We start from the raw sequence: 72,089 nt of genomic DNA, 5'->3' as shown, positions 1-72,089 counted from the left end.
TAATTATAGATATGTATGTTCCTATTCCCATTTTCTAAATTGTTTTGGGTTCGTTATTATAGGTCTTTTCCTTCCCTTGTGTTTCTTGCCTAGAGAAGATCCTTTAGCATTTGTTGTAAAGCTGGTTTGGTGGTGCTGAACTCTCTCAGCTTTTGCTTGTCTGTAAAGGTTTTAATTTCTCCATCAAATCTGAATGAGATCCTTGCTGGGTAGAGTAGTCTTGGCTGCAGGTTTTTCTCCTTCATCACTTTCAGTATGTCCTGCCACTCCCTTCTGGCTTGTAGGGTTTCTGCTGAGAGATCAGCTGTTAACCTTATGGGGATTCCCTTATGTGTTATTTGTTGTTTTTCCCTTGCTGCTTTTAATATGATTTCTTTGCATTTAATTTTTGACAGTTTGATTAATATGTGTCTTGGCGTATTTCTCCTTGGATTTATCCTGTATGGGACTCTCTGTGCTTCCTGGACTTGATTAACTATTTCCTTTCCCATATTAGGGAAGTTTTCAACTATAATCTCTTCAAATATTTTCTCAGTCCCTTTCTTTTTCTCTTCTTCTTCTGGAACCCCTGTAATTCGAATGTTGGTGCGTTTAATGTTGTCCCAGAGGTCTCTGAGACTGTCCTCAGTTCTTTTCATTCTTTTTTCTTTATTCTGCTCTGCAGTAGTTATTTCCACTATTTTATCTTCCAGGTCACTTATCCGTTCTTCTGCCTCAGTTATTCTGCTATTGATCCCATCTAGAGTACTTTTAATTTCATTTATTGTGTTGTTCATCGTTGCTTGTTTCATCTTTATTTCTTCTAGGTCCTTGTTAACTGTTTCTTGCATTTTGTCCATTCTATTTCCAAGATTTCGGATCATCCTTACTATCATTATTCTGAATTCTTTTTCAGGTAGACTGGCTATTTCCTCTTCATTTGTTAGGTCTGGTGCATTTTTATCTTGCTCCTTTATCTGCTGTGTGTTTTTCTGTCTTCTCATTTTGCTTATCTTACTGTATTTGGGGTCTCCTTTTTGCAGACTGCAGGTTCGTAGTTCCCGCTGTTTTTGATGTCTGTCTCCAGTGGCTGGTTTGTTCAGTGGGTTGTGTAGGCTTCCTGGTGGAGGGGACTAGTGCCTGTGTTGTGGTGGATGAGGCTGGATCTTGTCTCTCTAGTGGGCAGGTTCACGTCTGGTGGTGTGTTTTGGGGTGTCTGTGGTCTTTTTATGATTTTAGGCAGCCTCTCTGCTAATGGGTGGGGTTGTGTTCCTGTTTTGCTAGTTGTTTGGCATAGGTTGTCCAGAACTGTGGCTTGCTGGTCGTTGAGTGAAGCTGGGTGCTGGTGTTAAGATGGAGGTCTCTGGGAGATTTTCGCCGTTTGATATTATGTGGAGCTGGGTGGTCTCTTGTTGACCAGTGTCCTGAAGTTGGCTGTCCTACCTCAGAGGCAGAGCCCTGACTCCTGGCTGGAGCACCAAGAGCCTTTCATCCACATGGCTCAGAATAAAATGGAGAAAAAGTAGAGGGAACTAGTAGAAGTATGAGGAAAGAAAGAAGGAAAGGAGGGAAGGAAGGAAGGAAGAAAGAAAGAAAGAAGCAAAGAAGGAATGAAGGCAAGAAGGAAAGAAAGGAGGGAGGGAGGGAGGGAGGAAGGAAGGAGGGAAAGAATGAAAAAAGACAGAAAGAAGATACAGTAAAAATAAAATAAAGTATAATAAAGTTATTGAATTAAAAAATTCTTATTTAGAAAAAAAAAAGGGACGGATAGAACCTTAGGACAAATGTTGGAAGCAAAGCTATACAGACAAAATCTTACACAGAAGCATACACATACACCCTCACTAAAAGAGGTAAAGGGGGAAAAATCATAAATCTTGCTGTCAGAGACCACCTCCTCAATTTGGGATGATTCGTTGTCTAAAGGAGGGAAGGAAGGAAGGAAAGAAAGAAAGAAAGAAAGAAAGAAAGAACGAAGGTAAAGTATAATAACGTTATTAAAATTAAAATTGATTATTAAGAAAAAAATTTTTTTAAAAAACCATGGACGGATAGAACCCTAGGACAAATGGTGGAAGCAAGACTATACAGACAAGATCTCACACAGAAGCATACACATACACATTCACAAAAAGAGGAATAGGGAAAAAAATCATAGATCTTGCTCCTAAAGTCCACTTCCTTAATTTGGGATGATTGGTTGTCTATTCAGGTATTCCACAGATGCAGGGTATATCAAGTTGATTGTGGAGCTTTAATCCGCTGCTTCTGAGGCTGCTGGGAGAGATTTCCCTTTCTCTTCTTTGTTCTCACAGCTCCCAGGGCTCAGCTTTGGATTTGGCCCTGCCACTGCGTGTAGGTCGCTGGAGGGCGTCTGTTTTTTGCTCAGACAGGACGGGGTTAAAGGAGCCGCTGATTCGGGGGCTCTGGCGCACTCAGGCCGGCGGGGAGGGAGGGGCACGGAGTGCGGGGCGGGCCTGCGGCGGCAAAGTCCGGCGTGACTTTGCACCAGCCTGAGGCCCGCCGTGCGTTCTCCCGGGGAAGTTGTCCCTGGATCCCGGGAACCTGGCAGTGGCAGGCTGCACAGGCTCCGCGGAAGAGGGGTGTGGAGAGTGACCTGTGCTCGCACACAGGCCCCTCGGTGGCGGCAGCAGCAGCCTTAGCGTCTCCCGCCTGTCTCTGGGGTCCGCGCTTTCAGCCGCGGCTCGCGCCCGTCTCTGGGGTCCGCGCTGTTAGCCGCGGCTCGCGCCCGTCTCTGGAGCTCCTTTAAGCAGCGTTCTTAAACCCCTCTCCTCACGCACCAGGAAACAAAGAGGGAAGAAAAAGTCTCTTGCCTCTTTGGCAGGTGCAGACTTTTCCCCCAAATTAAGTTTTATAACATTTTATTCCATAGGTTATTTCATCTCAATACAGAAGGAAAGATAACCAGATATTATTACAGGAATACATGTACAGAGCTCCGTATTCGCTCATCCATAGATAAAGGTTTCCTAATTCGGTCTACTTTAAGGAGAACAAAAGTTTTAAAGGTTTTGATGGGGAAGGAGTAGCTGCGGAATTTTTATTTTCAGTACAGACAACAGAACTTACACTTCTTCTGCCGGTCTGGCAGACTTTATTAAAAACATAATTTTTAGTTTTAGACACTGAATCACAAAGTCACGTGAGGCATACCTTTAATAGAGTTTCTAGAAATTTTTAAATGTATTTCATGACCCACGAAAAAAGTGCTTCAGTATTTAAATTACCCGTCCTAAGAAAGGTTATTTAACACTCAATTACAGGTTATTAGATAACTAACAGTATAGGGGAGAATTCCAGAGGGAATAGCTTTCATCAGGCTATCAGGTGTTACTGAAAGAAAGGGCTGGATCCAACTGAATTTACATAGAAAGGCATTTTTTAAAATGCTCCCTTTAAAAATTCTGAGATGCAGGAGGGAAGAATGTATATCCAAGGTCATTAAAATGATCAATAGACAAAGATCTCTCTAGAGAGAGACATTTAATAAGCAAGCAGTCTAATTTCAAGATGGTATATGTTCAAAACCCAGTGAGTACTCTTCCTATGGCTCACATAAAACGAAGGGATACCACAGATCAGAATTCAACGTGCCTTGTGTCTCAAATCAGAAATGACTTCAATTTATAGGACTACCTTGGGAATGAGTAGCATAATTCCTAATAATTGACTTCGAAATGCCACACCATCCCTTTACCCTTTCCATACTCCGAATTAAAAGTTTGTCTTTGAAAGATGATTACCTTTGTAGCCACTAAAAGAATCAAATGGTACTCTTCTTACCCTAAGGAAATCCAGTTCCTACTGGGATAGGAGTTGATGCAACTGGTGCTCCAAAGCTGAATCCTGTATTCTGCCTAGCTGGAGCTGTGTTACAGAGTGAGAACAGGCCAGTAGAAGATGAACTTCTAACTGGTTGGTATGGAGTCCCTAAGTTAAACCTCCTATACTAGGTGTAGAGAAAGTAAACTCTGTAGCTAAGTGGTTGTCTCTGCAGAGCCAGAAGTGAACCAACCGGTAGGGGCACCCGTTCCTCCAAAAATAAACCAGCTCCTGACTCCAAACCCTAAATGGGGGTAAGAGAGGAATGGAAGAAGAAAATTTTTAGAGATCTCAATGAGACTTCCAGGTCAAGACGGCGGATGGGAGCCACACTGGAATCACTCTCTTATACTCCAAACTCCAAGAAATACCAGTTCAAAAGCATTTACTAAAAACACTTTTTAAAAAATACAGAGTTTTTTAAGAAAAAAGACAGTGTCTTCCCTGCAAGTCCAGTGGTTAAGACTCTCCACTTCCAGTGCAGGGGGCACGGGTTCCATCCCTGGTCGGGGAATTAAGATCCCACATGCCCCGCGGCATGGCCAAAAAAAAGAAAGAAGACAATTTTTCAGGTGCCAAACAGGGAATTCATATCTATGAGCAGAAGCTGAAGCTGCTTAGCCCAAGGGGGTGACTTGAATGAGATGTGTGCCCTAAAAGTTGGAAATATGCTAGATTGTGGGTAAATTTGAGGCCACAGGGTAAGGTCATAGGCTCCTCAATCAGCAGAAACCTAGTGGAGCTTATATCTGGGAAATCTCTATAGGAGAATGAAAAAGGCAATGGAGACATGCAGGAACCCCAAGCTGGTACAGAAGATATACACAGACAGCTCAAATTCAATTTACCTTTGTGGTGTGGAAGCTTCAAACTAAGATGGTAACATAAAAACACTAATTAGGAGCTGATGAAACTTTCAGGGCCCAGGCAGGTTGTCCATGACATCACTTATCAGAGATATCTCCACTTCCTAGGTCATCCATGATCCAAAACACCCCGAGAAAATTAACTCAAAGACAAGAACTACAAAACGTCTAAGTAAGTAGTCTATAGACCTGAAAATTGAGGAAATTCTCATCTAAGGAATTAGAGGTGATAGAGCAATATGAATGGCACATTAAAATGTTTTATATGTTCAAAGATCTCAAGAGGGAAATAGCATCCATAAAAGCAAACAAGTGAATGTGAAAAAGAACCACGGAGAAATCCAAGAAACAGATACAGTATTAGAAATAAAAAGGCTCAAGGGATAGATTTAAATAGTAGACTAGACACAGTTGAAGAGGGAAAAAAATCATTGAACAGGAAGAGAGAACAGAAGAAAAGAATCTGCCAGAGCACAGGGCAGATAAAGTGATGGGAAAGAAGAGAGAAATTAAGAGATAAGGAGAAAATAAAAGAGAAGTTTCAGTGTATATCCAGAAGGAATGTCAGAAGGAAAAAAATAGAATGGCAGAGACATTATTCAGAGTTAATAAATGAGTTTGCTAGAACTGAAGAAAAATGAGTCCTCATGCTTAAAGCCATCAAGTGCAATCAGGCAACTCCTCCCACCACCATACACACACACACACACCCTTTATATTGAAACCCTAAAATATTAAGAATAGAGAAAAAAATCTGAAAGTTATCAGAGAGAAAAAATCATTTACCTAATAAGGAGTAACAACCAGGTTGACAGCAGGCTCTTCATTAGCAACAGTAAATGTTAGAAGAAGATGGAATAATATCTCTAAATATCCCTTGAAGTGTTAAGGGAAAATCACTGTGTACTTATCATTCTATCCCAGTCAAGATTTCTAAAACGGGATGCGACTAACAATCAGGTTTTACACAATAGCTCTGAAAGGCAATTCTAAGAAATCAGTATCAAAAATATTTCATCAAAGTTATGAGCCCCATTACTTTATACACCAGTAAAAAGGAAAACAAAAACAAAAAGAAAAAAACCAACACCAATCTGTTACAGTTCCTTATCATCACTTATTTTTTTTTTACTTTTTGAAAGAGCTCCTTTCAATGTAGACACAGATTTTAATCAAACATGCATATATTAAGAAAAAATACTCAGAGTCCAATTTTCCACTCAAATTTCTTAAAGTCTTCTGTGCCACCAGGAGCACTGTTGCTGCAGCAATTCTTAAAAGAACTCATAAGAGAACTAAAAGCCATTTTTGCTATGCTTTCAAGCCAGCTTTGCAAATATGTAGACCAGCCTCCTTTTGTCTCCCACTTCAGCATAATCAATAACTAAGCCTGATTAACCATCTTTTGCGTTCGCTCCCCACAACCATTGGTTTCTAGGAGTTACAGGTGATCCCCTGTTATCTCTGGGATTTTCACCCAAGACACCCATTAGGCAGGTTTTGATCCTAGACATTTTGATATTAAATGTGCATATGGAAACAACTATGACATCACAACTGCCACCTAGCCAAAAGGGATTGTAAGATACCATCAACTGTTAAGACTCATTTCAATTGCAGAGATGTTAAAATATGGAAAACTATACCTCTTAAAATTGGTAAAATACAGTATCTTGAGTAGTGTTTGTGTCATGGTTATAAGTGAACACCTCCCCAAGACTAACTCTGAAGGACAATATTTATCTAAATGTGTTAATATGACATGCTTATTTTTAAGTCATACACATCTTAGAACTTTTAAAATGTGAGCTCCAAAGGGTGATTTCAGTGGTATAATAACTCAGTCCTGGAAGGCACAGAAAGAAAGGTATTCTGGGCAGAATAAGAGCCCTTGCTGTATTTAGTCTTATATTCCCAAGGGTACCACACTCCTGAGGTTATAAGCATTATAAATTATATTATAATAATATTATATTATTATGTTATATAATTATATATTCCATATTTATGATATATAAGTATATGATAATATCACAGATGTTGACAGAAAAAATACTGTTGCCAAACCATGGTTCTTATACTGTCATAGACATTGATACTTTCAGAATTAGGTAGTGTCATCAATGTCATATTGCAGGCCAAAGGAAAAACTTCTGGTAGCCATCAAAAGGTGGAACTTTTTCTTGTGCCCTCGCATTTGTGGACTTTCCATTCTTTTGAAAGTAATTTAAGAATTACCCTGTTATTAGAATTTCTCTGCTAAATGTAGCATGAACATTTAAATATTTTCTTCCTTAGAAAATTGAGAAATAAAACAAATGAAAATCACCTTGGGACTAAAAATGAATCTGTCATTAAGAATTTGGAATTAAAAATTCCCTTCCGTCTCATTTAGATCGTATATCTGTCACATCCTTGTACTTTAAAAAATCTTTTTAATCTATTCTGCTTAACCGGTTTCTAACAAGGGTGTTTTAAATGTCTCTCATGGGCTCCCTGGTGGCACAGTGGTTAAGAATCCGTCTGCCAACGTGGGAGACACGGGTTCGAGCCCTGGTCCGGGAAGATCCCAGATGCCGCGGAGCAACTAAGCCCGTGCACCACAGCTACTGAACCTGCGCTCTAGAGCCCATGAGCCACAACTACTGAGCCCACATGACACAACTACTGAAGCCCGCACACCTAGAGCCCGTGCTCCGCAACAAGAGAAGCCACTGCAAGGAGAAGCCCACGCACTGCAACGAAGAGTAGCCCCCGCTTGCTGCAACTAGAAGAAAGCCTACGCGCAGCAACGAAGACCCAACGCACCAAAAAATAAATAAATAAACCTCGTTTCCAAAAAAAAAAAGGTCTCTCATTATTAGAGATTATCAATTTCTGCTTATAATTCCATTGTTTTTTTGCTTTATATATTTCAAGACTATGCTGTTAGGGGCATAGATTCATGGTTGATACTCTCTTGGCAGATCTCCTTTCTTTCATCAGTGTGAAATATCTGTTTATTACTAAATTGCCTTAGATCACATTTTGTCTGACATTAATGTTGCTTCACCATTTTTCTTTTGGTTGCTATATGCCTAGTGTATCTTTTTCCTTCCCTTTGTTTTCAACCTTTCTGAGTCATTTTTAGCATGGCTTTTATGAATAGCAAAGCTGAAAATTTTAAAATAGAGTCTAAGAATCTCTTAATGAGTGAGTTTAATTTATTTACATTTATTATGACTACTGACACAACTGGATTCATATTTCTCCTTATTTTGTCTTTTTTATTTGCCATGTTGTATTATCTTTTATCTTTTTCTACGTAATTGGACTGATGGAATTTTCTGTATTCCATCATTTTTCCCATACTTGGAAGTTACATATGCTAATTATATTTATTTGTATGAGTTTCTCTTGAATTCTTTAACATATTTAAATTTATGTTCTTCTAAGAAAGCCTGAAGTTAATCAGTATTCTATATCCTTTTTAAGAAATAAGACCTTAGGAGCTTCCCTGGTGGCGCAGTGGTTGAGAGTCTGCCTGCCGATCAGGGGACACGGGTTCGTGCCCCAGTCTGGGAGGATCCCACATGTTGCGGAGCGGCTGGGCCCGTGGGCCATGGCCACTGAGCCTGCATGTCTGTAGCCTAAAAAAAAAAAAAAAAAAAAAAAAAAGAAGAAGAAATAAGACCTTAGCACACTTTAGCTTCTCTCTGCATATCACTACTTTAATAAAAATGGAAAACAAGTCTGTACTCCCTCTATGTGGCTATGAGTAGGAATATCTGTCTCTGTCATTGTTGAGTTCCTCTAGCCAACTTCTTTCTATTCCTCTTCAGAGTGCTCTCTCCTTATCCACACTGCCTGACTAGGAGCTTAAAGTTGACAAAACTACAGCTTTATATGTTGAGCCCAGCTTACAGTTCCATCCTGGATGTCTTAATGCAAGCACACATGTTCAAAGAAAGAAGTACTAGATGGTGAAGGACTTGTGCAGAAAATTCACTAGGCCTAAAGAAATCATCGGAGCTCACTGAAAAGGCTCCTGGAACTGGGCAGATGATCCCTGCCTGGTAGTCCAGTCTAAATGAGACAATTCAATCAGTGCTGCCACCTATCGGGCTGTGCTAATCACTTAAATGAATTAGAATCTGTTTCCTCACCTCTAAAATTCTGGCAGTTTCACTGAGTAACCAAAATGTTTTCTTAAAAATAAGTTTACAAAGGGCCTTCCACATATATTATCTTGTCTAATTTAATTTAATGTAAAGTGCTATATGAAAGCTTTCTAAAATATAATGCTGGGGTTGTCCTCACTGTCAGTGAAGGATCAGTCAATCAGGGGTATTTATGGGACACTCTCTAAGCTGGCCCAGAGAGTGTACATAAATTGCATTTCAAATTACAATTCAAAAAAATTACTACACAACTATCTCATTTATCAGCATGCAAATTATCTTCTTTTTGTACTACCTATCGTCCTTTATAGGTCCTAGGAGTGTTCTGGTTAGTAGGAAACCTGACTCAGGATCAATAAATGATGGTAGGTCATTTCAGGACACACCATTTTACCACTTAAGTTCTTGAATCTCTTGAATAAAAGGGAAATGATAAAAGCACTTACCGAATCTGACATTCCTCATCTTTTAATTACCTACAACAAACCGTAAAGGTATTTTGATCTCCATTCTATAGTTGAAGAAACTGAGGCTCTAAGATACTAAATTACTTTCCCAAGGTCAAACAAATAGTAAGTGAAGGAACTGAACACAATACTTTCACTGTAACATTAGCTTAAGCAACACATATTAGGAAGATAAGTCTGCATCTCAAAGAGCAGAAACAAAATAAGTTCAAGCCTGGGTACCTATTATAGGTCATTTCAACATAAATGTTTAGGGGCTTCTGTCTCACAAAGTATAAATGATTTTGGGGGAAATCACTCATGCCATTATTCCCCCACATTACTTTGAGAAATAACTGTCAAGAAGTGACTAGCATAGAAGTTCAGCCATGTAATGGATTAAAAAGTTTTTCTGCCTTCTTGGAGGCAAATCCTCTTTGGAGACAACGTTCTCCCTAAAATGCCTAGTTACTAGATAACCATTCATGAATTCCACGTGAATGGTGAATTCCATTCACCATTCCACGAATTCAGTTCACCTTCTCAAGAACATCATGACTAAACAACCTGGCCTGAAAATTCATGCAATGTGATTAGTTCTGGTATAAAACCATTCCAATAAATAGTAACTTCTGATGATACATATGGTTCCTTAACATATTAATTATGGAACTAAGGAGAGAGGCAGAGAAGCAAAGGAAAAGTACCAAATCACTGAAGAAACCCCTTTTCCACCAAGAAAGCGTTACAGAAATGGAACTAAAGAAGAAAGTAGAAAAATTGAAGCCTCAAAGTACAATAGGGTCCTTATTTGCACTGACAGTTATTGATGCCAACTCTGGAAGTAGAAACTGAGTTACCAATGTTTTATCCTAAATGTTTGAGTCCCCAGAGAGAAATGGATAGGGAGAGGTGAAATTAGCACAGCCATTTTCAAGGAAATAGGAAGGGATCAAACCTCTAATGGTAATCATTTTATTTTATGCCAAAATAAAATATAGAGCTATGGAAAATTGTGAATTAGTTTTCAGTTCATATTAAACATCTTAAGCAATATAACTCACTGATTATCTTTCACGTTAAGTGTTTTTCTCCCCCTTCGTACTCATACTATAACTTGTCAAGGCCATAATGTCAGAATCTTATTTTAAAGGCTAGAAAGGTTTTTTCAAATCCCAAAATTAAGACCAACTTTCCGAATATTACAAGTCTGACACTGCAGAGAAGACTGTACATTTCCATGAAACAAGTCTTATTTTAGTGAATGCCTTTAGCAGTTACAACAGTGGAAAAGAAAAGACCAGGGATGAGACCACAGGGGAGGGTGGGCAGAAGGACTCAAGAGAGGGGAAATCTTGGAGGAGCTGAGAAGGATACAAGGCAGGGGAGGGGACTCAATAGAGGACGGGAGTGGAGGGCAGAGAAACCCAAAGAGAAGGCTTGGCTAAATGGAAAGGAGGCAGAGGGACCCAAAAGGGCAGCAGTGAAAGAACAGGATTAGGAGAGGGGAGAGGAGAAAGAAGAGAGTACATCACTGGAGAGAACTAGTCTAAGAAATGAAAGAGGAATGGCATTCAAATGCAAAGTACAGCCTCAAGGCCTACTCACTTTTAGAAGAATCCTCCCTCAAAACCTTGGAGAAAAAGAGCAAAAAAAAAAAAAAACAACAACAAATGAAAAACTGGAAACTTCTGAAGCATACTAGTATTCATAAAAATCTTAAGCATGAAGTAATAGTAGCATGAAGTAATAGTAGTCATTTAAAGATTTCAAAAAATATCATTTTACAAGGAAAAATAGATCTGGCTAATATAACTTAATTCAAGTTTATTTTTTAAAATAAATCTCACTTTTCTCAGGGCTTTACACCACAAAAAAACTAGTCATCAAGTATATTTTTCAAGGTATGCCTTTGAAAAATAAGCATAATTCTTATGTTTGTAATTTTTTTGTGTGGTAAAATATAATGTAAAATTTACCATTTTAACCATTTTTAAGTGTACAATTCAGTGGCATTAAGTACATTCACAACATTGTTTAACCATCACCACTCTCTATTCAATATTTACGAAACTTTTTCATCACCACAAACAGAAATTCTGTACCCATTGAACAATAACTTCCCATTGCCCACTCCCCCAGCCCCTCTATTTTACTTTTTGGTAACCTCTATTTCACTTTCTGTGTCTATGAATTTGCCTAATGTAGGTACCTCTTTTAGTGGTATGATTTATATGAATATTTGTATACTTGAAACAACCTAAATGTCCAACAACAATAGTGGAATGGAGATATTTTTAAGTGGCATAGTTATATGAGGGCTACTTTACAGCAATAAAAGCAACTTTTTTTTCTTTTCTTAATTTAGGTTTTATTACTCCTAAATGACTTTCTGTTTTAAGCTTTATTCCTGGATTGTGCAATAAGTCTACCGGGAGAAACCTATGAAAACTGTACATATTAAATGGCAAGATAGCATTTTTGAATATTTCTGTGTTACTGAAATAATTGTGTAAAAAATAAAAGTCACTTCACATTTTAGTATTTATATGAGTTATATATGTGTTATTTCATTTTAAAAATTTTTTTAATTAATTTTTTAATTGGGGTATAGTTGATTTACCATGTTGTATTAATCTCTGCTGTACAGCAAAGTGAATCAGACATACATATACATATATTCACTCTCTTCCAGACTCCATTCCCATACAAGTCATTACAGAGCACTGAATAGAGCTCCCTGTCTATACAGTAGGTTCTTATTAGTTATCTTTATATATAGTAGTGTGTATATGTCAATCCCAATCTCCCAGTTTATCCCCCCTAAAATAACTAACTTTATCTACATTTATCAGTATAGACAAATCTCAAAAACAATGTTGACCCCCAAAAAGTTGCAGAAGAGTAAGTACAGTATACCATTTATGAAAATGTCAAAGGACATACAAAACAATATATTACAAATCATTTATGGCCATCTATGTTTGAGTGCACTTAAAAACACAGGAAAAATATTTAACAACTTCAGAAGAACAAATATCTCTGGGATTGGGAAGGGGTACAAAGAGTAGTGTTTTAGTTTTATGTTTAGTTTTAGTGTAATGTTTTAGTTCTTTAAAAAAAACCAATATCTAATGAAAATATGGCAAAAGGTTAACAATTGTTAAATCTTTCATGGGTACATGGATGATGGTGTATAATAGTCTCTGTAATTTTCTGTCTGAAATATTTTATAATTTTAAAAAGAGGCTCTAGTTTTAGAATGTTTTAGAATGACAGAAAATAAGACAACCTGTGTGCTTTGAAAAGGGGGAATGTGCTAATACAGACCAATTATAGCTTTTATTCTCCCAGTCAACTTAATTGCTTCCTTTATAAAAAATGTAAATTACAAATGAATACATACTCATATAATCTTTGGAAAAGACATTCAAAAAGAAAGCTAATCACCATGAGTGTTATTATGGCACTTGAATCTGCTTGAATATGCTATGATTCATACATTTTTTAGAGTGTATCCTTTTGAAAATGTCCATATTTATTAGTTAAAAAAATACATTCACCCTAACTCATATTGTGGTTGATGACTGCTACTCCAGCACAGAGAAACCTAGAGGGGCAAATCCATACATCCAAGGGGGCAAAAATTCACAGCTCAGGTCCAGATTCCTGGCCTTCTTGTTAGGATTCCTCTTGAGGGCATGGAAGGGGTTATATGTATAGCTAATCAGTTTTGAATACTCCAAACATTTATTAAGCCATCTATTCTGTTTCCCTTTTATTTAAAACCAAACCACGGAATTCCTGAGAAACTAGGGTCACAACTGTACCTCTAGGCCAAGTGCAAACACTCCGATTGCCAAGCAGAGCAAACTGGCGCCGCGCCAGCGTTTCTGCACTCCAAAGCGGGAAAAGCGGGGCACCGGGTCCGGCGACGTTCCCGTGAGTGGGAGCGACGCGTAGCTCCGGCCGGTGCCTCGCTGGAGCTGCATGGCAGCCGTAGGGGTGCTCCCCCTGGGGCTCCGGATCCAGAAGGCTTGCCCACAGCAGAGGAAAAAAAGCGCGATCCCACCCTACACACACATAGACACAAACACACACACAAACGCTGAGCCGGGACGGAACCACAACACGTGTCTCTGTCACAGCGCGGAAAGGGGGCGTGGGGAGCGCGTGTGGAGCCGCCACAAAACCTCCTCAAACCCCCCGGCCACCGAGCCTACCTTTCTGCCCACGCTGTTCGGGATCTGCTGGACAACTAGCGGTCCGATCTAGAATACACGTGCAGGAAGAAAGTAACAGTGAGGGAGCCCGCTGATTTCCTGAACAAACGAAAACCGGTGGTGGCGGTAACTCTGGTGGCTGCAAAGTAAAGGCGAAGGCAGTTAAAACTGCGGAGCGGCCAGAGGCGGACCCGGAACTTCTGCGGCCGAAAAGAGCCAGCCTGCGCAGCGGGCGCTTCTCCGCGGAGCGATGCTGAGACCCAGGCTTAAAAGGGGTCGACCTAGTTAACTGGAAAGGGCGGCCATTGACCACAACTGGCACGCGCCCGGATTGGTTACTTCTCGTGAGGTTTCAAAGGACACTCTTCTATGGTTGGCCAGGAAAGTCAAGCGGGAACCCGGAGGCGGGGGTTGGCGGCGATCTTAAACGACGTTGTTACCCAGGCAACAGAGGGACGCAGAGCTCTCCGCAGTGTATTTTTGGATCCTAGAGAGCCACCAAAAAACTGCCCCAGGTGAGGAAACCCGAACCTTAGAAGGGGGAAAGAAGGGGTCCTCAGATGCCTTAGCTGTCAGAGAAATTAGGGAGAACTCTAGATACTTACGGCTCTGAGAGATACACTAAAAAAGCCACAAGTTGCCGATAGAACAGATCCGTTCTCTAAATCCCCCTGCCCTAGGCGCTCTAGAAGCAGGATTCAGCTTTAACAAAACTCAGTCTATCAGAATGTGAGTGAGATGGGGCAGTTTTACCAGACAAGGGATGGATGCGGATGGAATGTCAGAAGGCCAAAATGAACAGGCGAACCTTCCCGACGTTTTTCTCTAGACACTTACATACACTTACTGTTGTAACGCTAATTTGAGAGTGAAAACTATTATTTCCTTGTAGGTAGATCAGGGTGCTCTAAGTTGAAGTAGCCACTGTTATCTTCTGTTTTACATGTACAGGCATGATTTATCTTGGACCAGGTTGCCTTGGTTGGGATATTTTTTTTAGGGGGTATAACGCTGTTCAGACTGAAAAAAATGGCCTGTATTTCGTGGACAATGTGTGTCGGAATGTGAGCACTGTGGCCTGAGAGTTCCAACCACAGTTGGTCAGATTCGTTGAGGAGTGAGAAGCAGTCAGACCGCACTTGGGGGCCTGGAGCGTGGTGTGCAAAAGCCTACTTGTCCCTACCAAACCTGCTACTCACCAAGGGCTGATTGGGAGAGTAAGTGTTATATGTCGTTGGACTGTACCCGTCAAAAGGTAAGGGACTGTGACAAAAAATAAAATCTGAGTGAGGGGAGAGTACAGAGCTTGAGCAGAGAGGTAGGGGCCTCTTTTCCTAAGAGCTTCTTGTGACAGGGATTCAGAACAGAGACTATTTCCTGAAGAAATGAAGAAAACAGGCCTGTTGACTTAGGGAGAAAATTTCAAAGCCCTGAAGGAAAATGAGCTGTCTCAACTCCTTTTTAGATAGAGGTGGAGTATGGGAATGAGACAGAAACAAAAAAATTGTTGGCAAGTGTATTAAGTTTGGCTAAAACAAAGAATAACGGGTAGAGGAAATATTAAATCAAGAGGCTCATTTCTTGCCATTTAGATTTATGAAATATTCCAGGTACTTTCAAAAATCATCTTCCATTAAATATATTTTAAATTTGTAACAAAAACTCTTGTTAAGTCCCCATAGTTACTTATGACTTGGTACATTCAATAGCAGTGAAAGTTAGAGACCTAAAAAAGGAAATTATTCTTGGTATTGTAAAAACAAGTCAAAATGAATTAGTTTTAATAGTCAGGGAATCATTGATGTGTATAGTGGTCAAAAAATGTAAGAAAAAACCAACCAGTATATTATAATTTAACTCAGACATAGGCATAGATGATGTTTACTTTTGTGTTTTCAGAAGAATTTTAATACAGGAATTGTTAAATAAGGTACTATATACATAAAGTTGCAGAAGAAATGCCAATTTTATTTAAGAGAGTAAATGAATTTTTAATACTTTGAAATCATTCAGCTATAAACAGTCAGTACTCTACATAGGGATATGTGTTTACCTATTAACCAAGGTCCCAAATGATACTATTTGGTGATTCTTTATTACCCTGATTTTATTTGCTATATAAATTTGAATTAATAAAATGTCATTTCTTTTTGAATAGTGTGTAATTGAGAATTTTCACTAATTTAACCTAGACTTCTCTCCAATTAGTTCAGGTCGAAGAGCCATTCCTGCTGAGACCCCAGCCCTCTTAACTAGAGTCTGACTTAATCTCGGGTTATTGATATTATTGTTATGGTGCCGTGAGTCTGGAGTCATCCTGGTTGAGCTTGTTTAGTCCCTAAATGGCTCCAATGTTTTGGTAAAGAGCTGGTTCTGAAGCATCTGTCTCTTTAGCTCATTGTGGCTAATACCGAAAGAGATACCCCAATCACCTATGAAGGCCCTAAGGATTCAAGTTGATGTGGGAAAAATTAAAAGCACTGTCTAGAAAACTCTGCCACTGGAATTGGCCTAGCAAAAGAGAGTGAGAGAAAAAAGAAGGGTCTAGAAAATTTACTTTCTAAATAACCAAATCTCAAATAAAAGATTTAGCAATATATTTTTAAAATGAAGTTCCTGCTCAAATTTGCCTTAAATTTATTCTTGGCCTATTTAAGTGGCAATGACAGATTCAAACAGGCAGTGTGGCTCTAGAATTTTTTTTTTAATCACTACACTATACTATCTGGGTAGTCTAAGCAAAAGGAAGAATACATTCCAAAGTACAAAGGCAGGAGATTATAGGGTATGTTTAATTAGCAGTTCAGTTTTTAACAGAGTGCAGATTACAGGTAGGAGAATAATAGGAGGGAAGGGCAGAAAATTAAGTTGGGGTTAAATCCTGAAGGACCTTGACTGTCAGGCTCAAGATGAACTTTATATCAAATTTACAAATAAAAGATAGTCCTACAAATAAATAACACTGCATAGTTCATAAAAAGGCATCTTGCTTTAATTTTTCCGATGTTATGTATTTGTCAAATGAACTTTAATATGTTTTTAATAGTTTAACAAATTATTCTTAATTTGTTAGACTTCTAAAAAAGCTAGTAGAACCTTCATTTCCATTGAAATTAGAATATAGTTTTCTAAAAATTCAGATCATTGTTTTTCTCTTTTGATACTTTGAGTTCTTTGATTAGTTACTTATAAAGTATTGCTGATTCTTTTGTTTGTCAAAATACAATATCAACAAACTTGTCGTGATTTATTATTTTGTGTTTATAGATGATTATTATGGTTGATATGGCAAAAATTATTTTTGCTGGAGTGCCAATTTTATTATGATATTTCTACTCCAATTTAGCTAAGTATGAACCTATGCCATTGTATGCCAGCATAATTTGGAATTTAAAAAGTCTGATTCCTAATATACTTCAGATATAAAGAGCATACTATAAATTATTGTGAATGATTTGTTTTACATCCCAAGGAGTGGTATTCCCTTCAAAGCAGTCACTTTGGGAGGCTATCCACTTATTCTAATGCTGTTGTTATTGCTCAAATTACTTTTGAAGCTACTCTTTTAGAATCGCCTTGAGGCTTGCAGCACATTCTTTTGAATATCCTCAAAGTATTAAATCTTCATATTTTGAAAGTAGGTGTGATATCTAGATATATCTAGAAATCACTTGGAGACAAATCTGATGTGTAATCACACTGAGTGATACCATAGTGATACCTGTTTTCTTGGTGATACATATGAAGGCAGTTCCAAAATATTTTGAGCATTGATAGCGTAATTTACATCAATGTATAACCTTTCAAGGTGACTATTTTGAAATCAACATTCATATGAATTTAGTCATGCTTCGTTCAGTATTCACCAACTGCTGACTACCTGCCAGCTCCGGTTACTGAAGACGCTCAGCCTCTAGGTGTAGCTTCCCACTGCCCACACTGCCCTGCCTCTTACCAAATGAGAACCAGGCGAGAGCTACTTCCCAACTGATGGGGATTTAGAATTAATCTGCTTTCCTAAATACAGTATCCAGTGTACTTACTGAACCACAGCCTTCCTTCATAACCTCCACTGGGACATTAGAAAGCCTCTGACGGAGTGCCTGTTTCCTTTTCTCTTTTATAGCTGTGATGTTGAGCCCAGCCTTATTCTGAACCTTCCTCTAGCTGCCGACTCCCCCATAATACTCAAGAACCCCTGCCTCCTATACCCCCACCTATGGACCAGGATCCTACTTTACCTAAATAGGCCTCCCTGTAACCATGGCTATTCAACCTTTCTGCCGAAACACTGCTCACGTCCTGAAACTCTCGCTGCCATGTCACTGCCAAGCCCATGAGCATGCGTGAATAGCAGCTCTGATTGCTAACTCAGATGCTATATTTGGCACTTCTGAATACCCTTCTTCTGGGTTAGTTCTACTGGTTCCAGTTTCTTCCCTTCTCACCAGCCCACCATTAAGCTCTAGCAAGCCTCATCATCGTGTACCTGTGGGTGCTGTCACTATGTGCCAAATAATAATGATATTTTTATAAAGCTTTTCATATTTCAGCAAACTCTTTTACCTATGGTGCATAATACGGCCATCACAACAATATTGTAAGGTAGGCAATGCTGGAATAGTAAAACAATTTTGGCTATATTTGTTTTTTAAAAGTCTCATTGTACAATTTCAATTCAAAATACCATTTATATCATTGCATCTGATATCTGGATCCATTTTTCCCTTTCACTGTCAAAGGTAAAAAATGTTTCAATAAACTTTTTGCTTTTAATGTTAAGTAAATATTTAATGAACACATAATCATCTAGGACTTTAAAAATATAAACAGAAGCCTCTTTGTTTAATTTAATGTGTCAATTATTCATTTCCATAGCAGACTACCAGACCATACTGTGAGAGAAGATTGTTTTAATCGGCTCTTATTTCACCTTTTCCAATTTAATGAGTTTTCAATGTAATGAGTTTTATCATTAAGTTATTCGACATCATTATTAGTTTAAATGATGTAGCCCAGAGTCACAGAGCTAGGAAGTAAACGATAGATACAAATCTAAGCAACATCACTCCAGAGCCCGTACTGTTAACCACTATGATATACTTGCCTCTGTGCTAGATCTATAGGGCAATTTAACATTTGTTTCATACCCTTGACATCTCCGATAAGCATTCAGATCAGTTTTCCTTTTAAAAAGGAAAGTCAAGGTAATGGTAAAATATAATAGTAAAACAAAAGGTTTGTAAAACGCCATTTACATGCAGATTGATTTTGACAGGTGATTGTACCAGCACACTTTTGAGAATTCCTTTGTATTACTGTTCTAGGCACAACACAAAAATTTTAGTGGATCATTTCATAAAAGCACTAAAGAAAAGCTTCCTGTGAATTAATTTTCTAAAATAATATTCAAAAAATATCAGCAGAAGTGTAGAAAAGATTCCTATTATATTTATGCCCAAATCACTAACAATAGGCCTAATTCTACAGTCTTTATTCAGGTTATTCATTAAAGTGTGACACTCCCAAGATTTTTAAAGATCCTGAATTCCTACTCCAAATATAACGGTAGAGATTATTTAAAAGACTGATGTCTGGTTGGTAGGATTACAAGTAGTTGTGATTCTCTTATTTCTACTTTTAATGTATTATTTCCTAAAATTTCCACAATAGACATATATAGTATCACTATTATAATCAGAAAAAAACAATTTATTTTGTGTGAACTTTCACTAAAGTTAATGAACCAACCCACTAGAGGTCTCAAACAGCAATATGATGCAAGGCATCATCAGGGGTTGATTAAAATTTTAAATAAAGCAGAAGATACCGGCCTGCCTGAGGGAAAAGTGTGAAATGAGTAAAGTTCCTTGAGATATCCCCCCCAACAAACATCCTTTTCAGTTCACTAAATAGGAATATACAAGCTAGACAGCATATATTAGACAGATAAAAAGGTAGTCTACAAAAGTATGTTTCCAAATAATAATGTACATTCTACATGACACTGACAAACCCTTTCTCTTGGGGTAAAGTTTAAGGATGTGCATTTTTAACTAAATCCCCAAGTGACCTTTAAACACACTAAAATCTGAGAACCACTATGTAGGTGCTCAAGCAATGCTTGTTAGATTGAGCACGAAGTTTTAATAAAGCAAGCTGTATACTTGCATTTACTTGCTGCCCCAGGTCTGTGAGTCAGCAAAATACATATATTTGAAGGAGTTTACAAGGATTTTCAAGGAGGAATAAGAGATAATGGAGTGACCCAGGGAAAGGAGGGAGATATGACAATTTAGAAAAATCTTCATGTCTTAAATAAAATAGAAGACTAAAATACCTCTTTCTATTATCTTCTTCCTCAGAATATGGAATCTGAAAATATGGAATCCGAACATATGGAAATGGAAACCATTTCCTCATCTTCAGCTCTTCAAGCTCTCTCTAAGCTGCTTTATCCGGAAGAGGATGACTTTGAGTCCGGACAGGTGGTTGTATACTTACAGATGAATTAGTTCTGATCACACTAAGTTGTGAAACTGTATTTGAACAACTTGTTCCAACCTTGCTGTGGGAGCAGGGCTCTGTCATCTAATACATTCACAGGAGGTTGCAGGACTGATTATGCATGAGAGTATAACCTCTAGTACATTTCTAGCAAACATAATTATATTTTTTCTAAACTACCTGAACACTGAATAGGAAAATAGTTCTGTAACTATGGTAGCAATAGCCACATTTCAAAATGTTTGTCATTTATATTTATGGCCAAAGAATGCTTGACAACCATTACAAAGAGTGATAGCTAGGATTTTTAAGCCTAGACAATATTTCTATAAAACAAATAATTTTAATTAGACAATATTAATTAGGCCCCCAAAACCCTTAATTTTTAAAAATTTGTCTACACATGAAAGCAGAACAGAAGATATTTTGAGCCAAATAAGGGGACAAACTAGCTTCAGCCTATTAAAATTGGCTTCCTGCTACATGCTCAGATAGAGCTGTGGAATCTAATTAGTTGAATAGCATTTGGGGTCAGGACAGGGAACCTCAGGGAGGCTTGCAGCAGCAAGATGGGCTTCATTTTGGGTAGGAGAGTTGCATGAATTGACCTTTGGCCATTCCACAGTCACTGCCAGTATGCTCAGAATACTCAAAATACTTCCATGTAACCCCCTGCTCTCCATTCTCCTCCTCCTTAGATATTAGCAAACCTTGGCTATCAGACTGCCTATGTGAAGGCAAACAAAATTTGCGGCAGAAGTTTCATACTATAGGTGCTTCCCTGGTGGCGCAGTGGTTAGGAATCCGCCTCTCAATGCAGGGGACCGGGGTTTGAGCCCTGGTCCGGGACGATCCCATATGCCGCAGAGCAAATAAGCCCGCGTGCCACAACTACTGAGCCTGCGCTCTAGAGCCTGTGCTCTGCAACAAGAGAAGCCACCGCAGTGAGAAGCCCGCTCACCGCAACGAAGAGTAGCCCCCACTCCCTGCAGCTAGAGAAAGCCCTCGCACAGCAATGAAAACCCAAGGCAGCCAAAAATAAATAAATAAAATAAATAAATTTATTTTAAAAAGTCTCGTACTATAGCAGAATATATCAATTTGCTTTAAACTATTTTAATGTTCTTTGTTATCATGACCAGTTTACCATGAATAAACCATCTCCCATGAACATACATATCAATTTTCTCCTCCCCAAATTCTTTTTTGCCATAGTGTGGGAAAACAAGTAGTATAATCTAAATAGGCAGCCAATCCAGTGTCAACCAGATTGACACTGGATTGAGCTTCCACCCCCCAGGAAGAAGTTATGTGGAACAGGGCAGAATCAAGTAAGACATGCAATGGAAATAAAATTTGTAGAGGAGGGGAACTGAGTCAGCTTGGAGCCAGGATTAGGAACCAAGAAGTTTTAGTCAGGGAAAATTCTTAGTAGAGGCCAAAGAAGGAAAGAAAAAGCAGGCCATTAGTAACAGCATTGAATATATACAACAAATAGGACACAGAAGAAAAAGTTAAGTGCAATATCAATAAGTTTGGGAAGGCAAACTCGTTTTTGCTACCTTAGCTGAAATAGAATGATAAATCCTGGGAAAGGTAAAGTTATGTCATATAGAAAAAGTATAGAAAAGGTAAAGTTATGTCATATAGATAAAAGTATGTCATATAGAGAAACAGCGATGTGGAATAAAGGGAAGTGGAACTTGTAACTAGAACAGATTCGGAGATAAGAATTTCCCCTGGTTACAAAGCCTGTTTCCTTTGGCATTTATGTATGGAGATGTTTATTTGCATCTAGAGGTGTTTCCAGGGGAAAGATGAGTGCTTATGAGAATAGAGAGACTAGAATCATTTTACCAAATTGTACAATATATAGAGGAAAATTACTATAATAATGTATGATTCTGTATATCTGGGTTATAAGCAATTTCGAGATAATTTGTCATTCAGCCACCACAGTACAGATATCATTAGAGGATATAAAATTGGGGTATCAGAACAGTGTGAGAAAAATTAATGTTTCTAATGAACTATTAAATTTTCCAGGAGAGAAACGGCTTTTCATTTTTTAACATGTATTAATCTTGGGAACTGTAGAACGATTACAAGAGCGATGTGTTTTTGAAAATACACTCACTGAAAACAGCATTTAGAACTGTTGCATACACATTGGTTTATTTACACTATCCCCACCAAGAATTGTTAAGAATATAGGAGATTGGGAAGAGAGTATGTCTGTTGTCTCATGAGGGGATCTTAAGACCTTGGGAAATAAGGTTTACCGCTCTGCACAGACAACGTAACAAGGATGTTCTAACTCTCTTACATATTGCAAAGTGGCATGAATTGCAATGATAAATTGCTCGGATAATTGGATGTAGATTCATGGTAGAGGCTGAAATGATATTCTTATAGAAACAATTGCCAGATGGTTTTTAATGTTTTTATTATCCTGATCCATCTTTTCACTTGAAAATTTTATTTTTAATCATTTATTTTCATTAAGTTAATAAACTGAAACTCCTCCTCTGTTCTGATATACTGATCCAATCATCACTGTCCATGGAGAGCATACCAATTTTTGTCAGGAATGTTCAAGTTTTTATTTCTATGGATTTTAATTTGCTGAGGAAGGAAGCACTCAACAAAACAAGAGGCCCTCAGGTTCCAAAAAATGCTTTACCCTGGTTGACTATTAGTAGTATTAACATTCTCGTGATTAATAACTTAAGAAAAGCACTGCAAGTTTACATGACTTTAGTGATTTAAAAGAAAAAAATGTACAGAATATTGTCTTGGGATTTTCACATAAAAATGCCTGTAACACCTTAACAGCAGACATAGCACTTTTGAAGCACCTTTTGGAAAGCAATAGTTACTGTCTCAGAAACCTTTGAGATGTTACAGATTAATTTATAATTTATAGCTGTTGGAATAATTTAGCATAAAAAAGACACAGATGAGCTTTTCCACTAGCTTTCAAGGACAGACCCTATTCCTCTTGCCCAAACAGGACATTATAACTTGTGTACCTGTCTGAAGTCTTGGGAGATAAGGGCAGGGGCCTGGAAAAGGAGACTTGGAGGTGCTAGTTTGCCAGGACCACGCAATAAGAAGTTTTGACTGCCAGCAATGGAGTGAATTGGAGCTGCAGAGTCTGACATCAGCAAGAACAATTAGTAAAAAAAAAAAAAAAAAAGGGATTTTCTTGAAGTAGCGAAGAACTCCTGACAGGGACCAATAAGGTGGTAGCTGCTATACTGATGGTGTAATGTGTGTTATGCTTAGCTGAAAAAAGAAAACTGTTCTTCTACTGGTGAGACAGGGGCAGTATGTCTGCTGTTCCTGTCCCATACAGGGGGTATGTCTGCTCCTACGGAAGATGGCAAAATAAACCTGAACTTGCATGAAGACTGAAGTGGTTCAGCATGTATTTGACACTATTAATCTGGCGTTGCTGTTTAAATCCACTAGTTCAGTGTCATGAGGTGATGGGACGAAGAAGTATTTCATATCCACAGTGGAAAGAAGTAAAAGCTATTATCAAGACTTTTTAGTACATGGGCCTCTCACTGTTGTGGCCTCTCCCATTGTGGAGTACAGGCTCCGGACGTGCAGGCTCAGTGGCCATGGCTCACGGGCCTAGCCGCTACACGGCATGTGAGATCTTACCGGACCAGGACACGAACCCGTGTCCCCTGCATCGGCAGGCGGACTCTCAACCACTGGGCCACCAGGGAAGCCCTATTATCAAGACTTTTGAATGAGTTGTTTGATGTCTAAATACTTAGACTCTAGTGGTTTGTTTTTATTTCTATAAAACTTTCCCATACTTCTGTCCCCCATCTAACTATGACCAGACAACTGCCAAAACCCAAAGGGGTCAATGCTCTTATTCTAACACTTGGTTCTAACCTTCAAAGAGTTGAATGTGGCTCATTCCCCTAGCCCCAAGAATACATGATTCACTGGGCTGGAACTGGGGATTTAGTCTGATCAAAGATCAATTCTGCCTTGGGATCTATTAAACCAAATACTTTTTGAAAGGACGAGGAAAACACATTCAAAATAATACTTGACATCTGTCTCTTGGTTATATAATAGCAATGGATAATGAAACTGGGAAGCTTAATGAAACTGTAGACGGAAAGCTTATCAAATTTAAAGTATCACTGGTCATGCAAGTTATACAAGTAGTAATTACAGAATGTTGGACTTTTTTCCCTCTCCTCCAGTCAAATAGTTCATCTGAAATGGGTCCTGGGGATATTGGACCACCAAAAACAGAAGCGCTTAAAGGTAAGTTATTTAATAAAGCATATAGATCAATATAATCAGTATAATCTTTTCTTTGGGAGCAAAATGATAGGGAGAGTAATACTAACACTAGCACTTATCAAAGCTGAACTCAAATAATTGTGAGAACGATGAACAACTATTTACATATAAAGATATTGTTTTTACTCTAGTGTTGCAGGTAAGTTGTTTTTCTGGTCATGGAAATTAATTTGCCTTGAGTTCTTCACATTTTTTGGCATATTTCCTGAGATGGAAAACCAGGACAGTCACATGTGGTTAGATAACTTTTTTAGTATTTAGGGTCTAGTTACCACGACATTTAACTTCTTCACGTTCTGTGCTGCTATATTCTGGCAATTTCACATAATTCATTAATTCATTCAATAAATATTTGTTGAGAGCTAATTATGTACCAGGTAGTATGATCATCTCTGAGACTACAATGGAGATCAAAATAGAAAGGTTCCCTGCCCCCATTGAGCTAATAGTCCTTTGGAGAACACAATGAAACAAATAACTACACAATTTTATCTTAAGTTGAAAAGCTTATAAATTAAAGCCCATGGGGTGACTTATAAAGTCACGGGTCCGGTAAACTAGAATAAATATTTTTGGGTGTTTTCCCAGCATTTTGGCCTATACATTTCCACAGAGTTGAACATTTTGCACATCTTTAAAAATGTAGAAATCTGTAATTCTGTTGGTCGTGATCACAGTTACCAAGGGGTGGACAGGGAGAGGAAATGAAGTACTCTCATCAATTTAGGTAATTGTAAAAGATTTTGTCTGGAAAAATGTTTAATAATGACTAAAATGAGGTCTGAGTGGACAATTTTAAAATTTCAGTTATTCTACATACTCAAGAGTCTATTTGCCTTATTCAAGAGATATTCATTTCACAGAAGACTAGTTCAAATTTGGATGTATTTCTGTGCTGCCTGTATTTCTGATAATGTAGGTCTAATAATCTCTAAATTCTAAGAACAATGAGTCATATGTAAAACATTATATATAAATCTGTAATTATGCTTTACAAAGCCCATGCTAGATGGAAGCAGATCATTTCAAATGAACTGGAAGAATTGAAAACCTGACAATCAGGTGCATTTCTGGGAATGCTTAACAGTAATCAAAATAATGTTCTGCACCTAATGTGGGTCTCCATTTGCTGCCGCAACAGTTGGAACAAATGCAAGCTGGGATTTAGCATGCCTATTTACTTTCTCTTTTTTTTTTAACATCTTTATTAGAGTATAATTGCTTTACAATGTTGTGTCAGTTTCTGCTGTATAACAAAGTGAATCAGCTATACCTATACATATATCCCCATATCTCCTCCCTCTTGCATCTCCCTCCCTCCCACCCTCCCTATCCCACCCCTCTAGGTGGTCACAAAGCACCGAGCTGATCTCCCTGTGCTATGCGGCTGCTTCCCACTAGCTATCTATTTTACATTTGGTAGTGTATATATGTCCATGCCACTCTCTCACTTCGTCCCAGCTTACCCTTCCCTCTCCCTGTGTCCTCAAGTCCATTCTCTATGTTTGCGTCTTTATTCCTGTTCTGCCCCTAGGTTCTTCAGACCCCCTTTTTTTTTTTAGATTCCATATATATGTGTGAGTATACAGTATTTGTTTTTCTCTTTCTGACTTACTTCACTCTTTAGGACAGACTCTAGGTCCATCCACCTCACTACAAATAACTCTAATTTCATTTCTTTTTATGGCTGAGTAATATTCCATTGTATATATGGGCCACATCTTCTTTATCCATTCAACTGTCAGTGGACATTTAGGTTGCTTCCATCTCCTGGCTATTGTAAATAGAGCTGCAATGAACATTGTGGCACATGACTCTTTTTGAATTATGGTTTTCTCAGGGTATATGCCCAGTATTGGGATTGCTGGGTCATATGGCAGTTCTATTTTTAGTTTTTTAAGGAACCTCTGTACCCTTCTCCATAGTGGCTGTATCAATTTACATTCCCACAAAGAGTGCAAGAGGGTTCCCTTTTCTCCACATCCTCTCCAGCATTTATTGTTTGTAGATTTTTTCATGATGGCCATTCTGACTGGTGTGAGGTGATACCTCACTGTAGTTTAGATTCGCATTTCTCTAATGATTAGTGATGTTTAGCATCCTTTCATGTGTTCATTGGAAATCTGTTTATCTTCTTTGGAGAAATGTCTATTTAGGTCTTCTGCCGATTTTTGGATTGGGCTGTTTGTTTTTTTTTTTGATGTTGAGCTGCATGAGCTGCTTGTAAATTTTGGAGATTAGTCCTTTGTCAGTTGCTTCATTTGCAAATATTTTCTCCCATTCTGAGGGTTTGTCTTTTCGTCTTGTTTATGGTTTCCTTTGCTGTGCTAAAGCTTTGAAGTTTCATTAGGTCCCATTTGTTTTTTTTTTTTTGTTTTTATTTCCATTTCTCTAGGAGGTGGGTCAAAAAGGATCTTGCTGTGATTTATGTCATAGAGTGTTCTGCCTATGTTTTCCTCTAAGTTTTATAGTGTCTGGCCTTACATTTAGGTCTTTAATCCATTTTGAGTTTATTTTTGTGTATGGTGTTAGAGAGTGTTCTAGTTTCATTCTTTTACATGTGGCTGTCCAGTTTTCCCAGCACCACTTATTGAAAGGCTGTCTTTTCTTCATTGTATATTCTTGCCTCCTTTATCAAGATAAAGTGCCCATATGTGCATGGGTTTATCTCTGGGCTTTCTATGTTGTTCCATTGATCTATATTTCTTTGTGCCAGTACCATACTGGTTTTGTGCTTTGTTTTTGTGCCAGTACCATACTGTCTTGATTACTGTAGCTTAGTAGTATAGTCTAAAGTCAGGGAGCCTGATTCCTCCAACTCCATTTTTCTTTCTCAAGATTGCTTTGGCTATTCGCGGTCTTTTGTGTTTCCATACAAATTGTGAAATTTTTTGTTCTAGTTCTGTGAAAAAGGCCTTTGGTAGTTTGACAGGGATTGCACTGAATCTGTAGATTGCTTTGGGTAGTATAGTCATTTTCACAATGTTGATTCTTCCAATCCAAGAACATGGTATATCTCTCCATCTGTTTCTATCATCTCTAATTTCTTTCATCAGTGTCTTATAGTTTTCTGCATACAGGAGTTTTGTGTCCTTAGGTAGGTTTATTCCTAGGTATTTTATTCTTCTTGTTACAATGGTAAATGGGAGTGTTTCCTTAATTTCTCTTTCAGATTTTTCATCATTAGTGTATAGGAATGCAAGAGATTTCTGTGCATTAATTTTGTATCCTGCTACTCTACCAAATTCATTGATTAGCTCTACTAGTTTTCTGGTAGCAGCTTTAGGATTCTCTATGTGTAGTATCATGTCATCTGCAAGCAGTGACAGCTTTACTTCTTCTTTTCCGATTTGGATTCCTTTTATTTCTTTTTCTTCTCTGATTGCTGTGGCTAAAACTTCCAAAACTCTGTTGAATAAGAGTGGTGAGAGTGGACAATCTTGTCTTATTCCTGATCTTAGTGGAAATGGTTTCAGTTTTTCACCATTGAGAATGATGTTGGCTGTGGGTTTGTCATATATGGCCTTTATTATGTTGAGGTAAGTTCCTCCATGCCTACTTTCTGGAGAGGTTTTATCACGAATGAGTGTTGAATTTTGTCAAAAGCTTTTTCTGCATGTATTGAGATGATCATATGGTTTTTATCATTCAATTTGTTAATATGGTGTATCACATTGATTGATTTGCATATATTGAAGAATCCTTGCATTCCTGGAATAAACCCCACTTGATCATGGTTTATGATCCTTTTAATGTGCTGTTGGATTCTGTTTGCTAGTATTTTGTTGAGGATTTTGCATCTATGTTCATCAGTGATATTGGCCTGTAGTTTTCTTTCTTTGTGACATATTTGTCTGGTTTTGGTATCAGGGTGATGGTGACCTCGTAGAATGAGTTTGGGACTGTTCCTCCCTCTGCTATATTTTTGGAAGAGTTTGAGAAGGATAGGTGTTAACTCTCTCTAAATGTTTCATAGAATTCACCCATGAAGCAATCTGGTCCTGGGCTTTTGTTGGAAGATTTTTAATCACAGTTTCAATTCCAGTGCTTGTGATTGGTCTGTTTATATTTTCTATTTCTTCCTGGTTCAGTCTCGGAAGGTTGTGCATTTCTAAGAATTTGTCCATTTCTTCCAGATTGTCCATTTTATTGGCATAGAGCTGCTTGTATTAATCACTCATGATCCTTTGAATTTCTGCCAGGTCAGTTGTTACTTCCCCTTTTTCATTTCTAATTCTGTTGATTTGAGTCTTCTCCCTTTTTTTCTTGATGAGTCTGGCTAATGGTTTATCAATTTTGTTTATCTTCTCAAAGAACCAGCTTCTAGTTTTATTGATCTTTGCTATTGTTTCCTTCATTTCTTTTTCATTTATTTCTGATCTGATCTTTATGATTTCTTTCCTTCTGCTACCTTTGGGGTTTTTTGTTCTTCTTTCTCTAATTGCTTTAGGTGTAAGGTTAGGTTGTTTATTTGAGATGTTTCTTATTTCTTAAGTTAGGGTTGTATTGGTATAAACTTCCCTCTTAGAGCTGCTTTTGCTGCGTCCCATAGGTTTTGGGCCGTCGTGTTTTCATTATTGTTTGTTTCTAGGTATTTTTTGATTTCCTTTTTGATTTCTTCAGTAATCTCTTAGTTATTTAGTAGTGTATTGTTTAGCCTTCATGTGTTTGTATTTTTTACAGATTTTTCCTGTAATGGATATCTAGTCTCATAGCGTTGTGGTCGGAAAAGATACTTGATACGATTTCAGTTTTCTTAAATATACCAAGGCTTGATTTGTGACCCAAGATATGGTCTATCCTGGAGAATGTTCTATGAGCACTTGAGAAGAAAGTATATTCTGTTGTTTTTGGATGGAATGTCCTATAAATATCAATTAAGTCTATCTGGTCTAATGTGTCTTTTAATGTTTGTGTTTCCTTATTTATTTTCATTTTGGTTGATATGTCCGTTGGTGACAGTGGGGTGTTAAAGTTCCCTACTATTATTGTGTTACTGTCGATTTCCCCTTTTATGGCTGTTAGTATTTGCCTTATGTATTGATGTGCTCCTATGTTGGGTGCATAAATATTCACAATTGTTATATCTTCTTCTTGGATTGATCCCTTGATCATTATGTAGTGTCCTTCTTTTTATTCTGCTCTGTGGTAGTTATTTCCACTATTTGATCTTCCAGGTCACTTATCCATTCTTCTGCCTCAGTTATTCTGCTATTGATTCCTTCTAGAGAATTTTTAATTTCATTTACTGTGTTGTTCGTCATTGTTTGCTCTTTAGTTCTTCTAGGTCCTTGTTAAATGTTTCTTGTATTTTCTCCATTCTATTTCCAAGATTTTGGATCATGTTTACTATCATTACTCTGAATTCTTTTTCAGGTAGACTGCCTATTTCCTCTTCATTTTTTGGTCTGGTGGGTTTTTATTTTGCTCTTTCCTCTGCTGCATATTTCTCGTCTTCTCATTTTGCTTAACTTACCGTGTTTGGGGTCTCCTTTTCACAGGCTGCAGGTTCGTAGTTCCCATTGTTTTCGGTGTCTGCCCCCAGTGTCTAAGGTTGATTCAATGGGTTGTTTAGGCTTCCTGGTGGAGGGGGCTGGGGCCTGTGTTCTGGTGGATGAGGGTGGATCTTGTCTTTCTGGTGGGCAGGACCACGTCTGGTGGTGTGTTTTGGGGTGTCTGTGAACTTATTATGATTTTAGGCAGCCTCTCTGCTAATGGGCAGGGTTGTGTTCCTGTCTTGCTAGTTGTTTGGCACGGGTGTCCAGCACTGGAGCTTGCTGGTCGTTGAGTGGAGCTGTGTCTTAGCGTTGAGTTGGAGATCTCTGGGAGAGCTCTCGCCGTTTGATATTACGTGGAGCCAGGTGGTCTCTGGTGGTCCAGAACTCGGCTCTCCCACCTCAGAGGCTCAGGCCTGACACCCAGCTGGAGCATCAAGACCCTTTCAGCCACACAGCCAGGTACATGGGGATTTTTTTGCCTTTGGGAAGTCTGATGTCTTCTGCCAGCATTCAGTAGGTGTTCTGTAGGAGTTGTTCCACATGTAGATGTATTTCTGACGTATTTGTGGGGAGGAAGTTGATCTCCACGTCTTACTCCTCCGCCATCTTGAAGGTCCTCTGAATGGTTAAACTTTACTGCTACTATTGGAGGGACTCCTGAGGAGGCAGGGGGTGGCTGTGGCTCACTGTGGGGACGAAGACACTGGCAGCAACTGCTCTGGCAAGTACTCATTGGTGTGAGCCCCCATTTACTTTCAAACATTTAAATATGACATGTAGAAACCCCAGGCATGTGCTCAGTTGACATAAAGGACAAATGAGAGAGATTTTCTTTAGAGCCCATGTCTATATGAGGAAAATAATGGATTAAAAATGATCATTGTCTCTACTGTTTTCAGTTTCTTTCACTGATAATATTTTTAAAGAACTATGTCAGGCTTGCACGGAAAAGGTATCAAGGGACTTTTAAATAGTAAAACACAAGGCAAGATAAAGTATTTCTATCCAAATCAGATTGATTGCATGTTTGATTTGTTCTTTTATGTAAAAATATTTTACGTATGATCCTATTTGTTTCTGAAAAAATGTGTAATATTTCTTTGCATATATGTTGTATATAATATATATTTTATACACAATATGTTATTTTATGTACTAAATATTTGTATATTATATGTTTTATATGTGTATATACACATATATGTATATATATTTCTGTAGATATAGATATACGCACATATACAGAGAGAGAGAGAGAGAGAGAGAGAGACTGGAAAGATGTACACCAGAATGCTATCATTGATCATCTCTGGGTGGTTAGAATGTAGATTATTTTATTTTCTTCTTTTTGCTTATATGTGTTTTCCAAATTTTCTACAATTATTATTACAACTCTTCAATGTATTGGCTGTGTGTTGATTAAAAATTTAAGTCAATTGTTACGAATTTAGCTTCTCTGACCAAAAACCAAGCTAGCGATTACAAATAGAAAATATTTCACTTCAGTGATCCCAAACTTAGTGTGAAGAAGAACAGGAGAAATTTCAAGGGGTAAAACAGGCAAAAGCTTCAACTTTATCTTCCCTTTCTTCACAGTCATCCCTCAAACAAGTGATGAAAATAGTGAGCACATCTGGAATCCGGAGGAGGTTCCAGAAGGGGCAGAGTACCATGATGTGTGGGATATTAGAGAAACACCAGAGTAAGTCAAATGAAGCCAGGAACATGTTTTTTGGGGTTTAAGTTAGATGTGTCATCTGATACCAGTCTGTTTTTGACAAGATTCATAATGTAACTTCTACCACATAAAAGGTAAAACTATGGTGACACACAGAAGGCATGTGTAATTGATGAGTTTTTTCCTTCTAGAGCAGAAGCAAATATTAAGACATAATACCTTTCTTTCAGTTATTATCTAACAAAAAGTAAAAAGTAGTCATTTCCATTATCAATTTATATTTAATATCATTTAGTTGTATAATGTGGAAGTAACAGTGGGTAAAACCAGCCCATTAAATTACAAGCATTCATACAAACTAAATTATTATGCCATGTTTTTGTGTCAAAGACTTGCTTTTAATTACTCAGTATTCCACAATTTCAGTAAAAGGCTATGTTCTGCCACCAATTATCAGCTGTTACCTGGACTAATTTACTAGTTATTTTAGGATTATGTTTAGTATATTGTGCAAGCAGGATTAAAGGCTTGCTTTCTAGTCTTTTAGTAGAAATTATAAATATGAATTTTAGAATTATCATAAAAAGCCTTTCGTACGAATAAGTGAAATCACTCATACTGTTAAGGATTAAAGTGTGTTTACATACATAATTGAAATTAATGATTAAATACACTAAGCTTTAAATATGTATTTTAAAATAAAATCTTGTTTGAATATTTAGAATAGCTTGAAAAACAAAGGCAATATTTATTAAATTATAGTGTGCTTTATGATGTCTTGAAAACTTCTATGGCAAATGATCTGAGAACTTTTCTAATTCTGACTGTAAAACTGTGTCCAATGCTTAAAAAAAAAAAAACGATGCTTCTATCTTCTATGTCAGTTCTGAAAATAGAAGCAGTGGGAGACTGCAGATAATTAACTAGAGAAAAAGTGTCCAGCTTTCAAATAAACAATGTAAAAAAAAGTAAACCTCATAAAAAAAGGGGATTTTAAAACATTTCTGTCTGCATCTTAAGTATGAAGGGAGTGAATCCCAGGTTATGTTTATACAGTGCCCACACATCCCTGTGAAAGGTAAGATTTAAGTCATTCATTTGTCACATAGTTTAATGAATGTCAAACATCCATATGTGGCAAGCTCCAAATCTGAGAAAATTTTAATTTTTCATCCTGATGTTTGATGTTCTGTAGAAAGAACATCCCTCAAAGCTTTAAATGAACAAGAACTCCAGTCAGGATATGAAGAAAATTGCTTTATAAGATTTTTTAATCTCTATTTTCTATGTTATGCAAATACATTTCGAACTGTCCCAATTGGTAAAGAAGAAAATGGGTAAAGAAGGTGAACAGGCAGATCACAAAAGAAGAATCACAAGTTACCAAATAAAAAATAATAAGGGCCTGAGCTAAGTCACTGGCCTTGGAGAGAAATATGAGGGTCTTTATTTGAGAGATATTTGAAGGAAGATTTGGTATTTGATTAGATATAATGAATGAGAGGAAAGCAGTAGCTAGAGCAAATCCATGTGGGAGTCCTGGGCATATAGATCAATATCTTTCTGTTTTGTTTTAACTTGGCTTCACCTTTGTGAATACCTGGTAGCTGTTACAGTCTATTAAGAAAAAAGTGTCCTATCTCAAATAGCTATTTACTGTTAGCCCTATTCCAACTCAGAGAAGTCCCTCTTTCATCCTTGGGCATTCCTATTTGCAAGTGGTCAGAAGTTCAATGCCTCCAGATACAATTTTCCAACTGCCTACTATATACATTTGCCTGGATGTCCCAAGGCACCTCACATTCCACACACCCTAAACCAAACTCACCATTTCCCCTCCACCTACATTCCCAATCACAGTTAGTGGCTTCACTGTTCACCCAGTCACCCAAGCGAGTAACCTCAGCATCATCTTTGATGCTTTCCTCTCATTCATTATATCTAGTCAAATACCAAATCTTCCTTCAAATATTTGTAAATGTTTACTTACTTCATTCCATCTAAAAAGATAGGGTAGGGACTTCCCTGGCGGTCCAGTGGTTAAGGTTCTGTGCTTCCAGTGCAGGGGGTGTGGGTTCAATCAGGGAACTAAGATCCCACATGCTGTGCAGTGCGACCAAAATAAATAAATAAATAAAATTAAAATTAAAAAATAAAAAGATATAGTTCATTATGGCTGGGGGTTTCTATAAACCACTCTATCCCTGGGGTCCCAAATTTGGGGGCAAGGAAAGATTTATGAATTGTCATGTGTGAGGTGAAATACCAGGAAAACCTTTCACTGAACTAAGAATTCTGTACGACTAAATTCTAAACACTATAGTTGTACCGGTGCTGACTACACTACCAGTGTTTCTACTGTAGAATTTTTGAGGTAGAAAACACAATAGAGATCATTTAGTTCAAACCCACCCCCTCCCATAAATTGTACAAATCCGGAAGCTGAGCACATGAGTTTGTGACTTGACCAAGATCACACAGTTAATGACAGAAAGAGTACGAAACCTGGATTTTCTAACTCTACTCTGAGGCTTAAATTTAACAGAGGAATGCTTCCATCTATCCATCAAACCCTGGATTATGGGCTCACTATTCTTCTGAGCCATTGTTTTCCAGGAAAGGACCTTCCTTTTTTCTTCTGCTTTTACTCTTATTAGAATCTTGTTAGAAGTTCCCTCAATCTATTTTATTTGTATAGCTCTGAAATAGTCAAGCTTTATTTTAAGAAACCAGTATACACAACATAAATCCTGACAGTGTTAGGTATTTTTGACTGAATTTCTAGACTTTTCTTCCCTTATATTCTGCTACATGCCTGAAAAACTGCAAGCACTTTATTTATTTTGTCCTTTTATTTTTTGTAATAGCATGTCCTCATAAGTTTCTAGTTTTCTGCTCTGTGACAGGAAATTGCTCTTTCATTTGAGTCTCTATATCGCTGGCTTTTTTTTCAGATATGAAATTGTGTTCAAACAGAAGGTGGGAACTGAAGATATGTTCCTAGGATTGACCAGAAAGGACCCTTCAACTGCGTGTTGTAAGGATCTAGTGGTAAGCCTCTCCCCTCTTCCCCATTTTCCATTTGACCATTATAGTTAAATTGACTGTTGTATACATAATACCATAGGCAAGGCTGTAAACCCTTTAAAAACAGTGGTTGCTATGTTTGAGGTACTAAGGGAATAATAGGATAGACAGTTTAAAATTGGCAAACGTACAAAATAAACTAAGTTTACACATGTGGATAAGATTTACAAATAAACAGAATCATATGACATAACGCACTACTTCTAGTCCTAATAAAACTGCCCAATCTGGACTGAATTTTCTTTCATCCTAGTTCTGTCCCATACATGTCATCTGATTGGTTATTAATTTCTGATGAGTGACAGTCAATCAAAAAGTAATATTTCCTTCCCTGAATCGGTCTTATCTCTTATATCTGTATTTCTTTTAATGACTCAACTTACATTGGGGGACATAAAAGGGGATTTTTTTTCTTAAATTTTGGATCTGAACTACTGACTTAACCCTCTCAAAAGACATCCAAAATGTTACTTGGCTCCCTTGTCTGAATGACACTACAGCATGTTGAAGAGCATCCTTTGCCAAGCCACTGTTTCTGTATAATAACAGTAGCGATACCAACAATATCAATAAGACTTCCTTACTGGGCCTAACCAAGAGTGTGGAATGCAACTCACTTTGGCAATATACACTAGTAATTCTGGTGTTTGGTGCTGGGAATTTATTTTTTGAGATCAGGGGCTGTGCATCTGTATTTTCCCCTCCCTCTCTTATAATACTCTACAACACAGAGTACTGAAGTACCCATAGGAGATGCTTAATATTTTTCCTGAAGCAAAAGATAAATGCATTCTCTCTTTTGCATAAACTTCAGGCTTTCTCTTATTAGCAAAATCTAAGACATTCAGTTGGATCACATAACATAATAGGAATAGCGTCTTTAAGGACCTCAGGAGATTTTTCAAACTTAATGAGTTAAGGTTTCAAGTGATCTTGAAGTAATTAGCTCCCAGGGTTTTACCAGTAATATTCAAATTTCTCTCTCTTAAATGACTGTAGGATTATGTTTTTGATGTTTGGTATTGCAGATTACTCTAAACTCTAAAGAAATTCTAGGCCCTAAATAAATAAAACTGTTGTGAGCCTTTCCATTTCCCTCATGCAGCTTGCTCCCAGCATTAATAATAAAGGTATGCTGAATGAAGAATCTTGGAAACTAAATCATACCTCAGAGTAGGAGTACACAATTTATCTAAAACTCAACATGTATGTACAGAAAAAGACTTGATCCCTCCCTCTAATGAGCTTATAATTGACTGGGGAGACTAAACTAACATAAATGAACCCATTTTATTATTAACAATTAAATTCAGTGTTGACAATTTTAAGTTTGCCAGGAGTTCAGACGGTTTGGATAAGACATGGACACCTTTGAATGCCAGAAACAGATGAAACATTTGTTGGTGCCATGGCACTTCACCACATGTATAGCATTCTTTTCCTCTTTCTTTTTCTTCATACATTCAATCTTTAAATACTACTACATACCAGACACTGTCCTAAGTACTAGGGATACAAAGACAAATAAGAAACAGTCAATTACCCTCAAGGAATTTACAGGTAATGAGATGGACACCTAAAAAGTCATTGCAGTTCACTATGGCAAGTACATATTTAGAGGCATATACCAGGTACGTGGTGACATGAAGCAGAAAGGGCAGAAGGGGATCAACACCAGGTGGATAGGATTTCTCCAGTGGACAGCATTCCAAGAAGGGCATTCCGAACAGAGGTAAGAGCACATGGAAAGGTATCCAGGCATGAAATAGCATGACCTATTTGGGTAAGCATTGAGTGTAACAAGAGTAAAGAATAATTGTGGACAGTGGTGTACTGGTAAGCTGTCCCTCAAAAAAGAAAAAAGAAAACAGATCTGCGCTTGAATTTTATCCTATAGGCATATTAATGATGACACCCACTGTCATTGCTTAACCCTGCTGGGAAGACTCCGACTGCAGAGGTTAATGACCTCATCTCAGATATTTCTGGCACAATTTTTAAGCTTATTATTCCTGTTAATAATATGGCATTTTTTCAACTCTAAGACATCATCAAATTGTAGATGTGCCATTTGTTTAGTAACATAGGAAAAATAGGTATACTACTATATTAAATATGCACATTGTGTGATTCATCCCAATAACAGAAACATAAAAATGTGAGGAAAATTGCACCTTAGAATTGGCTAAATATGTTATTTGTGTCCTGGACCTGGTCTCTATGTAACAATCTGACCCAGAGACTTTAAGAAGAAGCCCTCTGCTTAAGCTGAGGAAGGTAATAGGAACGCAAACAATCTGTTTAAATACAAGAACTGATTTGGGGTTTAAAAATTTACAAGAACCGCCTTTCCTTTACCCTCCCCAGACTCCAAATAAGAAAGCAAGATTTATGAGTCCTAAATCAAAGTGTTGATCCTAAACAAAATTCTGAGTTAAGAATATGTATGTCTTCAGCAAACCTTCCATCTTTTCCTTCTAACCCCAACCCAGAGAGTTCCATTATCCAAATTATGCCTGCTGCTCTACTCCTGAGTTTGTAGTTACCAAGCTTCCCGTGCCTTAATCTATATTTGGGCATTTTATTTTCTAAATAAAAACTGTATATATTTAAAGTATACAATATATTGATTTGATATACATATACATAGTGAAATGATTACTACAATCAAGCTGATTAACATATCATCTCTTCACACACCATTTGTGTGTGGGGGTGCGTGTGGTGATAGCACCTGAAATCTACCCTTAGCAATTTCCCAATATTCAATACAGTATTATTAACTATTGTCATCATGCTGTACATTAATTTTAGAGCTAGAACTAAGCCAGTGGTTTGCAGGTTTGTTTTGTTTTGCTTTTAGCTGCCAAGTCTTTTCTTCAAACAAAATTCTGTGAGAAAGCCTAACATATAAAACACGTACTACTGCCTTGGTTAAAAGGGTGCTATCATCTATGAGACAGCTCCTAGGAGAAAAACTGAGGCTCTTTGTAACACAGTTTGAAAGTGTTGATTTAGACTTTCCTCCTTATATTACAGTTGGGAAAATAAGGTCATGCTTACAATGCCTCTTACACTGATATAAGAGAGTCTAGAGGGCGTTTCCTCCTAGGTGACATGCATGTTTTTCCTTAAACTTCATGAGTAGAATGCCTCTGTCTTATTTTATTTTATCTTAAATTATATTTTCTCTTTTATCTTCTATACTCTCCATCCCTCCCCACAAGACTTCTACTATAATGGATTTGATACATATCCTTGAATACATATTTATCATTGTTTTCTGTAATTTTTAAAATTCAACAAATACTTATTGAGCATTTACTACAGGCCAGACACTTGACATACAGTGTTGAACAAAATAGATATAAGGTTCTCCTTCTCTGCAGGTGCTTAACTGTTAAGAGGTCAAATAGTCCATAAGCAGCAGCACATATTTTCATAGATCCATCCGATAAGGAAACAAGTCCAAAAGGATATAGTTTATTACTTATACAGACGGCATAAGCAAGATCAGCATGGTATCAGCTCCCCATGTCCCTTTGCCCCACAGGACAACATTGAACTACAGGAGCCAGATGACAGGTGACACAAGTAGTGGGGCACTCTTGATGAAGAGCCAACTATAGACTGCAGCTAAGCTGTTTAACAGCCTGCCTCTATACCCAGGGGAAGGGAGGTGGAAAATCCTATGCCTCATTGAAACATCATGGCATCCTCCTGCAAGATAGGGAGCCTCCAAGGTCGAAAGACAGATAAGAAACAGCCTTGAGGCAACTCCTCACAAGACTGCCTATCTTCTCATGCTGTAAGAGAATCACAGGATGTTCTGCCAAGACCTAGGGCAGACTGAAGTTGAGCCTTGCTTACGTGGCCTATGTGAATAGTGCACAGTTGCCAGAATGCCATAGTGGAGCCATTTCCCTACATTTACAGCCCATAAATAAAAGTTTCTATCCTGATTGTCTTCACTTAACATGATATAGTAACAGAAAACAATTTATATAATGCTTACTATGTGCCAGGCATTTCTCTAGGAACTTTGCACATAGTAACTCATTATTCCCACGCCAAAACTCTATGAAATAAGTGCTGTTATCCCCATTTTACAAATGAGGTTACTGAAGCACCAGGAAGTTAAATAACTTGCTTAAGGTCATACATTTAAACTCTGGCAGAACTACGATTTGAATCCAGGCAGTTTGAATTTGATAGAAGTGATATGGGTACAAAAAAGAGGAAATCCAAGCAGACTTCACAAAACAGGTGGGATGTGATGACATTTGAGGAACATAATAGTTTGCCAGGGTGGAACAGCTGTCTAAGCAGAGTAAACAGAATAAGCAAAGGCATAGTGCTGTGAAAGTATATGATGTGTTTTGAGAACTATATGTGATGTTCTTGGAGCCCCAGAATGCACTGGTGTGGAGTAATAAAAGATAAAACAGAATACCCAGCTTAGAGGTAGTTGTAAAAGTCTTTGAATATCACACTATATGCTGTGGACTGAATCGTGTCCCCCGCGCCCCCCCCCCCCGGCAATTCATATGTTGAAGCCCTAACTCCCAGTGTGATGGTATTCAGAGATGGAGCCTTTGGGAGGTAATTAGGTTTAGATGAGGTCACATGTGTGGGGCCCTCATGATGATATTACTGCCCTTATACAAAGAGATACCAGAGCGCTTGCCCTGCTTGCTTTCTATCCCTGCCATGTGAGCACGGTGAAAAGGCAGCCAGAAAGAGAGCTCTCGCCAGAAGCCAACCATGCTGGCATGTCTGGCATTCTCAGACTTTCCAGTCTATAGTATTTTGTTATGGCAGCCCAAGCAGACTAAGATACCATGAAATTTGGACTTATTTTGTGGGCACTAGAGCTCCTCGACGTTTTAAAGTAAGTGAGTTAAACAAGTAGATGTGTATTTCAGAGCAACTCTAGTTGTTGGTGGAGATTATGGTAAGAGATGAGTGTGAGTTTGGGAGACTGGTGATAGGAAAACCAGTTGATAGACAGTTGCACTAATTCAGGTAAGAGAAGTAAGAGCCTGGACTATGGCAGTGGAGATAGAGAGGAAAGAATGGTTTCAGTAAACATTTTGGAGGTACAGTTGACCCTTAAACAATGCAGGGGTTAGGGGCACCTACCCTCCACACAGTCAGAAATCTGCTTCTAACTTTATGGTTGGCCCTCCACATCTGTGGTTCTGCATCCATGGATTCAACCAACTGTAGATGTGTAGTATGTATTTATTGAAAAACAAAACACATATAAGTGGACCCACACAGTTCAAACCCAGTGTTGTTCAAGGATCCACGGTAGTATCGACAGGATTTAGAAAGTGGTTGAATGTGATATGTAAGGGAGAAACAGGAGTCAGATTTCTAGCTTGAGTGACTAGGTGAATGGTGACGGCATTAATCGAGATATGGGGAGGTAAAGTGGTTTATATCTGGATGGTAATCTTAGAGATGTTTTTTATTCATATTTGCTCATCTGAATTTTCTATATTTTTTACAACTACTATTACTTTTGGAATGAGAGTAAACAAAGGTGGTTTTGTTTGTGTTGTAGGGATCAGGTATGGAATGCAAAAGAGAAAGAAGACAAAGTTCTATAAGAAAAATATTAAATTCGGGTAATATTGAGTTTGAAGTGCCTGTAGAAAATCTTGTTGGATGTGTCCAGCAGGCTGTTAGAAATACAAGTCTCTATGGAATTCAAAGACAGAGACTAGAGATGTTGATTTTCAGAGTTGGTGTTTGCTCTCTGCAGGGGTTAGAATATAATACCACAGAGTGCTGGCTTTCATCAGGCTTGGAATGAAGTAGAACTGTTTTTAAGTAACATGTGTATGTTTGGAGAGGGGGAGGAGTTGAGGGGGATACTAGGAAACTTGCAGAAATGGGTCTAACCAGGGACAGAATAAATGGCCCTTGGGACGGGGTCAACAATCAGAGACAAAGTTCTAACAGAGACATTGTAAATTCTAACTCAAGTTCCAGGCTAGGTATTGAAAACTAAGCGACATCGGCTCAATGAAATGAGGTTGGAATTGTGACATGGCTTTAGAAATGCAAACAATGGGCTTCCCTGGTGGCACAGTGGTTGAGAGTCCGCCTGCCAAAGCAGGGGACATGGGTTTGAGCCCTGGTCCGGGAAGATCCCACATGCCGCGGAGCAACTAGGCCCATGCCCCACAACTACTGAGCCTGTGCTCTAGAGCCCGGGGGCCACAGCTACTGAGCCTGTGTGCCGCAACTATTGAAGCCCACGCATCTGGAGCCCGTGCTCTGCAGCAAGAGGGGCCACCACAGTGAGAAGCCCATGCACCGCAGCGAAGAGTAGCCCCCGCTCGCCCCAACTAGAGAAAGCCCGCGTGCAGCAACGAAGACCCAACGCAGCCAAAAATAAAAAATAAATAAATTTATTAAAAAAAAAAAAAGAAATGCAAACAATGATGATGGAGAAGCCAAAAAGCTGTCCTAGAAACAAGGTGGGAAGAATGGGAACCTGCCTACCCCTGAGAAACAGGGATTACTGAGGTACCTGACCTCTTGGGTGCCAGTTGGGGAGAGTGGAAAAGGAATTTTAGGTATCAAAGATATGTAAGCAGATAGCCTGGCTTCCTCATAGGACTATTTGTGGCAGAAATGGGGATGGGTGAGTGGGGAAGTAGGTCAGTGGATTTTCATTTTCACCCATGGGTGTTTAACAGCACACTATCTCTAAAATCCAAAAATGAATGGGGCTAGGTTTGTTGATATTCTGCCAAATGGCCCATCATTTGTCCTAGGAGCGGGGACAAACCTGCAGATGGCTTGATACTCTTTTTGAGCTGCCATGGATACATAATATTTTGGTGCTTCTACTATAATGGATCTATATTGATAAGGGGACATGTTAATGTGACTAAAAACAAGCCATTAAGCCTCTTTTTATTTTTCATTGTCACCTCCTCACTGGGATATGAGCCTTACTCCATCTTTAAACCTCACTGGGAACGGGGTGAGAGTCAGGGATGGCATAGGAGTCAGTCACCATCTGGCAGACACAACCAAGAGTCACATGTTTTATCACACATATTCATCTCAGAAAGAGCTATCAATCATTCTGAGCAAAGTGTCTGCATGTCCTCTAAGAATTCACTTCTTTCTTTAATGGCATGCTTCTCAAATCCCGATTTCTCTGTTAAGGTTAAAACAGTCATTTTCATTTACTTCTTATGAATAAATAGATTTGGCTGCTTGAAAATGGAGTGGATTCTCTTTCCCATTTAAAATTCTGGAGGATGGACACCTTTTTATGGTAGGCTTTCTGATTATGCTAACCTTACCTGACTGGTTATTTATCAGACTGTGTGTCAGGGAGAAGGATATTTCAGCTGTAATACAATTCCTTATTATCAGCTCCAGGCAGCACAGTAAACCTTCAATTAAATTTCTTATAGTTCTTTCAGTAATATAGATACATTTATAGTTAATATCATAATATTTTTCCATAACGATGGTAGGGGGATGAATACCTCCCTTAAAAGCTAATCTAATTGTATAGACTTAATATATTTCTGATGATGGAATTTATATATATTTAAAAATTTAAATAATACCAAAATTAGTAGAGTTGAAAATAAAAGTCCCCGAAAATGAGAGAGATAGAGATAGATAGATGCACAGATAGACATTGAGAAAGACAGAGAGGTAAGAGAGAGGGACAGGGTGTTTGAGATGGGCTTAAGGTCAGGTATTAAATAAGGGTGAAAGATATCTTATACATATTACTTGGTAACAAAATCAGTAATTTTACATTCTGATTATGTCATTTTGAGGAGGTTTAATCAAATATTTTAATTATATGGTCCAGAATCCTTGAACCAGAACTGGCAGAAACTTCTGAACCTATGCAAGCAGATTCACAGGTTGACCATAGAAAACACAAATATTTGAGGGATGGATAAAGGAAGAGGAACTCAGAAGGATATGCAGAGATGGAGAAAGCTATAACAGTATCTCCCACTGTAGAAAAGTAAAGCAGGATTAGGATGCAGAAGAAATTTTTAGATTCATCAGTTTAGAAGACATTGGCGATTTTTGGAAGAGAGCAGCTTCAGAGACATGGTAGGGGCCAACACTGGGTTGCAGAAAGCTGAGAAGTGGATAGGAATTGAGGAAGAGAAGGCAGCAAATACAGATTGTTCTTTGAGAAAGTTTAGCAGTGAAAGGGAGGAGAGAGAGGAGATGGTTTGTTGAAGAGGAGGCCCGGTTTAGGGATTTTTTTTTTTAGGATAGGAGAGACTTAAGAATGCTTTTCAGTTGATGACAAGAATCCATTCATTACTGTGGCTAAAACTTCCAAAACTGTGTTGAATAAGAGTGGTGAGAGTGGGCAACCTTGTCTTGTTCCTGATCTTAGTGGAAATGCTTTCAGTTTTTCACCATTGAGGACAATGTTGGCTGTGGGTTTGTCATATATGGCCTTTATTATGTTGAGGAAAGTTCCCTCTATGCCTACTTTCTGCAGGGTTTTTATCATAAATGGGTGTTGAATTTTGTCGAAAGCTTTCTCTGCATCTATTGAGATGATCATATGGTTTTTCTCCTTCAATTTGTTAATACGGTGTATCACGTTGATTGATTTGCATATATTGAAGAATCCTTGCATTCCTGGAATAAACCCCACTTGATCATGGTGTATGATCCTTTTAATGTGCTGTTGGATACTCTTTGCTAGGATTTTGTTGAGGGTTTTTGCATCTATGTTCATCAGTGATATTGGCCTGTAGTTTTCTTTCTTTGTCACATCCTTGTCTGGTTTTGTTATCAGGGTGATGGTGGCCTCGTAGAATGAGTTTGGGAGTGTTCCTCCCTCTGCTATATTTTGGAAGAGTTTGAGAAGGATAGGTGTTAGCTCTTCTCTAAATGTATAATAGAATTCACCTGTGAAGCCATCAGAGAAGAAAAGGAAGTAAAAGGAATCCAAATCGGAAAAGAAGTAAAGTTGTCACTGTTTGCAGATGACATGATACTATACATAGAGAATCCTAAAGATGCTACTAGAAAACTACTAGAGCTAATGAATGAATTTGGTAAAATAGCAGGATACAAAATTAATGCACAGAAATCTCTTGCATTCCTATACACTAATGATGAAAAATCTGAAAGTGAAATCAAGAAAACACTCCCATTTACCATTGCAACAAAAAGAATAAAATATCTAGGGATAAACCTACCTAAGGAGACAAAAGACCTGTATGCAGAAAATTATAAGACACTGATGAAAGAAATTAAAGATGATACAAACAGATGGAGAGATATACCATGTTCTTGGATTGGAAGAATCAACATTGTGAAAATGACTCTACTACCCAAAGCAATCTACCGATTCAATGCAATCCCTATCAAACTACCAGTGGCATTTTTCACAGAACTAGAACAAAACATTTCACAATTTGTATGGAAACACAAAAGACCCTGAATAGCCAAAGCAATCTTGAGAACGAAAAACGGAGCTGGAGGAATCAGGCTCCCAGACTTCAGACTATACTACAAAGCTACAGTCATCAAGACAGTATGGTACTGGCACAAAAACAGAAAGATAGATCAATGGAACAGGATAGAAAGCCCAGAGGTAAACACACGCACATATGGTCACCTTATTTTTGATAAAGGAGGCAGGAAAGTACAGTGGAGAAAGGACAGCCTCTTCAGTAAGTGGTGCTGGTAAAACTAGACCGGTACATGTAAAAGTATGAGATTAGATCACTCCCTAACACCATACACAAAAATAGCTCAAAATGGATTAAAGACCTAAATGTAAGGCCAGAAACTATCAAACTCTTAGAGGAAAACATAGGCAGAACACTCTATGACATAAATCACAGCAAGATCCTTTTTGACCCACCTCCTAGAGGAATGGAAATAAAAACAAAAATAAACAAATGGGACCTAATGAAACTTCAAAGCTTTTGCACAGCAAAGGAAACCATAAACAAGACCAAAAGACAACCCTCAGAATGGGAGAAAATATTTGCAAATGAAGCAACTGACAAAGGATTAATCTCCAAAATCTATAAGCAGCTCATGCAGCTCAATAACAAAAAAACAAACAACCTAATCCAAAAATGGGCAGAAGACCTAAATAGACATTTCTCCAAAGAAAATGTACAGATTTCCAACAAACACATGAAAGGATGCTCAACATCACTAATCATTAGAGAAACGCAAATCTAAACTAAACTTACTCTTGACTCCTGTGAGAGGAGAGGAGTCATGCTCCATGATCTTATGAAACAGACATGGCCATATAGTACTGGAATGTTTCACCATGGTAACTTTATAGAAAATGTATCCATTAATATTAAAAGATATCTGTTGGTTTTGTGTCCTAGTTTTGGAGAACACATACCTCTATATTTTTATTCTCCAGAGGTAAATACTTATACAATTTCAAAGTAGGGGGTCCATCACCTTTACATTTTTTCACTTTCCTATAGATTATCATTGTTCCTGAGAGTTTTTATAAAATATTTATTATGGCTGCAATGGAAAAAATATCTCACATGCGTTTCCATAGTAAAACAATGGGAAATTAAATCACTGAAGCAATTCAGAATGGGTCCTACCCAAACTTTTTCTGTTAATCAAAGTTTCCTAATGTTATGTTTCAAATGGAAACTCATATAGTCTTAATTTCTTTGCTAAAAATCAAGTATATTGGAGGTAGTTGCTGTATTTCTGTCAAATGAAAATATTTTTACAATATCTAGAACCTGTAAAGTAAGACTATCTTCCAAAGCGACAGGCCAAATTTTTCTGTATATCTTAAGCTTCACTAAAATTTCAGTAGGTAGCATAGACTGGTCAAGTTATATATATAAGGTATGTATCACTTATTCTTTTGTTCTGGCATTCAGGAAATGACAGTTCAGGAGGAAGCCTAAAATGGTTGATCTCCAACAAACACTTGCTGTTTGGCCTTCTCATTTCAATTTTCAAACAACTTAAAATATGATCAAAGACACTCATCAGAGGACCTGAGGAGCCTGTATTAATCACTTATAGATTTTAAGAACCACCTTGTCATATAAATTTAGCATAAGAACAAGACAATAAAGAGGAAATTTAAAACTCAAAATGACAATCTCACATTAATGACCCCACCCCAAAGGTTTTGGCATATTAAGCCAGCTCTTTTACAACACATAGAGGAGAATAAATGAATGACAATGAAAAATAATTTGTAAGTAATTTGACCTACATTTACCCATTTCTAGGAAAGCCCCAAAGTGAATTCCTATAGAGACTAAAGGAGTAGTTTCAACTACTTGCCCGAAGACAGGCTGAACATGGGAAAAAGGGATCTCACAAACTTTAAATTAGTGGACTCTTTTCCTGTTACTTTTTATTCATAAGGCCGGAAGGCAGAAGTGTAAATTGAAGTTAGTGTTGGGTATGGTGGTAGCCAGGCTTTGAGATGGTCCGCAATGATTCTCACCTCCTGATATTCATCCCTTTGTGTAGTCCCCTCTCACATCGAATGGGGCTGACCTGTATAACCAATAGGATATTACAGAAATGAAAGTGTATAATTTCTGAGGCTACATTTTTTAAAAAGGCATGGTTTCTGTCTCACACTTTTGGATCATTCACTCTGGGGAGAAGACAGCTGTTGTGTCGTAAGGACACTCAGGGCCCTAAGTCCTATGGAGAAGTCCATGTGGTGAAGAACAGATGTTGCAGGAAGGGGGACCCCTTCCAGGGCCCGAGAGTGGGCTCTTGTCTAACACTCAGAAATGAATTGTCCAAGGAGACACACGTGCTGACAAAGCAAGAGACTTTATTGGGGAGGGGCACCTGGGTGGCGAGCAGCAGGGTAAGGGAACCCAGGAGAACTGCTCTGCCACATGGCTCTCAGCCTCAGGTTTTATGGTAATGGGGTTAGTTTCCGGGTTGTCTCTGGCCAGTCACTCTGACTCAGGGTCCTTCTTGCTGGTGTGCGCATGGCTCAGCCAAGATGGATTCCAGCGAGGAGGATTCTGGGAGGTTGGTAGGACATATGGACTGACGTCTCCTTTTAACCTTTCCCGAATTCTTCGGTTGGTAGTAGCTTGTTAGTTCCGCATTCCTTACCAGGACCTCCTGTTGTAAGATAACTCATGCAAGTGGTTACTGTCGGGCCTGGCCAGGGTGGGTGGTTTTGGTCAGTGGTTCCCCTAACACTGAGCCCTCTTGCCAACAGCCATGTGAGTGAGCCACCTTGGATGCAAATTCTCTAGCCCCAGTAAAGCCTTCAGATGTCTGCAGCTCAGCCAGTATTTTAACCACAACCTCATGATAGACCCTAACTAAGCCAGAACTACCTAGCTAAGCCACTCCTGAATTCCTAACCTATGAAAAATGTGTAAGATAATAAAAGTTTATTGTTGTTTTGAGCCATTAAATTAAGGGGGGGAGGAAGTATAATTGGTTTTCGTTATACAACAATAGATAACTAATAAGCAATAATATGTGACAGAACCAGAATTCAAGCCCAAGTTTGACTCCAAAGGTTGAGCTCCCAAAAGGTTGAAAGTTTCCCAATGACATTTTTAGCTATTTTCATTAGTTTACCTATTAAAATAATTTTTCTTTGAAATGAATTCAGTTTGCCTCCTATGTAAAGAGAGGAACATCAATCCCTTTGTTTGGTCAGTGACATACTGTATTTACTAATACTGGACAAGTTAGGTCTTGGGTACAGTCAGTTCGAAGTCAATAATAACAATGTCTATTTTCCAGGTATTCAATAAAAGTATTTCTGAAGAAGTCTGATTCATGTTTCAGGAGGAGTTTCTCTGTTGACTCTTCATTGAATCTTCTACCTTATGAGATATTAATGTGTATCATTAAGGAACTTAATTTGTTCCTTCTCCTGTCCCTCCTCTGAAACCATTTTAGTACACAATTTTAATTTCCTCAAGAGGAAAAATTAATGAGTTGTTTCTGAATTACTCTTAACTAGAGTTGCAAACAATTTTAAGAACCACTTTGAAGTTCTACCCAAAAGTTGTATCTAAATTTCACTTGTCATAATTTTTTTTTCCTTACTCAAATGTCATTTCGACCCTGGGGAAATAATTTTTTACCTTGAAAGAGATAAACATTTCAAACTAAAGAAGCAAATATTTGTACTTCTTAGTCCAGGTGAAATGAGTCATCCTGCAACTAAAGAACATCTCAACCTGACTATCAGATCTGAATGTTATTGAAGTAAGAATAGGTCTTTCTTGTCCAGTAGACTGCTCATTTAATTTGAGGTAGAGCCCCTATAACTACCTCTTTGAGAAATGTTCTATTTCTCTCATTCAAAGCATCTCTAATTAAGAAGATATGAATTTTCAAAATATAAATTAGGAGGTAATTCTTTGTTTAATGAAAATATTAACTAAAGGATATATTTAGATAGTAGGACCTGTAGAGCTCTATTTACAAATGTTTGCTTATATACAGTTTAATAAAGTAAAATATAACTCACAGACATGTATTTATTCACATACTTTATATCACAAAAACACTATTGCCTATTTTAAGCTTCTTATAAGGAATTCTAATTTTTCCCACTACTTATTTGATATGTATTTCCTTTATAACCTGTTGCTTTTATGCTTGCTATTCCAGCTCTGAACTCACCAGATATCCAAGATTTCAAGTCTTCTAGCTCATAATTGAGATGAGACAGTTTTAAGTGAAATCTTACTAAATCAATAAATAGTCCCATTTTTGTGTAGGGGTCATATTGTTATTTCTCTTTTGTTCTGTTAACAACTTTTCTGGACCCCTACATTTCTCCAGGAAATGTGTATGGGAGTTTATACCAGGAGACTATAACATGGCATCACCAACCCACACCCAACATGAGAACTAACCACTTTTTATACAAAGTACCCAGTGATATAAAAGTAGTTGAAGGTCCCCAACTCTAGCAGGTGCACTAGTATACACCTTCAAGCAGTGAATGTACAGGCATGTAACCAAAGTGTTTCTATAATAGTTTTGGAGGCAGATAGATCTTAGTCAAATTACAGACAGTTGCCTTGGGTCACTCACTAAACTTTTCTGTATCTTGGTTTCTCCATCTGTAAAATGGGGGTAATAATCACTGCTTCTCAAGATTGTTACGAGGAAAGAGCATAGTCTGGCACATAGTCGGCATTAAATAAGTATTACTTCTCATTCCCCTGTCTTTTACTGCACTCTTCAAATTAACTGTTCCTCAAGACAACAGTATTTTTCATTTTCTCTTTCAGATTAAAATTAAACTGCCAAATACGATCACTTCTGAAATTGAACTCAACGTTCAGGAAATGACCCTTGACCTCCGTACTCCTAATAAGTGAGTAAAACTTAGAACTAGAATAATGAATATTATAATATTAATGAACCTTTAGTCAATATCCTTTATAAAAGTGTATGTAATTATTTTGTATCATTCCTAAAGTCTGAAGAAAAGTGAAAAAGTCAGTCATTCAGATGTTTGATCTAGGTAATATAAACATATATTTGTAAATACCTAGATTTTTTCCTACTTTACATGCATACATTTGGATTAGGTTGATACCACCATGACATAGTCCTTGACATTCAGATACAGTTTGCTTATCTGTCAGGAAAAATAGCTAGAGGTGAAAATCTCTTAAGTTGTAAGTCTTGCATGTGGCTTTCTGGTACAGTGATGGCATGAAAGAAGCAATCTTTAAGCATATTGGATACTGTGGGGCTCTAAGGTTAAATTTGATTATATTCATCTAAAAATCAATAAAAAGTCTTATCAATTGCTTAAAACAAAAGTTCTAACAGCTAATTTATCACTAGATCCTCAAGTTGCATGAATACATTTAAAAATAATGCAGATGATAATGGAATAATTCAACTAAACATTTGATATTTTCAAAGTAGTCTTGTTATTATACAAGTTCAAATCATGTTCCCCGAACACAATGTATACGGTAAAATTCTGATAAAAATGTTTATCTTGAAACCTGGATAAATCAGCCCTGTCTCTCAAAACTAACTCTATAAGGAGGGAATCTATAGAACCTGGCAGGTGCTAGATAAAATGTCTAAATATCTCACTGCTTTGTTCACTTTTCATCTGGATGTATAGCAGTGAGCACACTTTGGCTGAGTGCAGTGATTCTTTGTAACTCATAGACATTTCAAACTGGGTGCGGGGAGCAGTCAGCTCCTAACACATTCTCTTCCTTCCATTATCAGTACCTACAATTGTCCTTTGTTGATTGTAGGGCTTCAAGAAAATAACAAAATTAAATCTCTGGTACAAAAGACTTCTGTGTGTAAACAACCCAACGTAAAATGCATAGCTTAACCTTGATTTCTACAGTAGATGCATTTAACCCCAAATGATCTACAGATGAATACATATCAAATATTTTCTCATTACTTAATATGATTTCAAAAATGTATTCACTCAAAAAAAGTCTCATATTATAAAAATTACATTCCCTATTCCTACCATTCACTTCAAGGAGTATTGTAATTTTTTTCCATTACATGTTATACACGCATTTACTCTTCCACACAAACTTTGCAAGGAAAGTTGGTTAAATGAACAGTCAAATTTTTCATGATATTTGTGCACTTGTTAAAAGCACACACATATCTACACACTATGGAGTTAATTTCCGTTCCCTAGCAGTTCTCACTGTCTCCATCCATCTTTAGGCAGCTGCTCTGGCTACGCTGTCATTCCAGATATTTATCAGAGCTCACTAAATGAAAGACTCACACAGAGATATTTTTCCACATAGAATGTAGGCTGCACTAGGTCATTTGGATCTTACAGTACTTATACATTAAATGCTCAGTGCATGAAGGTACTGTCTCTTAAGAAAAAGATTCATTAATTAAGATAGAAGACAGAAGATAGAATTAAAGTTTTTATCACTTTTCCTAAACACTTGAACATGCTTTGGAGCCATGCTATTACCTGAAATTGTATTATTGGAAATGTGTCTTGTTTTTTAGTTTATTGATATGCACATCTACTTTCTTTAGTTTCTAACTTTGACACCTGTAACACTATGCTTACCGGCTCCAAGAAAGATAAGAGCGGACATTCTGCTAATGTATCTATAAGGCAAAACAAGTGAATTTATTTTAACTGAATTGACTAGTAATATCAGTCTATTGATAGTCAACTGCATTAAAATTATAAATAAAACAGAATTTTAGCATTGTAGATCGAAAAGAAATAAAACAGTTTGCTGAATTCTTCATTTTTTACAACGTTGTTTTGGTATGTAGATTCCCAACATGGAGTAGATAGAAAGGAAGAAAGATAGGGGAAATTGTATAATGTCTCAGAATCTCCTGACTTTATCTTCATATGGGGTTTCATTAGTTTTTAAGATGAATTCCAAGAATATCATAAATGAATTCCTTGAATGTGATAATAAAAACACACTCTGAAGACAAATATGAGTTAATTTTTGGTTGTGTGTTGCTTTAGATTATCTCACCTTTGCGGTGCTCCTTTGATTTATTGCATTGGCCAAAACGTTATTTCGGGTTTTTCCATATGTCTTCCAAGAAAACTCGAACGAAATTTTTGGCCAACCCAATAGATTGAGAGTTGGCTGATATTCAAAGACGTAAACACCTAAAAAAATATTTTCTAAATGGAATAGTGAACTGTAGCTATTTCTGCACTTTCTTTGAAAATAGTTATGTCTCCAATAGGAAACATTAAAAAGGCCATGTCCTTTTTTTATCCCAGATATGTAAATCAAATAATTTATTAACTACATAAAATAAAAAGTGCATTATGTGAATATGTACAGAACAAGGTTGTCCTTTATTTAAATCTCTTGCAAGAAACATCAACTTGGGGCTTCCCTGGTGGCGCAGTGGCTGAGAGTCCGCCTGCTGATGCAGGGGACACGGGTTCGTGCCCCGGTCCGGGAAGATCCCACATGCAGTGGAGCGGCTGGGCCCGTGAGCCATGGCTGCTGAGCCTGCGCGTCCAGAGCCTGTGCTCCGCGGCGGGAGAGGCCACAACAGTGAGAGGCCCGCGTACCGCAAAAAAAAAAAAAAAGAAAAATCAACTTGAATTCTCTAATATAAATGTAAACATGTGAGTCTATAGAGTTCACTGTACAGATAATTTTGGGGTTTTACTTTCATATATTATTGTTTGCATTTAAATAATTTCTAATGAAAATTAACACTGGATAAACATTTGATCAGTGACTAAACTGTAGCTTCTTAAAAGGCAAATATATTTTCAAAGTAGAGGCAGAGGGATTGGATTCAAATGTTCATTCATATTTTATTATAGTACTAATTTATACCAGTTATTCAAATATCATTTTGTGGTGACCTGTTTGCTTTTCATTCGTTTATTCATTCAGTCAACAAACATTTATGAAGTCTGCTAGACACTGGGGGGACACCGAAATAAAATACAGTCCTGTTCTTCAATGAATTGTATATGATTAAGTATTAGTAGAATTTTATATTGTTTAAAATATAACTCTCACTTCAGATATCACACAGTATTTTCCTTCTTCTAAGAGCCTAAATAAGTTGCACAGTTTCTACTCAAAATTTTAGTATGGGAAGCTGTACTACTAAGGACTAGACAAAAATGCAGGGATAGATGGACCATTCCAATGGCCACTGTCTCTTTTGAATTTATTTCTCTCTGGATAGAGAAGTGCACATTATCATTGGAACTCCTTCTTCAACTGATTTTAGGTGTCTTTTAGTGCAATGAAGCTACCACCACTGAGCTTTGCTTTCTTTTAAAAGTGAATATACTATCATTTGTAGAATAAGGGATAAAGCAAATCTAACTCTAGTACAACCTATATTGTAAACAACTTTAAAAAGATGGACTCTCGGGAATTCCCTGGTGGTCCAGTGGTTAGGACTTGGTGCTTTTACTGCCGTGGGCCCAGGTTCGATCCTTGGTCAGGGAACTAAGATCCTGCAAGCTGTGCAGCATGGCCAAAAAAAAAAAAAAAAAAAAGGACTCAATGGTTTTTGCACCCATTTTTTTTGAGATGCCAAATATTACAGGGTATATTAAGAAACATCGCGATTTCATTACTTCAAGTGGAGAGAGTTGTTTCTCCTACCCCAGATATCTGGAATGGAACAAGAGTAACAGAAAATTCCTCCTATAGGTTCCAGAGATGTGTGATAAATACTTTTAATGAGCCCAGTTTCCTGAACTTAGGTCTTTGCAAATGAGCAAAGAAGCAATTGATTTTCAAGGGCTTTATTTTCAAATACTAGTTCTTTGTACAAGTATTCAATAAGTACCCCTAAAAATTACCACATTTCCTATACTGATTTGGACCTTATACCTTCTAAAAGAGCTTTTCTGCCCACTTTTTATAGAGATACTCAAGCCTTCTCTACTGAGAATGTGAGGTAACAAGTGTTTCATGTATTTAATTTTCTTCAGATACCAGCATGTGCCGACCCTATGCATAATTCAGATTCATACCACTATGACAGAATTATGGATGTCTCATCCCAACCATGCATCTAAAGCATACAATTATCCAGCAGCTGAGCCATAAACTGCAAACTACACTCAGCAATCTCTCACAGGAAATTTTTGCCAATGTATAGTAGAAAGAACAGAAGCAGGCAGAGAAAAGCACTTTCATTGATCTGGTATTGAAATCATTCCAGGCCTGAATTTCAATCACTACACCTAATGTAGTAGTAGAGACTCAGTTGTGTTAGCAGAATTATTTAGAACCATTCCAATTTTCAGGTTTCTATCAGGCAGCCACATTCCATCTACACATAAGTATGACTGGCAATAGATCTATCCAGCCAACTTAAAGTTGCAATGGTTCTATTTCTATGCCAATAAACATAGCCTGAGACTATGTGTATATAATGCAAAATGAGGTCAATTTAGAAAAAAAGAGGGGTGGTCAAAACCACTGGTTGGATTTTTAAGGCCAAAAAAATGGTATACTAAATAGTTTTTTGGTTCCTAACATTGTGGTGATATATATTGCTTCCCATTGTCTTGATATCACTGATTCTAGGTTTTTATTTTGTTTTGTTTTTTAGGAAGCTGTTGTTAACCCTTCCCTATCCTGTGGAATGCAACAGTGCCAAAGCTTTCTATATCGCTGAAACTGAGACTCTCGAGGTCACCATGACTATGAAACGAGAGTTGGATTTTATTAATTTCTTCTGAAACAACATGAATAAGGAGGAAAAGTGGTAAAATACCACTGATAAAAAATTCAAAAAACTTTGAAAAAATTGGTTAATGTTTTCTATCTTCTCTTTATTATTCTGACATATTTCAGGCAGGGCCTAAATTCAATTCTAATACTATTCTCATCATTTACAGTCATTTCTATTAATCTAGTAGGAAATGCTGTTTTCTCATACTAATAAGCTATTCCATTTTTATAGTGATAGCTGGATAGAATTTACAGGCTAACGAATTAGATTACTACATGGTCAGCTAAATAACTGAAATATGACCATGAAATCGTTGGTCCACTTATTTCAGTAGTTTGAAGAACTTAAGCCAATTGATTATACCATGATACAGTCAGGTGCATAGCAATTGGTCATTACTGTCACCAGAAAAGTTTATTTAGTTTCCTTTTTGTTGATTTAATCAAATGATTTCGAGTGTTCTCTGTTTAGGCTCTCACTATTGTTCTGGAATATACAAATAACAGAGGATTATAAATAGTTTGATGTGCCATACTAACAACATGTTTACTTGAATAAGAAATACTCTTGAGCACACAGTGTTATTTGGCTTCCTCAGTCCTGTTCTCAGTGTTTGGATCTATTTAAGTTAAAAATATTTTCCTTTTGTGCACTAATAATTATTAACAATGCCTTTATGAGTACTGTGTTTATATTAATTGAATTTCTTGACATTTAAAAGGAATATAAAGAAAAGTGTGGCGCATTTACAAATCCCGTTCTCTCTCATTTCGTATATCGTAATTGGACATACTTATGTTTGAATTTGTACCCTGCCTCTTCTGTACTGTATTGCATAAGTTTACTTTAGAATTATTTATGAATAACTTGACTTGGTTTCACACATCATTGTAGAACTCTGGATTACCTGGGAGTAAAGTTTGAAAAGAGATGAACAGCGGAAAGATGTGAACAATTAAGGGACTAAATACTCAAGCAGATATTGTCTAGGTTTAATTATGCAGATAACTATGAAGCATCTAGTTTATGAGTAGATCAAATAGAAGGAAAAGACTGAGATTTTGGAAAAAGTGGTTATGTTAAAACACCAAGCTCTTGTAGAGAATTTGACTTTGAAATTACCACCATGACTTTCTTCTGAGGGTGGGATTAACTGAAAAGAAGTTAGTGTCTGTGAATTTAAGTCCATGGTGTCACAGAATTAAGAGTGTCCTACTTTGCTTTCTTAACATCTTTTTAAAAGGCTGTATTTTAAGAATTTAAGACTATACCCTAAACTTTAAACTCTGGAGTAAGCCTAAGCAGTAGCCAATGTTTTTCTTCTCTAGAGAGCAACAGTGAGTCAGTGGAAAATGTATCTCTTCTTTCTATGTAGTGGCCCTAATTACAAAGACCATTATTACTCAAGCTGACTGTATGTGTACAAGTTGTCCCTGGAAGAGAAGATAGAGCATATCCAGGGCAACTTGAATTGGGCTTTGGTTATGTTGTACTGTATCAATTATATAATGAAACAGAGCTTCAGGACAATGAAATGTGATCCAGTAATTTATACCCATCTTCAAATCATCCTACTTCACTGTCCTTGGCCTCAGAAGTAACAACTTTGTTATCGTTGCTGTTTTGTTTTTTTAAGCTAATTCACAGGACTTTTCTCTCTTTAAAGGGGAAGAGTCCATTAAAGCAAATGTAGAAAAAGAGAATACAAAAGGAAGTTAAAACCACAATTGTGGCATATTATTAGCCTTCTCCTTCATGAACTTCTTTACCTCCCTTTTTGGTTTTATAATCTCAAGTTGCGTTTGTGAAGATTCAGTCATTCATTCATGCACTCATTAATGCATTCTTTCAACAAATATCCACTGAGCATTTACCACATGCCTGGCACTATGTTATGTGCTGGGCATATAGCAATGAGCAAAACGGATGTGGTCCTTGTCCTCATGGAGCAAGTAGTTTAGCAAGGGAGACCAACAATAACCAAGTAAACACATAAACACATATTTTCAAGTTTATTATTAGTATGAAGGAGAACAATGCGTGCTTTGAGAATATCAGAGAAACCAAACCTAGTCTGGGGAAGGAGGTCAGAAAAGGCTCCCCTAAGGATTTCATACTCAGCTGAAACATGGAGAATAACTAGGATTTAGCCAGGCAAAGAGAGTGTTGAGGGAAGGAGGGTGGTAGGGCTTCTAAGTGCAAGGAGTAGCAAATGTGAAGACCCAGGATGGAAAGAACCTGGAGCGTAGAGTTCAAGGAAATTAAAGCCTCTGTGGTTGAAGTAGAATGAATCTGGCAAGTGTGACTGGAGGTAAGGTTGGAAATGTAGGCTGGAGCAATGTCATGTAGAACCTTACAGGCTAAGGTTAGGAACTTGAATTTTATTCTAAGTTCTTTGGAGAAGAGGATGTATTTGGAGGCAAGAATGAAAATGAGGAGACCACTTAGGAAGCTATTGCAATAGCCTAGGCAAGTTATTATTCTACACTTCATCCTAAGTAAAATTCATTTGATTTTTTTCTAATTAGAAAAAAAGTACATGCTTACATGATCCAAGTAGGAAACTTTAACAATACAGAAAAGCTCTTTAAGAATAAAGCACCCACCTCCTAGAGAAATGGAAATAAAAACAAAAAGAAACAAATGGGACCTAATGAAACTTAAAACTTTTGCACAGCAAAGGAAACCATAAACAAGATGAAAAGACAACCCTCAGAATGGGAGAAAATATTTGCAAATGAAGCAACTGACAAAGGACTAATCTCCAAAATTTACAAGCAGCTCATGCAGCTCAACATCAAAAAAAAAACAACCCAATCCAAAAATGGGCAGAAGACCTAAATAGACATTTCTCCAAAGAAGATACACAGATTGCCAACAAACACATGAAAGAATGCTCAACATCATTAACCATTAGAGAAATGCAAATCAAAACTACAATGAGATATCATCTCACACCGGTCAGAATGGCCATCATCAAAAAATCTAGAAACAATAAATGCTGGAGAGGGTGTGGAGAAAAGGGAACCCTCTTGCACTGTTGGTGGGAATGTAAATTGATACAGCCACTATGGAGAACAGTATGGAGGTTCCTTAAAAAACCAAAAACAGAACTACCATACGACCCAGCAATCCCACTACTGGGCATATACCCTGAGAAAACCATAATTCAAAAAGAGTCATGTACCAAAATGTTCATTGCAGCTCTATTTACAATAGCCAGGACATGGAAGCAACCTAAGTGTCCATCAACAGATGAATGGATAAAGAAGATGTGGCACATATATACAATGGAATATTACTCAGCCATAAAAAGAAACGAAATTGAGTTATTTGTAGTGAGGTGGATGGACCTGGAGTCTGTTATATAGAGTGAAGTAAGTCAGAAAGAGAAAAACAAATACTGTATGCTAACACATATATATGGAATCTAAGAAAAAAAATGGTCATGAAGAACCTAGGGGCAAGACAGGAATAAAGACACAGACACACTAGAGAATGGACTTGAGGATATGGGGAAGGGGAAGGGTAAGCTGGGACAAAGTGAGAGAGTGGCATGGACATATATACACTACCAAACGTAAAATAGCTAGCTAGTGGGAAGCAGCTGCATAGCACAGGGAGATCAGCTCGGTGCTTTGTGACCACCTAGAGGGGTGGGATAGGGAGGGTGGGAGGGAGGGAGACGCAAGAGGGAAGAGATATGAGAACATATCTATATGTATAACTGATTCACTTTGTTATACAGCAGAAACTAACACACCATTGTAAAGCAATTATACTCCAATAAAGATGTTAAAAGAAAAGAAAAAACAGATTTAACTACAGGAAAAAAAATAAAGCAAAATTTAAAATCACCTGTAACCCAACAAACCATAAATAACCACTCTTAACCATTTTTAGTGCCTCTTTCCAACTTTTTCTTTCAATGCCTAAGACAGATACCAGTTTTCCCCCAAATATGATGATAACACACAAACTGGCTTTAAAACCTACTTTCTTTTAATTTCCAAGTATATTCTTTTTATTATCTTTTTGTTTCTGGGAATTCTAATTGTATTGCATTGTGATAAAAAAAAGTGTGATAAATGAATGATCCATGTGTATTTTTAAAGAATGAGTATTCTGTAATTATTGGGCACAGAATTCTATCTATATATATCAACTCAAGTTTTTTTAATATTTTAATTTTATTGGAGTATAGTTTATTTCCAATGTTGTGTTTCAGCTCGTTTTTCTTTTTTAAACTGTGTTGTTCAGATCTTCTACATTCTTGTTAATTTTTGGCCTGCTTTCTATATCAACATGAAGAGGTGTATTATCGATAAAATTTACCAGTGATGATAGATTTGTTCATTATCTCCTTGTAATTCTGTCAATTTTTGCTTTATGTATTTTAAGGCAATATATTTAGCTGCAGACAGACTTAAAATTGTTCTGTCTTCCTGGTGGATTATTCCTTTTATCAATATTCTGTGACACTCTTTATCCCTAATAATGTTTTTTGCTTTAAAGTGTGTTTTACTTTACATTAACATAGCTACATCCACTTTGATTAGTATTTGCCTGGCATATCTTTTTCCATCACTTTCTGTGCTTTTATGTTTTAGGTATGACTTTTATGAACAGAATTTAGGTAAATTTTGGATTTTTAAATGCAACAAAGATTCTCACATGTTTTCATCCAGTTACATTTATTGTGATGAATGATACACTTGGATTTATTTATATCACCTTATATGGGATTTCTGTCTTATTCTGCTTTTTTCTAAGTTTTTTTTCTCCTTTCTTGCCTTTTTTTTCTATTAGTCAGTTTTCAAAATTCTCTTTTCCTCCTGCTGATTTGGAAGTTATATATACTTTTTTTTTTTTACTTCAAATGTCTAAAGTTTCTCAATAGTTCTACCCCCCTTAACATGATTCAAAGACATAGAAAGTTTTAGCTAAACTATACCTCTCCAACTTTGTTTTCATACTCCCAAATTATTCATCATCCTCATTATTGTTTTCTCATGACCGATGCTATTTAGATCTACCCACATGTCTACCACTTCTTTGCTCACCATTCCTTTTTCCACATTAGTGCTTCCTTTCTGAAGTGCATACTTTAGTATTTCTTTCAGCGACAGTCTGTGAGTTCTTGATTCTCTCAGTTCATTCTGAGAAATGTTTTTATTGCCCTCACTCTTGAATAATAATTTAGCTGGGCTTAGAAATCTAGGTTGACAGATATTTTCCTTCATAACTTTGAAGATATTATTTACCTGTGTTCTGGGCTATATTTCATAATTTAAAAGTCTGCTGTCTATCTCATTGTTGTTCCTTTGGAGGTAATCTATCTTTTCTCTCTGGTAGTTTTAAAGATTCTTCTCGTTGTTTCGGGTGTTCTGCAGTTTGATTATAATGTGTCTGCATATAGATTTAATTTTATTTATTTTATTTGGCACTTGTTCTTAAATCTTTCATCGGTCCTGGAAAATCCTCTGCCATTATGTACTCAAGTATTTCCTTTCTCCCATTCTCGCTATTTTCCTTCTAGAACTCCTCTTAGATTTAGGTTGGACCTTTCTTTTTTTTTTTTTTTTTGATGTAGATCATTTTAAAAGTCTTTATTGAATTTGTTACAATGTTGCTTCTGTTTTATGTTTTGGTTTTTTGGCCGTGAGGTGTGTGGAATCTTAGCTCCCCAACCCAGGATCGAACCCACACCCCCTGCATTGGAAGGTGATGTCCCAACCGCTGGACTGCCAGGGAAGTCCCTGGACCTTTCATTCTATCCTCCATGTTTTTCAGCCTCTCAGACATATTTTTCATCTCTATTTTTCCTTAATATTGGATAAGGGCACAAATCTATTTTCTCAAATCTATTATCCCCTAGCTCAATGATTCTCAGGATTCTAATCTTGCTGGTGATTGTGTCCACTGACTCTCACTCATGGTAGATCATTTAATCTTGTGGGGTTTTTTCACTTTTTTTTTTGAATTTTAGAATTTTATTTATTTTTTTATACAGCAGATTCTCACTAGTTATCCATTTTATACATATTAGTGCATACATGTCAATACCAATCTCCCAATTCATCACACCACCACCACCACCCCACTTTCCCCCCCTTGGTGTCCATACGTTTGTTCTCTAAATCTTGTAGACTTTTTAAAATTGAAATATCTTCTTTAATTGGGCTTTAAAAACATTCTGCGAAGAATTCTTACAGTCTGTGTTGTGGGAGCAGCCCTTCAAAGCAGTTTTACCTTTGCTTCTTCCAAGAGCCTCAGTATACAGGTTCCTTGGTCATGCAGGTAGGATAAATTAAAACCCAAAGCTCACATGAGTTCCAGACCTGTGCTTTAAATTCTCAGAGGAAATTTTTTCTTCCATCTTTGATTTAGTCAGTCAGATAAACTTCCTTGTTTCCCTATGCCAAAGATGCAGATTTTTTTCTGCTCCAAACTTTTATACAGAGTACAGCCCTTCCAGGGGACCTGTATGATGAGACCCTTGGGCCCCAGACCTCATCTCCTGTCCCTGTGGTTCTTAAAAGTTGAAACTCCCTTCCCTGCTTGATTTTAAAGACTTAATGTGCAAAAAAATATTTTAATCTCATTAATAATGTTTTATATAGACTACATATTAAAATGACATTTTGACATATTGGGTTGAATAAAATTTATTATTAAAACTAAAAAAACCCCAAAAAACTAAAAAAACAAAACAAAACAAAACAATACCTCCCTTCCCAGGGTAACCACAACTCCCACTCACAAGATTACAACTCTGATTTTCCATTTCCTCTTCATTTCTGGCGTCTGAGAGTTTTCCTTGATTTCTTGTGAACTCAGTTATGCAATTTAAAAAATGTTTGTATATTTTTATCTTGTACTCATAGAGGTCTGTATCAAAAGGGTTTTTCAGTTACTTTAATTGGCCATGGCCAGTCAGCTTTCTTAATTTAGCAAAATATTTTTAATATCTTCCCATGTTAATATTCTTCAACACAACTGTTGTAGATTGAATTTCCCAGAAATCAGACTCCAACTCGGCAAAAGCATATTAGAGAGTGCTCTTGAGATCAACACCTGTTGAAAGAAGGAAAGGAAACAATATTGGACAAAGAGAGATGTTGGGCTGCAAAGCAGTCACAGGGCCTTAGCAGACCACATAGGGAGCTCTGAATCTGGAATAATCTCCCAGAATTGTCCTCAGTTGGAACAAGGAGGCTGAACCTTTATATTCCAGCATTGACTGGTCATTGAATGCAAACTGCACCTTGGAAGAGAGTGTTAACCTTGGGATAGATAGGTCACTCTCTTGGGCTGAGTTCCCAGAAAAGGCTGACAGCTGAGGACAATCTGCCAGCAGCTCTGCTAGCTGCTGGAGGAATAAGGCCTTATGTCTTGAAGCAGGATCTGTATGCACATAATAGTGTCCACTACAATGATTTTTAATGGTTTCAGAATATCCCATCACATGTATATAATACAATTTACTGATTGTAAATATCAAATAATAATGGATTGGCTATTTCTAATTTTTCCTATATCAATAATACTGATATGAGCATTATTATACATTCTCTTTGTTTACATCTCATACTTTTTTCCTTAGGTTAAATTCCTAGAAGTGAAATTATTAAGATATACACATTTTAAAATATTTTTATAAGTTTAGCCAACTTGCCTATCAAAATGCTTATACTAGTGTATACTTCCCCCAACAATATATGAGTACCCATTTCTCTACACTCGAAGAAATCCTGAAAGTCATCATGCCTTTTCATCATTTCCAATTTAATAAGGAAAAATAGCATCATGTCATTTTGACAAATACCCTTCTTCGACATTGTTTTGTGTTGGTTTCCACCTATTGATAGTGATGTTATCAGCTAGGAATGCCTGCAGCTCTTACCTGGGCCTATGAGGTGCCCCCATAGACAGTTCCCCAACTGGCCCTTGTGGTTCTTATTACGATTGCAAGACCCACTTCTGCAACAACCATCAGGAACTTTGAGAAAACGAGATATGTTACTTACACATTCTGGACAGTACACAGCATGTCCGAGGGCCACACGGAGAGGTCATAGGTAAAAAGATATTGTGTGGAACTGGGGTTCTGCCTTTATTGGGTTCAAGTGTGAAGTGTCCAAGGTTTCCCTTGATTCACCCTTTATTGGTGAATTTAAAACGTAAGAGCAGGAATTAAATCACAGGAAGGGAAAAGTAATGGGTCAGTTATCTAGGTCACCCAGGGCTTTCTAAAAGGGGAACTTCACAGGCAGGGTGGCCTGGCTCTGTATCTACTTGTGCAACTGGCAGTGTGTTTATTGAAGACAGATGTCTTTGAAATGGATGCCTCAAAAATCAAAAGCTTAATGTCAGGCGCTTATATTACAATCAAAAAAGCTAATTGTTGGGCATTTACACTATGGACATACTAGTGAAGTTAAACAATTTTTCATACATTTATTAGCCTCTTATGTTCTTGTTTTGAGGACTGTTTTTTCTTTTGATCATTTTTCTATAAGAATATTTAACTTTTCCTTATTGATTTGTCAAATTTGGTTATTTATAATATATTTTACAAATATTTCCCCAAGAATGTTCTTTACATTTTAATTTTGTTCATAATATTTTTAATAGGAATTTTTTATTGTTATGTAGTATATTTGTAGAAAGATTATCCACTTTTTTAAAAATTTATTTTTGGCTGCATTGGGTCTTCATTGCTGCTCGCAGGCTTTTTCTAGTTGCGTCAGCGGGGGCTACTCTTCCTTGTGGTGCGCGGGCTTCTCATTGTGGTGGCTTCTCGTGTTGTGGAGCACGGTCTCTAGGCACGCGGGCTTCAGTAGTTGTGGCGTGCAGGCTCAGTAGTTGTAGCTTGCAGGCTCTAGAGCGTAGGCTCAGTAGTTGTGGTGCATGGGCTTAGTTGGTCTGTGGCATATGGGATCTTCCCGGACCAGGGCTTGAACCCGTGTCTACTGCATTGACAGGCAGATTCTTAACCACTGCACCACCAGGGAAGTCCCTTCACTTATTTTTATTTTAGTGGTTTTAAGGCTTCATCTTCTACTTTTAAACTGTATCCATCTGGAATTTATTTTAGAACAATTAATTTTTAGTCTCCTAATACTAGATTTGAGCATTATAAAATACATTTAAAACATTCACTGTCACACTCTGGCTTCTCCCATTTAATTTTACCATGAAATCATCCATAAATTATGCTGTGAGAAGAGCAGTTGATGATTTGTAATATATTACAAAGTAACAGAATTTGAGTGCAATGCACTTTTAGTCAACTCTTCTGACAAGATAATTTTGCAATGTTTCTATTTGACTTTAAAATACATTCACATATGTATGAATAGGTCTTACGCTGAATTTATGCTAGTACAAATTTAAGAAGGTTCATTATGAACACCCAACTAGAGAGGTGCTGGAAAGCAACCTTTTTTCCTCATCCTGCCTATCTGTTTATTGTTTTGTTTCATACTCCATGCAGTAAAGAACAGTATCACCCTTCTTCCTAAGCAGTGTTTTTATCTAAATGTATTGTCTAAATATTCCCACATTCAGGAGTGGTATGGAGGAGGGGGGAGTTGAACAGATAGGTAGTAAGGGCAAAGGTAATTTTTTTGTTTACAACATTTAACTTATAGATTACTCTGAGTACAGGGAAAGGCAAGGCCAAGGTTAACATGGAATCTTTATGCAAATAAGAAAAAGCTCCCCTGCCTCACGCATTGACAAAAAGGCCCCCCCAAAAGCACCCTCCACGAAGAGACCAGTAACAAAAAGGCACACTCCCCAGAAGCCAATTAGGAGGAGGCACTATACAGTGCCTATCTTGAATTTTTGGCTCAACTTGCTCCCTTTTACTCAACGCCTTTGGCCTTAGACAACTTCAGGCAGTCCTTCTTTCTCTGCATCCTCCATTTTTTTCCTCACTGCACTATAGACTTTTAAAACTCAGTTGAGGAATATGAATAAAGTTTATAGTTCAGTTAATATTATTGTACCAATGCTAGTTTTTCGGCTTTGATAATTGTACTATGGTAACACAAGACAGTTACATTAGGGGAAGGTAGGTAAACTATGAAAACTCTCTACACAATTTCTGATGCTTCTTGTGAGTCTAAAACTATTTCAAAATAAAAAGTTTGTTTAAAGAAGTCAGTAAAGGAGAAAATCAGCTGCAAAATTATATTCAGATCATCACTGCTCTTTCTGCCTTTGCAGCTTGGGACTTTATTTTTTTTGCCATTTTCACCTGTGGAGTGTTTCAAGTTTTGGTGAATATACTCCACCAAGCAGAGAATCTGTTTGTAGATGACAGCTGGTTTTATTTCACAAATACAACCTGTTCAACATAGAGACATAAAGAAACAATGAGCTCACTCTCAATTCCAGTAACGTTGGTAAGTGAACTTCTTTGCTAGACATTGTAGAGGTGGTGTATAGAAGTATACAGTCAAACAATCTACAGTTTAGTTTGGAAAATATGAGTAGCATGTGATACAAAGGCAATATATATATGTTATATTGCAGGATGTTAGCAAAAATGGTAGTGTAAGGACCACCGAAAATCCTCTTCTCCATAAAAGCAATGAGAAAACTAGCAAAAATTCTTAAGAATTAACTGAGAACTCTAGAAATTAACAAAAAGCTCGCAACAAATCCAGGGAATGTTTAAGGAAAATAGCTGAATCTGAGTAAAAATAGCAAGATTTGTGGCATTTTAATTTACCGTATTCCCACCTCCACCTTCTCCCCGATTCCACAGTAACTCTGAAAATCAATGGGCCACAATCATGGTGAAAACCAGCAGCCTGGAAACCACTGGAGGGAGCAAAATGAGGTTGGAGATTGTAATGGTTAATTCTATGTCTCAACATGACTGGACCGCAAAGTGTCCAGATATTTGGCTAATCATTATTTCTGGGTATGTCTGTGAGGGTATTTCTGGATGAAATTAGCATTTTGAACCTGTGGACTCAGTAAAGCAGTTTGCCCTCCCCAGCGTGAGTGGCATTATCCAATACATTAAGGGCCTAAATAAACAAAAAAGTGAAGGCAGGAATAATTCGGCTCTTCCTGCCTGATTGCTTGAGCTGGTACATCAATCTTTTCTTGTCCCCTGTGTACCTATGGTTCTCAGGCCTTCAGACCCAGACTGGAATTTACACCATTGGTTCTCCTGGTTCTCAAGCCTTAGGACTCAGACTGAAATATACCACTGGCTTTCCTGGATCTCCAGATTGCAGATGGCAGATCATGGGATTTCTCAGCCTCCATAACCGTGTGAGCCAATTACTTATAATAAATCTACATCTCTATCTATATACACATATATATATATATCTTATTGGTTCTGTTTCTCTAGAGCACCCTAACTAATGCAGAGCTCCTTCAAAGTTCCATGCCCAGTATTACTCTGATACCTAAATAAGACAAATACATCACAAGAAAAGAAAACTACAGACCAATATTCTTTATGAATATAGATGTAAAAGTTCTCAACAAAATAGTAGCAAAGTAAATCTAGCAACATATCAAAAGGATCATACACCATGACTGAGTGGGATTTATCTGAGGAATGGAAGGTTGGTTCAACATATGAAAATCAATTGATGTAAAGAGTCATGTACCACAATGTTCATTGCAGCAGTATTTACAATAGCCAGGACATGGAAGCAACCTAAGTGTCCACGGACAGATGAATGGATAAAGAAGATGTGGCACATATATACAATGGAATATTACTCACCCATAAAAAGAAACGAAATTGAGTTATTTGTAGTGAGGTGGATGGACTTAGAGTCTGTCATACAGAGTGAAGTACGTCAGAAAGAGAAAAACAAATACCATATGCTAACACATATATATGGAATCTAAAAAAAAAAGGTTCTGGGGCTTCCCTGGTGGTGCAGTGGTTGAGAGTCTGCCTGCCGATGCAGGGGACACGAGTTTGTGCCCCGGTCTGGGAAGATTCCACATGCCGTGGAGCGGCTGGGCCTGTGAGCCATTGCCGCTGAGCCTGTGCATCCGGTGCCTGTGCTCCAGAACCGGAGAGGCCGCAACAGTGAGAGGTCCGCGTACCGCAAAAAAAAAAAAAAAAAAAAAAAAAAGTTTCTGAAGAACCTAGGGGCAGGACAGGAATAAAGATGTAGGCGTAGAGAATGGACTTGAGGACATGGGGAGGGGGAAGTGTAAGCTGGGATGAAGTGAGAGAGTGGCATGGACATATATACACTACCAGATGTAAAATAGATAGCTAGTGGGAAGCAGCTGCATAGCACAGGGAGATCACCTCGGTGCTTTGTGACCACCTAGAGGGGTGGGAGAGGGAGGGTGGGAGGGAGGTCAAGAGGGAGGGGATATGGGGACAAATGTATACATATAGCTGATTCACTTTGTTATACAGCAAAACGAATACAACATTGTAAAGCAATTATAGTCCAATAAAGATGTTAGAAAAGAAAGAAAATCAATGTAACAGCATATTAATAAAATAGAGGACAAAAACCACATGATCATCGCAACAGATACAGGAAAAGCATTTGACAAAATTAAATACCTTTCATGACAAAAACATTCAAAAAATTATAAATAGAAGGAAACTTCCTCACCCTAATAAAGGGCATCTATGAAAAACCCACAGCCAACATACTTAATGTTGAAAGGCAGAAAGTTTTCCTCTTAAGATCTGGAACAAGACAAGGAGGTCCACTCTTACCACTTCTATTCAACAGTTGACTGGAGGTTCTAACCAGGGCAATTAGACAAGTAAAAGAGATAAGAGTCATCCAGATTGGAAAAGAAGAAATAAAACTATTGCAGATAACATGATCTTGTATACAGAACAAAATCTACAGAATTTTGTATATAGAAAAACCCAAATAACCCTCAAAAAACCCCTTAAAGCTAATAAATGAGTTTACCAAAGCTGTAGGAAATAAAATCAACATACAAAAATTTGTTGTATTTCTATACACTAGCAATAAACAATCTGAAAATGAATTAAGTAAACAATTACATTTACACTGGCATCGAAAATAATAAAATACTGGGGCTTCCCTGGCGGTCCAGTGGTTAAGACTCCATGCTTCCAACGTAGGGAATGTGGGTTCGATTCCTGGTTGGGGAATTAAAATCCCACATGCCACGTGGCATGGCTAGAAAATAAAATAAAATAAAATACTTAGGAATAATTTTTTAAAAGAACTATAGGACTTTTACATGGAAAACTACAAAATACTTTTGAAAGGAATTAAAGAAGACCTACATAAGTGGAAAAACATTCCATGGTCATGGATTAGAAGACTTAATATTGTTAAGATGGTAATATCCTTTCAAATTAATCTACAGATTCAACACAAACCCTATCAAAATCCCAGGTAGCTTATTTGCAGAAATTGGCAGACCGATTCTAAAATGTATGTGGAAATGCAAGGGACCAAGAATAGCCCAAAAAGCCTTGAAGCAGAAAAACAAGTTGGAGAACCCACATGTCCCAATTTCAAAACTTACCACAAAAGTACCATAATCAAGAATGTTCAGGGACTTTCCTGCTGGCAGTGGTTAAGACTCCGAGCTCCCAATGCAGGGGGTCCTTGTTCAATACCTGGTCAGGAAACTAGATCCCACATGTATGCCACAACTGAGAGTTTGCATGCCACAACTAAGGAGCCCACCAGTCGCAACTAAAGAGCACATGTGCTGCAACTAAGGAGCAGGTGAGCCACAACTAAGGAGCCTGCTTTCTGCAACTAAGACCTGGTGAAACAAAATAAATAAATAAACTATATATATATATATATAATGTTCAGAATAGGCAAATCTACAGATAGAAAGTAGATTTATGGTTGCCTACATCTGACAAAAGGAGGAATGGGCTAATGGGCATGGGGATTCTTTTGGAGTGATAAAAATATTCTAGAAAGTGGAGATGGTTTGTAGATCAATATTATGTACTTCCTTGACATCTAAAGTGAGGAGGAAGGTGTGGATCTAATAGCCTAACTGTAAGCCATCCTCCCCAGTCTACTCCTGTGGATAAGGTCCCCTGGCTAAATAACCCTCCTTATCACAGGGACCAGGCAAAATTCTTCCTTATCTTTAAGTAAAAGGTTTCAGTTCCCTGCCATTCTGTGAAATTATTCAAACAAACCAATCACATTCTCATGTGGGAACCAAGGATCACTCCACATTCCTGATACTACAAAGTCTGCCTCCCACAGCCCCTGCATATTCATTCTGTTCCCAAGTACAACTCCTCTGTGGCCCTGTGTGACATGTGCCTTCCCCTGGGGATTGAGTATATGTGATTAGTAAACTGCTGTCAATCTCATCTGTCCAGTGTCAGGTGTCATGTGCTTGGCCATCCCCATAATCTTAGGGTCAGACTCCCTCTCTCACCAATGGGGTGAAGAGTAGGCAATAAAAATATGGTTGTATATCTTTGTGAAATATACTAAAAACCACTGAATTGTACATTCTAAAAGGGTGAATTTTATGGTATGTAAATTATACCTCAATTTTTAAATCATTGAAAAATAAACCAGATGGAAAAATTATGTGCTACGATGATAAATTCTATAAGTTTTCAGAGGACTACATCAGGAAAAGCTTTGTACATGAGATGGGTCTTGATCTGGCTTCTGGAGGATGGTTGAGATTTGGGCACTCCTGGTAAGTGAAGGCCCAGAATGAGAAATGAATATGACAGATTTGAATCACAGTATGCATACTGTGATCTGACTAAATAGGATGATTGCTTTAGGAATTAGCAGAGAATAAATCTGGCTAGGCAGGTGGAAGAAAAATTGGAGAGGAGCTTGAAACTCAGAAGAAGAGTTTAGCCTTGATCCAGTAAATCCAGATTTTTATGAGATAATTGACATGATACAGAGAGAAGAGGAAATATATAACCTAGTAATTAAAGAAAATAGTCTCCAGAGTCAGACAAACCTAGGACTAAATTGTGTCTCAGACTATTTCCATCACAAATACTGTACCTTTACTATTTCACAGCTTTGAAGTTGGTTAATACCTTTGAATCTTGATATGGCAAGGCATCATTGTCACTTTCATTTACTGTGCTAGCATTCTCCCACTTACTGCTAGTTCTAAATATTCTTTTTTTAAAGCCTAAAATGATTTAGCAACCAGACTCTGGGAAAGCTTGCTAACTTGATCCTCAGTTACATTTAAAGTGCTTAGAAAATTGTATTGTTTTGAAATAGTTTGACTTGAACTGAGCTAAAATTTACTTTTCATTGGTTTTCTAGGAAATAATGTAAACAAAATGATATGTTGCTTTGGAGTATTGAGAAATTAACTGTGTGAAGACTTCAGCAAGTGTTTTAATGTGATAGATGCCTAAGGTAATGGATAACAGTTGGAGCAAACCATAGATTACTGAAAAGCTTAAAAGGAAAAACTGAAAAATGAGTTGTCCGTAGGGACTTTGAAAAGCGAGTACATATTTCTTCTTATAATCTAGAAGACCAGGCACATGTATAGGGCTGTGCACACACATAGGAAAGACCTGAGAAAGCCATAAACTTTCATTCACCCATGGCTGATTTGTGGTTCTGTGCAAGCAGGAAGCATAAGCTAATGCAGAGTTGTAAAGTGTTTGGCTGAGAGTTGAAAGTATGTCCAACATGCTTTCAGAGTCCCTTGGCAAAGACTGTGAGATTTTTAGCTCTAGGCATTTAAGAAAATCTCTACCTAGTCATTAGTTGTCCTCTAAGCTACTTGAGCATAGACGTCACTGGCCACATATGACAAAGAATATAGAGCTTACTGAATTAGTTCAGAAAATTCACTGAACAAGCAAACAACTACAAAAAATAACTACAAAAACCAGCAATAACCACAAACCCTAGGGGGAGGGAACAACATAACTTTTAGGATTGTCAAATTATATTATTTAAAATATCCAGTATTGGGACTTCCTTGGTGGTCCAGTGGTTAAGACTCCACGTTTCCACTGAGGGGGCATGGGTTTTATCCCTGGTCAGGGAACTAAGATCCCACATGCCACGTGGTGTGGCCAAAAACATATATATATATATATATATATATATATATATATATATCTCCAGTATTTAATGAAAAATTATGAGACATGAAAAAAAACCTATGGCCATAACACAGGAAAAACACCAAGCAATAGAAACTGTCCATGAGTAGGCCCAGACATTGGCAATACTAGATATAAACTTTTAATCAGCTATTTTAAATATGTTCAAAGAAGTAAAAGAAACAATTTCTAAAGAAACTAAAGAAAATTAGGAGAATAGTGTCTCTTTATATAGACAGTATAAAGAGATAGCAATTATAAAACTGAATCAAATAGAAATATTGGAGTTGAAAAGTACAATAAGTGAAATAAAAATTTCACTAGAGGGGCTCAACAGCATATTAGAACAGAAGAGTCAATGAATATGATGACAGATCAATTGAAATTATCAAGTCTGAGGAACAGCAAGAAAAAAGAATGAAGAAAACTGAACAGAAACTCAGAGACCTGTGGGATATGATGAAGTATACCAACATACATATACTGTGAGTCCCAGAAGGAAAGGAAAAAAATAAAAGGAGGCAGAAAGAATATTTGAAGAAATATGACTGAAAAACTCCCAAATTTGATGAAACACATTACATATAAAAGAGACTCAATGAAATCAAAGTAGGACAAACTAAGATATCCACACTGAGACACATCATAATCAAACTGTCAAAAGACAAAGAATTTTGAAAGCAGGAAGAGAGAAATGAGTAAGCATACACGAGAGCCCCTCAATAAGATTAGCAGCTGATTTCTCAGCAGAAACCATGGAAGCAAGAAGGCAGTGGGATGACATACTAAAAGTGCTGGAAGAAAAAACTTTAAAGGTCAACCAAGTATTCTATATCTGGCAAAACTACCTTCAAAATAAAGGAAAAACTAAGAGAGACAAAAACTGAGAGAGTTCATCTCTAGCAGAACTGTTCTCCAAGAATACTAAATGGAGTTTTTCAGGCTGAAATAAAAGGACACGAGATATTAACTTGAATCAACATGAAGAAATAAAGAATGTTCACAAATAAGTACATAGGAAAATATAAAAGACAGTACAAATGTACTCTTTACATGTAACTACATTTTTTAATATCTGATTTAAAAGACAACTTCATAAAGCAAAAATTATAAATCTATGTTGATGAACACAATATATAAAGATGTAGTTTGTGACAATAATATGGATAGAAGAGGGGTGGATGAAGCAATGTAGGAGCAGATTTTTACATTATTGAAGTTCCATTGGTTATAATGTAAACTATTTTGATATAGATTAGGAGGTTAATTATACTCCCTAGAGTCACCACAAATATACTAAAAAAATATATATATAGTGGGGAAAAAGACAAGGAATTAAAATAATACACTAGAAAATATCTATTTAACACAAAAGAATGCAGTAATTCAGAAATAACAAAGCAAAAAAGGCATGAGACACATAGAAAAATAGCTACATGGTAGGCATAAATCCTATCTTAACAGTTATTATATTAAATATAAATGAATTAAACTCTCCAATGAAAAGGTAGAGATTAGGGCTTCCCTGGTGGTGCAGTGGTTGAGAGTCTGCCTGCTGATGCAGGAGACACAGGTTCGTGCCCCGGTCCAGGAAGATCCCATGTGCCGCAGAGCAGCTGAGCCCGTGAGCCATGGCTGCTGAGCCTGTGCGTCCGGAGTCTGTGCTCTGCAACAGGAGATGCCACGGCAGTGAGAGGCCTGCGTACTGCAAAAAAAAAAAAGAAAAAAGAAAAAAGAAAAAGGTAGAGATTAGCAGAATGGATAAAAATCAAAATCCAACTGGTGGGCTTCCCTGGTGGCACAGTGGTTAAGAATCCACCTGCAAACGCAGGGGACACCGGTTTGAGCCCTTGTCCAGGAAGATCCCATATGCCGCGGAGCAACTAAGCCCATGTGCAACAACTACTGAGCCTGCACTCTAGAGCCTGTGAGCCACAACTACTGAGCCCATGAGCCACAATTACTGAAGCCTGCATGCCTAGAGCCCGTGCTCCACAACAAGAGAAGTCTCTGCAATGAGAAGCCTGTGCGCCGCAACAAAGAGTAGCCCCCACTTGATGCAACTAGAGAAAGCCCTTGTGCAGCAACAAAGACCCAATGCAGCCAAAAATAAATAAACAAAAATAAAATGTATATTTAAAAAAATCCAACTGGATTCTGTCTTT

The 72,089-nt window shown here is 37.4% G+C and overlaps 1 protein-coding gene and 1 non-coding gene across 2 annotated transcripts; both read left to right on the top strand.

Annotated features, from left to right (window-relative positions):
* Nucleotides 1–19,876: 19,876 nt before the first annotated feature.
* On the top strand, nucleotides 19,877–53,844 carry DNAAF6 (dynein axonemal assembly factor 6). Its single transcript, XM_060138573.1, has 6 exons — nucleotides 19,877–20,005; nucleotides 24,260–24,323; nucleotides 31,457–31,562; nucleotides 34,493–34,589; nucleotides 48,905–48,990; nucleotides 53,715–53,844. The coding sequence occupies exons 1-6, from the start codon at nucleotides 19,886–19,888 to the stop codon at nucleotides 53,842–53,844; spliced, it is 603 nt and encodes a 200-aa protein (XP_059994556.1). The 5' UTR covers nucleotides 19,877–19,885.
* On the top strand, nucleotides 52,525–52,597 carry TRNAK-UUU (transfer RNA lysine (anticodon UUU)). The gene has a single exon. It is a non-coding gene; the product is annotated as a tRNA-Lys (tRNA).
* Nucleotides 53,845–72,089: the final 18,245 nt, after the last annotated feature.

This window comes from Lagenorhynchus albirostris, chromosome X (genome assembly GCF_949774975.1).
Source record: "Lagenorhynchus albirostris chromosome X, mLagAlb1.1, whole genome shotgun sequence".
Taxonomy (NCBI): Eukaryota; Metazoa; Chordata; class Mammalia; order Artiodactyla; family Delphinidae; genus Lagenorhynchus; species Lagenorhynchus albirostris.
The sequence above is the reverse complement of the archived record's forward strand: the minus strand, read 5'-3'. Positions and strand labels throughout refer to the sequence as shown.

Coding starts and splice junctions, on each gene's coding strand:
- DNAAF6 (XM_060138573.1), top strand. CDS start 19,886: ATGGAATCTGAAAATATGGAATCCGAACATATGGAAATGGAAACCATT. Junction 34,590..48,904: donor CGTGTTGTAAGGATCTAGTG/GTAAGCCTCTCC, acceptor TTTCTCTTTCAG/ATTAAAATTAAACTGCCAAA. Junction 48,991..53,714: donor GACCTCCGTACTCCTAATAA/GTGAGTAAAACT, acceptor TTTGTTTTTTAG/GAAGCTGTTGTTAACCCTTC.